Genomic DNA, 72,089 nt, shown 5'->3' on the forward strand with positions numbered 1-72,089 from the left:
TGTTTTAATCAAATAACCATTAATCAATGAAATTAAACAATTTATATATATATAATTACATATAATTCATAAATTTTCCATAAAAATAAATCAATTCAAAATTCAATAAAACTATTCGGTTAGGTTCGGTTTAACCGATTTTTTTCTCTTCAAAACCGAACTGAAATAACTGAATTTTTTATAATATAAAACTAAACTGAACTGAATTATCTTAAAAACCGAATCGAATTACAGAATTAAGGTAGTTCGGTTCGATTTATTCGGTTTGAACCAAATAATGCTCGTCCCTATTGCCATGTGGATGCTCGATTTGCGTTTGCTCCTAGAAGGAACCCCAAATATTTGATAGGAAGTGACCCAACTTGACAACCAGCTATATCCGCGACCGCTTCTAGGACTTGTTCATCAACATTGATTCCAATGAGAATGCTCTTATGAAAATTAACCTTCAGACCTGAAAGAAGTTGAAACCAACAAAGTACTCGAGAGATGGCAGCAATTTGAAGAGGATTTGGAGGGGAAAAGAATAGCGTATCATCTACAAATTACTGGTTAGAAATCATCAGTCCATGGGAACCAACTAAACTCCATTGAGCCATCCTTGGGAATAAGCTTCATCAATCATTAAAGAGAGAGTTTCTGCAGCAATAATGCATAAGAACGGCGACAAGGGATCGCCTTGCCGGAGCCCATTGCTGGTACAAAATTTTTCTGTAGGGTGCCTATTAATTAGGATGGACATGCGAGCATTTGAGATGCAAGTGTGAATCCACCTTCTCCATTTAGTGCCAAAGCCCATAGTTCTAATACTTCGTAATCTATTTCATATATTCCGTGCTCCAGATACTAGAATAAAAGATACTAGAATAAATACCTGACGAGGTAAAAAATCATCTCTATCAAGATGACAGATCCACTCTTTGTACTATCAATAGGATAAATTATAACAAGTCGCACACTCATATTCCAGAAATACAGAAAAAAAAAAAAAAGAAAGAAAATGCACGATCGAACTACCAAAATAGAATAAAAAATTCGAGACCAAAACGAAGCGTTTTGTATTGAAAAGCTAGGACTTAGTGGTTCTTGTAAATCTAGTTCATTGAAATTCCATCTAGTAAAACGGAAGAATTATAAATCTCCAAAATAATAGATAGGAATATCGCAAATAGAGCCATTGTGACACCCATCAAAGGAGTAGTTCCCCATCCAGGAGCTACTTTACCATATTCCGAATTCAATGGTTTCAATAAATCCCCTACAATAGTTCGTCTTGGACCAGATCTAAAACTACCCTCCACGCTTTGTGTAGCCATAAATCCTATTTGTATTAATTGAGATCTGTTGACTTTGTATACCATTCCGTTGTAAATAAATGATCTTATTATAGATCCATTGGTAATATATAATAACGGAAACAGCAACCCTAGTCGCCATCTCTATATCTGGTTTACTTGTAAGTTTTACTGGGTATGCCTTATATACTGTTTATCGCATTGTGTTATCAATATGATTCCATTTTATTGTGTTAAAGGCCTTCTCAAAGTCCAATTTGAACAAAAAGTAGCTTCAATTTTATTTCTTGTAGTAATCAATTACTTCATTGGCTATAAGAAAGCTGTCAATAATTTGATGTCCATTAATAAAGGCACTCTGATTTGGGCTGATGATCTTTGACATAATTGGTTTGATCCTATTGACTAGGACCTTTGCCGCCACTCTGTAGAGCCCATGAATCAAGGAAATAGGCCTAAACTCTTGAAATTTAGAGGCTCCCTGCACTTTAGGATTAAGTGTCATGAAGGATGAGTGAAGTTCGGAGGGCATGGTGGAGTTCTAGAAAAAATTATCAAACATTACAATCAGATCATCTTTAATGAGGTTCAAGAATTCTTGTAAAATAGGAAGTTTGCACCAATCGGTCCCGGTGCCTTGGAGGGGTCACAACTCCATACTGCAGACTTAATCTCTTCGAGGGTGAAGGGAATTTCCAAATTCAAGGCTTCCTCAGGCGTGATTGTTCTGTAATTCAAATTTATGTTTTGGTAATCCGAAGGGTATTGTTTGCAGAGTCTCTCTTTGAAATGATTCAAGATGATTTGCTTAATGGAGGGTATATCTGAGTAAGTATGACCATCTTCAATAATAGAAGAGATTAAGTTCTTCCTTCTTCTATTGACACAACAAATATGAAAGAACTGTGTGTTTTTGTCTCCTAACCTACACCAAGTAAGCCTTGATTTATGAATGCTTTTATTCCTGGCTATCTAAGCTTGCATATTAGCTTTTAATTGTTGGACGGTGATCACTTCTGAAAGAGAAAGGTCTCGAAATTCTATTGTAATTTCCCATTGGTCAATAGATTGGCTCAGAGCCTTAATTTTTTCCTCAGCATTCCCAAACACTTTAACATTCCAAATCTTGAGTCGATGTTTCAGCATTTTCATCTTTAAGGTTAGAGGTGCAGAAGAAATTGAAACCTCATCCTAAAAAGATTTTAGAGCATCTGCAAAACCTGAGTAACTCCACCATGCATCAAGAAATGAAATTGGTCTTAGGCCCTAGTCAGAGATAACTGAAGAGAGAAGGATGGGGTTGCGATCTGAGCCCCTCTAGATAAGCCTATGAGAGTGAGATTAGGAAAAACAGTAATCCAATGATGTGAAGATAAGGCTCTGTCAATGTGGCTCATTAAGGACATATTCCTCTAGGTAAAACGCATGCCACTAAGTGAAATATCAAGAAGACAAAGGCTATCCATAAAAGACTGAAATTGTCTCATACCCACTGAGGATGACCCGCCACTTTTTGTATTAAATATAGACAAAATTTGATTAAAGTCACCAATGAGAAATATAGGCCTATCAATTAACTCAAGGACATGCGTTAATTCATTCCACAGTATGAGTTGATTTTAGATCGAGCAAGGCTTATAATCAAAAGCAATTGTGGCCTCAAAGTTATCAGAAACAAAAGAACCATGTAATGAAATCCACCGATTGAAAGATTGAGTTCTCTGGACAGAAAAAGCTTTTTTGTTCCATATTACTAGTACCCACCTGAGAGTCCAACTGCATCTATAGCAATCCAGTCAAATGTTCCCATACCCAACTCATTTAACTAAAGAAAAAGAGATGTCTAAGCATTTTGTCTCAACTAAAAAAACAATATCTATGTTGTGCTTACTAATGATATTCCTAAGGTATCTTTTCTTAGAAGCACTACCCAAACCTCTAGGATTCCACGAGAGTACAGCAAACATGTTGGGACAAGATGCCTTGAACTTTCATTCTTCCGAAGAAGATGATCTGCCTCAACTTGATTAGCAAAGTGTAACAAGGGAGTCCTTTCATCAACATCACAAGACATACCCAAGTTCCTTCTAGCATCCATGGTGGCTTCTGCTTCTACTAGTGTTGGTAGGATCAAAGGATTAATTCGCTCTTCCAAAGCTCTTTTATAGTGAACTAGTTCATTGACACTCTTAATATCACTGTCAGTTGCACAAAAGAAGGCACTGAAGCTATCAACTTCTGGTTTCTTTCTTCTTCCCCGAAAAAGCTCATAAAGCTCAACTAGTTCTCTGGCTTTTCGTCTCTATTTTAGAATGCGGTTTACCATTAGGCGTGAAAGTGGCATGTTACTATCAAAGCTGAGTTCTTCATTTTCTGCTTCTGAGGTGGGACTCTCATTTGGTTCCGAGAGAGAATAGATGTTGGAAGATCTTTGGGTGCTGCAGTGATTGAAACTATTGCTAACTGCAGCTTGAGATGGTGGGACCTCAAAGATGTCAGTATTAAGTGGAGAGGTAGCCTCTGAGCTAGATGCTAGAGAATGTTAGTTAATCATTAAAAGATCACATTCTAGAGTTTCAATGCTTTGAACAGAGATTGTGATGTCAGCAGATGGGAATGAGGTAGAGGTAGCCATTTCAGAGGCTTCTTCACGTGTTAGACCAATCTCATAATTAAGGTGGCTGTATTGCTTACTAGAGGAGACAGAGTCTTCAACATGCATAGAAGGAACCTTGGGAACACTGCCATCTACTAAGACATGTGTTGTAGGATCCTCATTAATACTACTAGGGACAACCGTATTGTCAACATTGCATGCCAGGTTTTCACCACTGTTGGAGCTCTAGTTATTGACGGAGCCACCATGGCTTCCATCTCCATTACTAGGTTCATTCTCCAGATGATTAATGCCATCACTGTTATTATAGGAAGTATCATCTTTCTTACCGTTCAAATTATCATCACCACTATTGTGTTTATCTCCACCAAGAAGATCATCTTTGCTTACACCATCATTGTTATCTTCAGAGTTTTTCTCCGATGAGATATCTGGAGAGTGAGATTTTTGCTTAAATATGGGAGAAGGAAAAAAAATCATGACAATACTCCTCCAATACATTGATTTGGAATCTCATATAGTTCGAATCAATGACTATTATTCTGCTAACCAAAGTTGGAGAATCCGCTAGGATTAGAATTCTTACAAAGTCAAACTTTGATAAAGATAATGATTCCCTATCAGCCAAGATGAACTCTTCACAAAGGCTTCCTATCCATTTGAAAAAACCAGATGTCCAGAGATTAAGAGGAACGCCATGTAAACGAAACCAGCATAGTCTTATTTAAGGTGTTAATCATGTTTTCCATGGTGAAATCTCAGAAAATCATTCCTTGAGCCAATTTTTGCTATAGTCTAAGAAACCTTCCATTAATTCCTTATTTTTGAAGGAAAGAAGGACTGAGTCCCCACCCAGAGGTTTGATGTCAAAGTCAATGATTTCTTTCGCTAACAAGTAATGCTCAGTGTTTAGCAAAGATTTAATATCCAAAACTCTAGCAATAGCTAATCTCTCTAATAGAGCTTGGTTTTGTTTGGCAAAGTCTTCTGGAGCTATATATCTGCCTGAGACTGTAACATCCTTATATGCATAGCCTGGTATATTACACTGTTCCGGAGACCGGTGTGGGTCTAGACAATTAAGGGGATTAGAATCACATTTAAGACACTTAAAAAAATCATGAATGAAAATAAATAGTGATTGCCAGATAGTTAAGTATAAATAAGAAAAACAGAGCATAAAAGGTTAAATGAGCCAAGGGTCACAGCGATGAGTGACCTTACTGGGAAGTGACTGCGAGATTAGTCTTAACCCTAATTTTGAACCGAAAATTGTGACGCCGAGATCCTAAGGACTATTGCGAACCTAGTGGAAAAGAGAAAATCACAGAAAATAGTTGATAAGTAGGTCAAATAATTAGGTCAGGGATTCGAAAGAAATATTGAATTACTTGTAAACCTAATCAGACCGGCGAGGGGCAATTTGGTCAATTCACCCCTAGAGGTGACTCCTGACCTAACTGTCCAATAAAATTAGAGAAATAAAAATTTCGGAATATAGAATTAAATTAAAGAATCAAGGAAAAATAAAGGAAAAAGAAAAAGAAATGAAAAAGAGAATTATGACATCATTGGTATGACTTAAGAGTGACATCATAATTAAATTCTAATTAATGGAAATTTTGACTTAGTCAATATTAAAGACAATTAGACATAAAAATAAAAGAAAAAATTTTGGGGTTATCTTCTTCATTTTGGCCGAAATGCTCTCCACCATTTCCCTCTCTCTTACTTCATTTTTTTTCCACCATTAATGAGCATCACCAAGCTCCATAAACCCTAAATTAGCCATAAATTTCCATAAAGTTCTTAAGTAAACCTCATCCTTACCCCTTAAATTAGCTATTGACAACAAAAAGAAGGAGAGAGATAAACCTCATCCGTACCCCTTAAATTAGCTATTGACAACAAAAAGAAGGAGAAGGAAGGAGAAATTGAGAAGAGAGAGAGCACATAAGAGTTTAGTGTTCTAACTCTTCCTTTCCTAATTTAATTCATGTTTATGTAGTGAAAGTAACCTAGAATTGAAGGAAAATTGAAACAAAACAATCATGGGGGACTAATGGTGAATTTCGGCCAGCCTATGGGGGGAGTAGAAGTTGCATGATTTTGATGAAATTAAGAGAGTAATTAAGCTTAATTAAGGATATAGACAATGCTTATGCACTTTAATTTCATTAATTGAATGAATTACATAAATTAGATTTCTTGAGTTTAGAAATTGGGGGAAAAAATTGGAGGAAATGGTCAATTGATGCAAATGACCTTAATTGACGTTAGAAATGGTCAATTGTGACCAATTGTGATGTGTTTGAATGAGTGAAACAAAATACAATTCAGATTGGTTAGGGGTCCCAATCTGGCAGTTTGACCTAGGTCCCTTTCAGGGATCAAAACTGAAATTTTACCAAACCAATTGATGTAAGGCTAATTGGGAATTAAATTAGACACATAAATACACAATTTTCATTTAGAGACCATGCCCATAAAATGACATTAAGATAGTAAACAATTAGGTTAAATCCGGGTATTATGCACTGCCACTATACAAAAATGACTAACTAAACAGTATTTGTTCATTTGGCCATAACTTGGCCTAGATAGGTCCAAATGACCTGATTTTTGTGGCATTGGAAAGGTATGACATAGCACTACAACTTTCATGAAGAACACCAACCCAAGTTCTACCCATAACCAAGTCATTTTGCCACCCAAATTTAGTTATCCAAAACTGCCAGAACCTAAACAAGCCCAAAAATTTTGGGTAACACCAATCTGGCCAGCCTTAGAAAAATGACCATATCTTAGGCTACAAAACTCCAAATGGAGTGATTCAAAAAGGGAATTAAATATAAGACAATAAGAAACAACTTTGATGAAGAATACTTAGCCAAATTTCCACAGTAACCAGACTAATGGAACAGTGCAAAACGGGGGACTAAAACTGAAAATTTGAGAATTCTCTTAGGAGACCTAAAAATTGAAGGGGCAACCAAAACCAATAAATTAGGCACCCAAACTGTGGTATGTGGGTGTAATTGGAATTCACATACCTATTAAGCATGAGAAAGTCAACATTTTGATTTAAATAGTGTCATGAATAGTAACCCCAAAAATGCAAATTTTTAAGAATATGATTTTAAGCATATTAAGATTAGAATTAAGTAGACATGAATTTATTTATTGGATTTATTATAAGTTGTGATACTGAAACACTGTAAATTCTGTGTTTCAATTGAGAAGGAGAAAGGAAATGAAACATCGAGTCAAGGCCTAGAGGCGACTCGCACGAGGTTTGTGCATAACATAAAAAAATTGTCTTTAAATTTTCTTTTGCAATTTGTGTGAAATGAATTGTGACTTAATTGTATTGAAAATTGTGATTAAAAGAAATAATATGCTTTTGACCTAAATTATTGGAAAAATAAATTGTATGTGTATGATTGGCAATTTTTAATGTTTAGAAAATTATTTAAATAGTTTGAAACTACAGTGTCATGACCAAATGTCCGAATGCCTCACTAGCTTGACTAGTAGGAGGAATTAGTTTTGTATTCCCTTTCTGGCTGAAGTATTGAGGTGTGTGCCAGTAGAAGAAAAAATTTGAATGGGTACCCATAGATTTGAGCTAGCTAGCCTTGGTATTCCTCATAAACCTCTGACTACTGAGATGAACACTATACTGATAGCATGATATGACTGTGTATTTTTATAAAATTTGTTTTGCTACTTCTGAAGTGAAAAAATTTATTTGACTAAAATTTTAAATTATGTTTTGTATCTATGTACCATTTTCAGTACCATATTTGGATAAGTGTGATTTAATTTATGCATAAATTAGTATTTTTAATATGTTGTGCACCACTGTGTCATTGTACTCAGCGATGACTTTTTATTGCTGTCGCAGGTTGAGAGACTAGTAGAGTAGCCGAGTGAGCTGCTGAGGACTATAGCACTGCCTTTGAGATTTTGTCGGATATAACATTATACCCTTATTGTACATATTTATTTTGATATATGTGACTGTATGTACATTTTATAAATTGGTCTTGAGCAGTTGTACAAAACTTGTAATAAAATAATTTGGATTTTCTGGCGTAAATTTAGACTGATGAATGTAAATCAATTTTTCTTTAATGGAATGTAAATGAAATTATTCAATATTATTTTTGAAAATATTTGAGTTGAGAATTATGAATTATGGAAATTTGCATTGAATTGTGGAGATGGAGTAAATTTGTGCTGAATTGAGTTGTATTGGTGGTTGATTTTGATGAAGTAAAATATTTGGAAGTGTTTTCTATAGGTCAAAAATTTTTATGTTCTTAAATACAGCCAGCACTCTGCCGAAATTTTTCCAAAATTTACGGAAAAATAAAAATGGACAAAAATTTTACTTAATTTTTGAACTTCAATTAAATATTTTTAATACTTGTTAGAAATGCTTACCACTTTCAAAAAGCAAAAAAATTATTTTTAAATCCCTTGTAGTGTATTTAATAAATTATCGGTAGACAGAGTCGGTAATTTATTAGGTATACTACGGGATCATGTTATGCCTTACAGAGGGGTAAGGTGTGACATGTTTTAGTGGTATCAGAACAAGTTTTTAAAGTATGTTTTGACCTGTGAATGTGTATTTTCTTTGTGATAAGTACAGCTGCTCAGTGTCCTTATTTGATACATACAGTGCATTATATTATAAATATGAACTAACGGAGGGAAATCTCCTTGTGTTATTTGTTCAGGAGGTATAATACCCTCTGATAGACTATGGAAGAAGAGGATCGTTCTATAGAACAATCAGTAGAGGTTGAGGCACAAGGGGAAGCTCCAGCTCTTCAGAATGTGAGTAGGTCAGCCACTCCGGCTCCTCCAATACCGCAGTTTCCTGCTCAATTTGCCCAGAAGATGGCTGCGATGTTCTAACAAATGGCTGGAAGCATGCCTACCCAAACCCCACTTCAGGCACCTGTAGTGCAACCTCAGACTCCAGCCAATCTGTATGACAAGCTGATTAAGTATGGGGCTACAGAGTTTAAGGGTACAGTGGACCCTTTAGAGGCAGAGCAGTGGTTGGAGAGAATGGACAGAGTGTTCAAGAAGCTGCACTGTACAAATGAATTGAAATTCGAATATTCAGTGTCACTGCTGCAAGGAGCTGCGTATGATTGGTAGAAAAGTATCCCCCATAGCTTGGTAGAATCCCCAATACTGACATGGGACGACTTCATCAGAGAGTTCAGATAAAAGTATGTCCTCGATGCCTATGTGGACCAGAAGCTGCAAGAGTTCTTAAGTCTGAAGCAAGGAAACAGAACAGTGGCAAATTATGAAAGGGAGTTCTCTCGCATGAGCCACTATGCAGGGAGTCTTCTTTCTACCAACAGAGAAAGATGTAAGAGGTTTGAGACCGGTTTGAAGTCCAGTCTGAGGATGCAAGTGGTTGGATTCAGACATAAGAACTTCTCTAAACTTATTTCTCAAGCACTTGAATTAGAAAGAATTGAGTCAGAATGGGCACTAGTGAAAGAGAAAACAGAGAAGACAGAGAAATTAGAAAAAGAGAAAAGTGGAAAGTCAGCGGATCAAAGTTCCAGTGGCAATACTGAAAAAAGAAAAAAATTTGGGGGATTAAGCAGAGGTGGAAGGTCTGGTAGGGGTAGATTTTCCGAGCAGAGACCCCCTTGGTCTGGTCAGCAGACGACCAGAAATTCTCACCCTCCCCGCCCTTATGAGACATGTGGCAAGACCCATGGTGGGATATGTTACTGAGCTACAGGTGCCTGTTTTAACTGTTGGGGTACAGGGCATCTAGCTAAAGATTGTACCAGTGCCCATAGATTTAGGCCACCTCCTACTACTGCAGAAGGGTCTATTCAGGGTTCTGCTACCAGAGGTTCACAATCAGTTAGCAAAGGTAGAGGCAGAGGTTGAGGCAACACTTCAGGCAGTTAGGGTACAGTAAACAAGTCTGAACAAGGTAGTGCTCCGGCTAGAGTCTACACGATGAGACAGTGAGAAGAAGCTGAGACTTCTGACATTGTGGTCGGTACATTCTCTATCTCTGATCAAGAAGTACTTATGTTGTTTGATCCGGGTTCTATCCACTCATATGTCAGTGCTAGCATCGTTAGTTCCCTTGCTGTTCTGTGTGTTAAAATGGAGGTGCTAGTAACAAGTTCGTTAGGACAAGAGGTGCTAGTAACAAGTTCGTTAGTTCCCTTCCTGGTCATGCCATTTGGGTTAACTAATGCTCTGGCTGCTTTTATGGATCTAATGAACACTATCTTCAGACCATAGCTCGATCAGTTTGTGGTGATATTCATTGATGATATATTGGTCTACTCGAGGAGTGCAGAAGATCATGATAGACATCTGCGGATTGTACTGCAGACCTTAAGGGAGAAGCTATATGCCAAACTACCAAAGTGTGAATTTTGGCTGAAAGAAATTTCTTTCTTGGGGCACTAGTATTAGCAGAGGGTATTAAGGTAGATTCTAGCAAGGTTGAAGCTTTCCTTAATTGGAAGCCACCTAGGAATGTTACAGAAATTCGCAGTTTTTTGAGTTTAGCTGGATACTACTGCCAATTTGTGAAGGGTTTCTCTATGTTGGCTTCTCCACTAACCAAGCTACTTCGGAAAGATGTGCAATTTCAGTGGACGGACAAATGCCAGTAGAGCTTTGATGAGTTGAAAAGATGTTTGACTGAAGCTCCAGTCCTTACTTTACCTACACCGGGTAAAGAATACACAGTTTACAGCGACGCTTCTCACAATGGGTTGGGCTGTGTATTGATGCAAGATCGGAATGTCATTGCTTATGCATCACGCCAGCTGAAACCACATGAGAGGAACTATCTAACACATGACTTGGAGCTTGCAGCTATTGTATTTGCTCTTAAGATTTGAAGACACTACTTATATGGGGAAAAGTGGTACATCTACACAGATCATAAGAGTTTGAAGTATTTGGGAACTCAGAAGGAGTTAAACTTCAAACAGAGGAGATGGTTAGAACTGACTAAAGACTATGATTGTCTGATAAACCATCAGCCAGGGAAAGAAAATGTGGTGGCTGACGCCTTAAGTCGCAAGACTATGGCAAGTGTGAGAGTTTCTCCTTTGTCTATGGTACATGAGTTGAGACCATTGCATGCCAGTTTAGAGATTAATGATGAGGGACAAACAGTAGTTGCATGGCATGTACAGCCAGTGTTGATTGATCAGATCAGAATGGCTGCTCAGAATGATGAAAGATATCAGAGACTACTGGAAGAAGTCCGGCAGGGCAAGAAAACCAAATTCTCTGTGAGAGATGATGGTCTACTGCTACACCAGAGCAGAATGTGTGTTCTTAATGATGTTGACTTGAGACAGATCATTATGAAGGAAGCACATGAGTCTCCTTTTGCTATGCACCCTAGTAGCACTAAAATGTACAGAGGGCTAAAGGAGCCTTACTGGTGGATGGGTATGAAGAGGGATGTAGCTGATTTTGTCTCTTAATGCCTAACTTGTCAGCAAGTGACGACAAAACTTCAAGTACCAGCTGGTTTACTACATCCACTGCTAGTACCTGAGTGGAAATGGGAACGGATAACTATGGATTTTGTGATGGGACTTCCGAGGACACATGAGAACCATTATGTAGTATGGGTCATAGTGGACAGATTAACCAAGTCTGCTCATTTTCTGCCAGTCCGAATGGACTATAGTTTAGAGAGATTGGCCAAATTGTACATAGATGAGATAGTGAGACTGCAGGAGTGTCAGTATCGATTGTGCCAGACAGAGATCCTAGGTTCACTTTTAGATTTTGGGGTAGCCTTCAGAGAGCCCTAGGAACTAGATTGAACTTCAGCATGGCATTCTACCCACATACAGATGGCCAGTCTGAGAGGATAATTCAGATATTGGAGGATATGCTACGGGCTTGTATAATTGAGTTTGAAGGTAGTTGGGACACACACTTGCCTCTGATTGAGTTTGCTTACAATAATAGCTACCAATCAAGCATTAAGATGCCTCCATATGAAGCTTTGTATGGCAGAAAGTGCAGAACACCCCTGTGCTGGGATGAAGTAGGTGAAAGAAAGATGATTGGGCCAGAGATTGTTCAGCAAATAGAGGAGAAAATCAGACTGATTAGAGATCGACTCAAGGCTACATCAGACCGTTAGAAGTCCTACATCGATCTGAAGAGTAGAGATATTGAATATGCAGTGGGTCAGAAAGTATTCCTCAAGTTTTCTCCTTGGAAGAAAATTATGAGATTTGGCAGAAAGGGGAAACTGAGTCTTCACTTCATTGGACCATATGAGGTTCTGGAAAGAGTGGGTCCTCTGGCATATTGATTGGCACCACCTCCAGAGTTAGAGAAAATACATAATGTCTTCCATGTATCTATGTTGAGGAGGTATAGATCAGACCCATCTCATGTACTACCAGTAGAAGAGATTGAGGTGAATCCAGACCTCACATATGAGGAAGAACCTATTGAAATTCTGGCATATGAGATGAAGCGGCTATGGAATAAGCAAATACCATTGGTTAAAGTGCCGTGAAACCATCATTCAGGCCAGGAAGCTACTTGGAAACGAAAGGAGGACATGAGCTGTTCAGAGACTGATATCAGGTAAAATTTCGAGACGAAATTTATTTTAAGGGGGGGGGGGAGTATTGTAACACCCCTATATGCATAGCCTGGTATATTACACTGCTCCGGAGACCGGTGTCGGTCCAGATAATTAAGGGGATTGAACAACATTTTAAGACACTTAGAAAAATCTTGAATGAAAATAAATAGTGATTGCCAGATAGTTAAGTATAAATAAGAAAAACAGAGCATAAAATGTTAAATGAGCCGAGGGTCATAGCGATGGGTGACCTTACCGGGAAGTGACTGTGAGGTCAGTCTTAACCCTAATTTTAAACTAGAAATTGTGACGCCGCGGCCCTAAGGACTATTGCGAACCTAGTGGAAAAGAGAAAATCATATAAAAGAGTTGATAAGTAGATCAAATATTTAGGTCAGGGATCTAAAAGAAATATTGAATTACTTGCAAACCGGATCAGACCGGCGAGGGGTAATTTGGTCAATTCACCCCTAGAGGTGACACCTGACCTAACTGTCTAATAAAATCGGAGAAATGAAAATTTAGGAATATAGAATTAAATTAAAGAATCAAGGAAAAAAAAGAAAAAGAAATGAAAAAGAGAATTATGACATCATTGGTATGACTTAAGAGTGACATCATAATTAAATTCTAATTAATGAAAATTTTGACTAAGTCAATATTAAAGACAAGTAGACATAAAAATAAAAGAAAAAAATTTTAGGGTTATCTTCTTCATTATGGCTGAAATGCTCTCCTCCATGTCCCTCTCTCTTACTTCATTTTTTTTCCACCATTGATGACCATCACCAAGCTCCATAAACCCTAAATTAGCCATAAATTTCCCCAAAGTTCTTAAGTAAACCTCATCCTTACCCCTTAAATTAGCTATTGACAACAAAAAAAAAAAGGAGAAAGAAGGAGAAATTGAGAAGAGAGAAAGAGCACATAAGAGGTTAGTGTTCTAACTCTTCCTTTCCTAATTTAATTCATGTTTATGTAGTGAAACTAACCTAGAATTGAAGGAAAATTGAAACAAAACAATCATGGGGGACTAATGGTGAATTTCAGCCAGCCTATGGGGGGAGTAGAAGTTGCATGATTTTGATGAAATTAAGAGAGTAATTAAGCTTAATTAAGGATATAGACAATGCTTATGCACTTTAATTTCATTAATTGAATGAATTAAATAATTAGGGTTCTTGAGTTTAGAAGGGAAAAAATTGAAGAAAATAGTCAATTGATGCAAATGACCTTAATTGAGGTTAGAAATAGTGAATTGTGACCAATTGTGATCTGTTTGAATGAGTGAAACAAAATACAATTTTGATTGGTTAGGGGTCCCAATCTGGCAGTTTGACCTAGGTCATTTTCAGGGATCAAAACTGAAATTTTACCAACTCAATTATTATGAGGCCAATTGGGAATGAAATTAGACACATAAAGATACAATTTTCATTTAGAAACCATGCCCAGAAAATGACATTAAGATAGTGAACAATTAGGTTAAATCCGGATATTGTGTACTGCCACTATACAGAAATGACCAAATTTGGCCATAACTTGGTCTAGACAGGTCCAAATGACCTGATTTTTATGGCATTCGAAAAGTATGACATATCACTACAACTTTCATGAAGAATACCAACCTAAATTCTACCCATAACCAAGTCATTTTGCCACCCAAAGTTAGTTGTCCAAAACTGCCAGAACCTAAATAAGCCCAGAAATTCTGGATAACACCAATCCGGCTAGCCTTAGAAAAATGACCATATATTGGGCTACAAAATTCCAAATGGAGTAATTCAAAAAGGAAATTAAAAATAAGACAATAAGGAACAACTATGATAAAGAATACTTAGTCAAATGTCTACAGTAACCAGACCAATGGAACAGTGTAAGCAGGGGATCAAAACTGAAAAATTGAGAATTCTCTTAGGAGACGTAAAAATTGAAGGGGCAACCAAAACCAATAAATTAGGCACCCAAAATGTGATATGTGAGTGTAATTGGAATTCACATACCTATTAAGCATGAGAAAGTCAATATTTTGACTTGAACAATGCCATGAATAGTAACCCCGAAAATGTAAATTTTTAAGAACATGATTTTAAGCATATTAAGATTAGAATTAAGTAGACATGAATTTATTTATTGGATTTATTATAAGTTGTGATACTGAAACACTGTAAATTATGTGTTTCAGCTGAGAAGAATACGGAGAAAGGAAAGGAAACATCGAGTCAAGGCTTAGAGGCGACTCGCACAAGGTTTGTGCACAACATAAAAAAATTGTCTTTAAATTTTCTTTTGCAATTTGTGTGAAATAAATTGTGAATTAATTGTATGGAAAATTGTAATTGAAAGGAACAATATACTTTTGACCTAAATTGTTGAAAAAAATAAATTGTATGTGTATGATTGGCAATTTTTAATGTTTAGAAAATTGTTTAAATAGTTTGAAACCACAGTGTCATAACCAAATGTCTGAATGCCTCACTAGCATGACTAGTGGGAGGAATTAGTTTTGTATTCCTTCTCTGGCTGAAGTGTTGAGGTGTGTGCCAGTAGAGGAAGAAATTTAAATGGATAGCCATAGATTTGAGCTAGCTAGCCTTGGTATTCCTCATAAGCCTCTGACTATTGAGATGAACACTATACTGATGGCATGATATGACTGTGTATTTTTATAAAATTTGTTTTGCTACTTCTGAAGTGAAAAAAATTATTTGACTAAAATTTTAAATTGTGTTTTCTATCTGTGTACCACTTTCAGTACCATATTTGGATAAGTGTGATTTAATTTATGCATAAATTAGTATTTTTAATATGTTGTGCACCACTGAGTCATTGTACTCAGCGATAGCTTTTTATTGCTATGGCAGGTAGAGAGACTAGTAGAGCAGCCGAGTGAGCTGCTGAGGACTACAACACTGCCTTTGAGATTTTGTCGGGTATAACATTATACCCTTATTGTACATATTTATTTTGACGTACGTGATGGTATGTACATTTTGTAAATTGATCTTGAGCAATTGTACAAAACTTGTAATAAAATGATTTGGATTTTCTGATGTAAATTTAAACTAATGAATGTAAATCAATTTTTCTTTAATGGATTATAAATGAAATTATTCAATATTATTTTTGAAAATATTTGAGTTGAGAATTATGAATTTTGGAAATTTGCATTGAATTGTGGAGATGGAGTAAATTTGTATTGAATTGAGTTGTATTGGTAGTTGATTTTGATGAAGTGAAATATTTGGAAGTATTTTCTACAGGTCAAAATTTTTGGTTTTCTTAAATACAGTCGGCACTCTGCCGAATTTTTTCCAAAATTTACGGAAAAATAAAAATAGAAAAAAATTTTACTTAATTTTTGAACTTCAATTAAATATTTTTAATACTTGTTAGAAATGCTCACCAATTTCAAAAAGCAAGATAATTGTTTTAAAATCCCTTGTAGTGTATTTAATGGGTTATCGGTAGACGGAGTTGGTAATTCATTAGGTATACTGCGGGATCATGTTATGCCTTACAGAAGGGGTAAGGTGTGACAGAGACAGTGCTATGGGCTTGATGAGTTTCGTCTCGAGGAAGACCTGGACAAATATCAGTCGCTTCTTGTATTTTGCTACCATTCTTCTTAACCCAAATTTTCTTATGGCTCTCTTTCTTGTTTTCCTTTGTGTTTATTGCCGCTCTCCCTTTCTAGCGTCATTGTTGATTGCGATGGGGTCTGTTAAGGCCGCTTCTGTTGTTCTGATAAGGAAAGCTAGGCTGAGAGTGGGCATGGGTATTATGAAAGGTCCTCCCCAATCTAGATTGAAATGCAAGTAGCTTATAAGTATCTACCCATTTTTTATTGAGTACATCAAGAATGTTTTTAAAGCTGAAGGTAGAGGACGCTTTGATGAAACCAAATCTCCAACCCCTACGAGAGAGTTTTTGAGGGATGGAAATACTAACAATGTCACCAGGCCTAAAGATTTTGAGAAGAGCATTAGCATCCCAGTTTGGTGGAAAGTTTTCAAAGTATATGGAGAATGAGTTATTCTGGGTGGTTTGTGATGCTTTGGACGTATTGTGATGACCGGAGAAAGGGAAAAGGGGGGAAGAGGTAGATGGGTCAGAGGGTCTCATGGTCACTCTGCTCTTAGCTTTTATGAACTCATTTCGGAATCAAAGGAATCAAAGGTGTTGCACTAACCAGGATTTGGACCAACTTCAATCTTGTATCTTCACTGATCGTTTATGTTATGCTTTCTGGCGTGCACTATTATAATAATAATAATAATAATAATAATAATAATAATAATATAATTTGATTCGATTCGGTCAATTTTCATATATGTTTGCGTTTCTGAAGCTTTCAACCCTAATTTTCAACCCAAATTGCTCACAAATGGATTTTGCAAAAGAAAATACGATGATTTGGTTAACGAAAAAAAAAAGGAAAAAGGAAAAGGAAACCATTCAATCAACATTTGTGCAATTGAGGAAGAGGACCATGGTGAGATGAGTGAGGTGGGGATGGGGCAGTGATGCACTAAGTTTTAAGGATTGCAAATGAATAATCTATGTCCAAAACACAGTGTTTAATTATTCATTTTGATTATTGCGATTTTTAAATTTAAAAATTAAACCGAATTGAAATAATAAAAAATACATAGTATATGAATTGAACTGATTAATTATAAAATAAAAATAAATAAATAAATTAATCAATTAAGTCAATTTTTTCAATTTGAATTGTATTACGGTCATCACTACTACAACAGTGCTGATTTTGGCAGGAGTAACATTTTATAATTGACACCATAGTAACATTAAGACTATCTGTAGATGTTTAAGAGAACTTAGAAGCTTGAAAGGTGGATGTGGTTAAATTTTTCTAAGCGCTAATTACGATTTATATACAAGATAAATTTACAATTTGCTTTAATAAAAGTATTTGAATTGTTTTGAACCTTCAAGCAGTTGGGGTAAATTAAAATGTTGAATAAACCTTTATTCAGAATAATTTCTTAAAGTTTAGCCATTAGCAATATTTAAAATTACTAGTTTTTTTTACTTGTTTATTATTATTTTCATTATACATATTCGTAATTTAATTTTTATAAATAATTTTATATTAATTTAATTATTTAAATTAAAATATTAATTTTAGTTAATATATCAATAAAAGTATTTATTAATTTAAAATTATTATATATTTATTAAATTATACTTTTATGAAAGTTATGTACTATAAATAAATACAATATAATAAAAAAATATATAACAATCAGTTTTACATATATAAATGGGTGAAAACGTTTAAAAACTAATAAATTAATAAAAAATACAAGTTAACTCTTTAAATTAAATTTATTAAAACTTAGTTATTTCATATTTTTTTAAAAAAAAGTTTGATTTGTCTATATTAATTTTTTTTATAATTTAAAATAATATTAATTTTCATAATTAAGTTACACAATAGATTAATGTGAAAGAAATTTATTTATAAAATTAAAAAATAATATATTTTTAAAATATATTTTGTAGTTTAGTGTATTATCTTTATAAAATTTTCATTGTCATTATATTGCTATTTTGAAATTTTATATTGTCATATTATTTAAGTAAATAATTTTAAAACTTATTCAATATATTATTTAATATATCTAATAAGTATTTTTAATTATAAATTATATTATATATATTATAAATATATTATTAGATTAAAATATAAATATAAATTTAATAATGTATTTTTAATTAATTCATATTAATTATATAAATAATTGTAACAACCCGAAATTTTTAAAATTATAAATAAAATAAAAAGGAAATATTATGTTATTAATATTATAGGATTTATTTGAATTAATTTTAAAAATAAAGAAAGATAATAATAATAATAATAATAATAATAATAATAATAATAACAATAAATAAATAAATTAAAGTTAATTTATTAAATGAGAATAAAATAATTAAATTTTCCTAGATTATATTTATTTTTATCATTACTAAAATTTTATTAAACTTTAACATAATAAAATAATTTTGGACCTAATTGTAAACCTTTGAAAAGTTGAGGGACTAATAGTATAATTAAAAAAAACCCAAAACGTAGTGCATAGCCCCCCCCCCCCCCCCCCCCTTCACTCTCCTTTCTCCCCAACTCTCTCTCCTCCTCCCTCCCATTTTTCTTCTTGCCGGCAAGAGATCCGCTGCCGGTGACCACCGCAGCGCCTCTAGCATCGACCAATCCACCTCCAGCAGCCACAGACGCCGGCCAAAGCTCCTCCAGCCGCCGGAATGAAGAAAGAAAGGAGAGGAACTCGTGCGATGGGGAGAGGACCATCCAAGGCCGTTTTCGGCCATCTCCGATGACGGGAAGACAGGGGATGCTAGCAGCAAGCTTCTGGCAGCACTGGGTTCCTCATCCAACCAAGACTTGCCGGTTTTAATGGAGTTTTCCGACTAGTTGAAGAGAGAGAAAGAGGAGAGAGAAAGTTGTGACAGTGAATTTTCTGGCCATTTTCCCGGCGATTAGACCGTCGGATCAAAAATCCGATACCACTGTTGGACTCAGGACTGCCAAATCTTTGGGATAGGACCGTTTCCACTCCGATTGGACATCATTTGAAAAAGACAATATTCGGACGGTCTAAATCGCTTGGTGAGATTTTCGCACTTTTTTGATTCCCCAAAATTTAAAAATAATTTTATGATAATTATTAATAAAATTTGAAATTAATTTAGGTGCAATCAGATCGAGAATAGCTCATTGGCGCTGGGATTGCATTTTCAGCCAGATCCGGCTGCCTGACAGCCCGTCTTAGAACGTAGTTGATATTATAGTCAAACCTAACATTTTCAGACGTTCCGGACGCTTTCTAGGTGTCAGATTTGACATAGGTAAACCCAAACTCCAAGTTGCTCATTTTCGGCTAATACTGATTTAGAATAAAAAATTCATAAAATATTTTAGGGTGATTATAAAATTATAATTCTTTTTGCAATAGTCTTATAACCTTATTAAAGACCGCGAGGTAAAATTTTATAATTTTTAGAGCTCATTTAGATAGTTTTTGTAAAAGGGTTAGTTGTAGGGACTAAATGGTAATTTTCTAAATTATGGTTGTTGACAGTTTGGGTGAGCTCAGGAGGGGCCTTGTGATGTGATTGAGTTGTGATTGTGTGATTTGCGGATTTAGAAGTGTTATTTGAATCTTTTTGCAGGTTAGGTAGGTCCTAGGTATAGGGGAGACTCTGCCGGATTTCCGGCATGAATTAGGCTGTTTGTTATTTCTTTAGAATCTTCTTTTGAATTAGTACTAATAAATCTATAATATAATTATCTAGGGGATTGAGGTCAACTGTTTTCTTCCACCCAACATGTAACACCCATAATTTTTAAATTTATTATTTTGTGGGTAAATATTAATATTTTATTTTATTTAAATTTTAGAAAATTATTTAAAATTTTTTGGATTTTAGAAATTGGGTTCGATTTTTTGAAAATATAAAACCTTGATGATTTTAAAAAACTTATTTAAAGACCACGAGGTAAAATTAAAAATATATTTGGACTTTATGAATTTTTTTGAGTTTTTTAGAATTTTTTCAAAATTTTTGGGCCTCGTTTTCGGTTCAAGGCAGAGTAAAAATTTAAAATTTTATATTTTGAATCGGACCGGATCTGACCGGTTGAATCGGACCGGCCTTCTTCTTCTTTTTCCTTTCTCCCCGCGCGTTCCCGTCCCTCTTTCTCTCTCTCCCATTTTCTCTCTCCTCCCTCCTCCCCATGCTGGCCAACCGCCACCTAGCCCTCCTCCCCTCGCTAGCGCACCACCTTAGTGCCTAAAACGCCGGAAAAGGCGCGCAAAAACCACCCAACGCACAGCGCACCATTTCGGCTTCCCGGCCAAAATCTGGCCGATCCGGCCACCGTTTGGGCCGAGTCTTGTGCCAAAACACATCTACACCTCAAGAGCTTTCCATAGACACCAAGAACACCAAAATCTATCAAGCGGTTTGCTCAATTTTTGTCCGAAAAATTTTAGTCCATTTCTACTTTTGGGCTAGATTTCTCACAAACCGTGAACCCCACGAGAAAACCAAGAGTACCGGAGCGCTCCACTCATCGAGAGCTTCGCTACAATATAAATTTCAAAATTTTCTAACACCATTTTTCAGTGGATCCCTCGAAACTTCGTAGTATTTTTCTGAGCTCTAAATGAGCTTAGAAAATTCCGTAAAAATTATTTACTAACCCCCGTATTGTGGGCTTCGTGGTGGTACCTTCAATTTGTAGAAATTCAACGGTTGCCTGGATCTATAAATTTTCGGCCAGACAGACAGGCTACCGAAAAAGTCTTGGAATTTAGGTCGAGATTTTGGCTACCCCACCATTGTCAGACGTCTCGAGCGCGTCCCCAGGGTCGGAATCGGTATAGGTAAACCCGAACCTTATATTTTCTCAAATGTCTAGTGCTTAAATTGGATTAAAAATTCATAAAATATTCGTGGTAGCTTAGAAAATTTTAATTCCTTTTGCATTAGCTTAGTAATAATACTAAGGACCGCGGGGCAAAATTTTAGAATTTTTAGAACTCATTTGGGTAGTTTTTGCAAAAGGGTTAAATTATAAGGACTAAACTGTAATTTTTCATATTGTGATTATTGACTGTTTGGATGGACCTAAGAGGGGCTGTGTGATGTGATTGGGTTGTGGGTGTATGGTTTGTGGATATAGAAGTGAGTTTTAAACCCTTTTGCAGGTTGGGTAGGTCCTAGGTATAGGGAAGACTCTGCCGGATTTTCGGCACGACTTAGGACATCTTTGATCTTTTCTTCATTGTATTGAGTCAAATGTATTAAATAATTATAATAAAATTGTCAGGTGAGCCGGGATAGCCTTCCTCCTCTGCCCAGTCGCCACAGTGACTGCGGTTAAGTCTGTGAATAAAATATTAATTTTTATTATAATTTCAATATTATTATATGTTCAAGTATGCTCATGCATTACTTATATGTATATATCTATGTAGTTAAACACTAGGCACATTTTATATTGCATTCTTAATTGATAAATTGCCATGGGTGCTGTTTGTGGTAATTTAGAGCAGTATGCGTGTGTTGGAGTACGTGTGGTATGGTGTTGGATATGGACAGGACGGGTAGAAACGGCTTGAGGGATGCTCGCTGGGACTCAGTCCTTCGGGGTAGACATGGCTTGAGAGATTTACTGGGACCCCATATTTGGTTTATTAAGCGAAAGTCCGGCTTGAGATCTTCGCTGGCAGAGGTTGGATTAAGAGGGCTGTATAGGGGATCAGCTCCCGTATATGTATTGTTTGATGTTATCGGGTGTGTGAGTGCTCCAAATTACCTTTTTACTGTTATGATGTGAAAATATTGACGATGTTGCATTTCACTCCACAGGGTGCATTAGCTTTAGATAGCTATAGAGATTATGGTTAAAATTGATATTTTACTCTCTGAGTCGATCACTCACTCCTGTTCATCTATTTTTCTAGGATACGGGAGATTTCTTGTTGAGTACTAACCTGCCTCTCTCCCTCGCAGGTCGTCTATTAATGTCTGTAATGTTTGTATAATTCTGTTAACTCCTAGAATTCCGCATGTATTAGAAATATTTATTTGATTTAGGTTTGTAATATATTTGCCATGTTGGACCCGTAAACTTATTAAATGCATGTATGTTGGACTGGATGAGGGAGCCGAGCTCTCATTTATTTTTATGGCATCATGATTATGTGGAGGGTGAGCTGAGCTCCCCATATGATTTTATATTGTCTTTACAGCTCAGGTGAGTCAAAAACTCCCCGTTGTATGGTCTATTTTATGGCTGGACTCTATCTAGTTGAATTCTTGAAATTGGGCCCAAATGGGCCTTAGAGTTGGGTTGAGAAATAGTTAGGCTTACTACAGGCCTTGGGGGCTTTAAGCAACGCCCAGGTCCTAGTGCCGGTCCGACCCATAGGTTGGATCGTGACAAATGTGGTATCCGAGCTTAGGCTCCAGATTCATAGAGAATATTTGTCTAAAGAGTTAGGAAGAGTCTAATAGGAGTCACATGCAGAGAATAGGGTCCACATTCGTCTTGCATTGTCATCTTTGCTTCTAGTTTCTGCTTTATATAATTGTGTGTAAATATAAGTCTATAGAGCTGTGTAACATGCCGTTTTGAATTTTTGTGGGCTAATGCTGCTGAATTTCAGGAAAATGTGTAGAAGCAGAAGAGCTGCCACTGCACCAGAACCAGATGTGCCTGACAAGGTGTCTGCACAGGATGAGGCGCCTGCCCGAGGAGGCAGGGTTGTGGGAGGGGGGCGTGAGGCGAAATATCATCCATTGGAATTATATAAAATGCACCAGGTAATGCCCAGGAAAGATGGTGGAGTCACAATGGTCTCACTTAAGTACCACCTCCTTAGACATCATTTCCTAGACATGCACTTCATACAATCCTAATAGAATCAAACCACTGGTAAGTACCGTCTTCCCATAACACTACCACGGTACTAAGGATTTATGCCACGAAGGCATAGATAGACAGGAGTCGCCACCCGGGTAATAACCGGGACATATTCAATGTTTCTTCCGAGGGTCATGGATGGCAACTTACTCCTTACAGAGTTTTCACAACCGTCATTACCATAGCCCAATGTCTAGGTTTGGGATAGTGGGTACGTAAGGGGAAGGTGTTAGGCACCCCTTACGCCTGGTCTAACTTTATTGATTTGAGTGCCAGTCCTCTACTAATGTTTCTAGAAGTCTTGTTTATTATTCCTTTATTAAACTTGATCCTAAAAAATGCAATTCTAATCCTACACACGCAAGTAATTCACAAAAGGGTTGTTGTTTACACACAATTTTCATGCACAAGTAATTCCTATCTATGGTGTTGCTAATTATTTAAATGATATTTACCAGATGACTAAAATTAATTTGTTATTGAGAATTTAATTTACAAACGAATTTAATTTCAAATAACCCTACGTTTCTATTTAACCTAATTAATTAATTTTCACCAAGTTACCCTAAGGATAATTGAACTAAGTTAATTATGTATATGTGTAAGTTATTCTAATATCACATAAGACCCAAACAAGCACAACCTAATAAAGATTTCTAACATGCAAATTTATTTTACAATTACCAAGTATTAAATTAAATTTATTTTACATGCCAATGTTAGTTTAATTTACAAACAAGATTAATTTTAATTTACAAAGTATTTATTTAAATTAATTACATGCAAAAGTCAGTTAAATTAAAAATAAAGTTAATTTTAATTTACCAAATAAAAGTTCTATTATTACTACAATTTCATGCCAATGGTTATTCGAGAAGTTTAGAGCTACTTACCTGTTGGTAAATGCAGTTGCCATTGGGGCAAGCTACCCTTAAAAAAGGGTCTTCCCTTCTAGTATGGCAATGATATCCCTGGCTTACTCCCGTTTAGCTCCATATAAGCTCCACGCAAATGCCTTCTTTGGTACTTACCTTAGGGCTACTTACCAATTTTGTTTGTAATAAAAAATAAAGAAACTTCCAGAAATCTTGTATAAAAATCTTCTTGAAGAAAAGAAAAAAATTAAGGAAGAACTCAAATAGTCTTGAATATCTCTAAATTTCTTATAGCTCTGAATTTTCTCTTTCTCTTTCCTCCCATCCTCCTTTCTTCCCTTCTCTAGTAGGGTATTTATAGGGTTTTGGGAGAGAGGTGTGATAGGGTTTGGAGTCTTAGGGTGATAAAGTTTAGAGACTTAAACAACTACGATTGCAGAATTCGAATAAGACTGGGATATGGGTGAGGTGTTTCAACCAATAGAAATATAGGAAAAAATGGAAGGCAGCAATAGGGAGTGAGGAAGAGGTGTGGTAGGGTTTGGACTCCTAGTGTGATAAAGTTTAGATAACTTAAATGACTAGGATTGATGAATTTGGATGAGACTGGAATATGGGTGAGGTGTTCCAACCAATAGAAAGAGAGGGAAAGGAGGTGACACCAATAGGGAGTGAGGAAGAGAGTGGGGCCAAAGAGGAGAGAGATATTTTGTTATTTTAATTTTCAGAAAATAATTAAATGGGTCCCATTTAAAATTCATAACTAGGCTTTCTTAGGCCCATGGAGCCCAATTAAACTTAATTAGATCCATTTAAGAACTACCCATATTAAATTTAAACAAAATAAAATTTTATTTAAATTTAATTAAATTAATTTCCCCAAAACTTTATTATTATTATTATTATTATTTCAAGATCATGCCACAGAATTAATAATTCAGCTCCATGCCTCCAATTACATCTTACAGTCATATAATTTTTTATCATCGGGTTTTCCACAGCCTTAATGCACATACTCATCACAAAATAAGGGTCTACAGTTTGCCCCCCACTTTGGCGAAAGTTGAAATCAATGCGAAAGCATTACTCAAGTTTCGCCAAAGTGAAACTCAAATTTCTAATAACTATGAAACATTGGCTATGAGGATCAAGTATATCTTGCTCAGTCGACATACTCTATGTTATGAGACTAGCTACGGTCTCATAACAGTAACAACTGTGTCATGTGAAAAATGAGTGTATCTTGCTCTGTCGATACACTCTGCGTCATGAGACTAGCTACGGTCTCATAACAGTGATAACTGTGTCATTTGAAAATTGAGTGCATCTTGCTCTGTCGATACACTCTGTGTCATGAGACTAGCTACGGTCTTATGACAATGGCAACTGTGTGATTTGAAATGTTGTGGATTCGTATTTAGGACCGCAGTCCTAAACTACCTACTTATCCCCCTCGCTATCCTGAGGAAGAATCAGACCCACTCGTAGTTCGACACTTGAAACTGTGGTGATGCATGTTCTTCTACGCCTTACACACCTACAGGTGATATGTTGATGCGTGTTCTTCTACGCCTTACACAACTATGCCATGTGCCCTAAACAATGTCTAAGGACTTACCAAAAAACATCTGTCATGAAATGTTGTGGGTTCGTATTTAGGACCGCAGTCCTAAACTACCTATGTATCCCCCTCGCTATCCTGAGGAAGAATCAGACCCACTCGTAGTTCGACACTTGAAACTGTGGTGATGCATGTTATGCTACACCTTACACACCTACAGGTGACATGTTGATGCATGTTCTTCTATGCCTTACACAACTATGTCATGCGCCCTAAACAACGTCTAAGGACTTACCAAAAAATATCTATTTCATGATTTGAAAAAAAAATTGAGATGACTGGATCTCAAAACTCTTTTTGTGATTTTTGTGCTTCTTGTATGCTGCTTCCTATCATGGGCATGCTAATTTTGCTAGAGATTCTAAAAAAAACTTAGTCCTCTGAGGGACCTCTTTTTGCAAAAACTTTCTTTTAACCTCAAAATTTTTGAGGAAAATTATTCACTGAAAATACTTTCTTAAGGTCACAATACAATTGCCCTCTGATTTTTCTTTTTTTTTTTTCTCTCCCCCCATGGTTTCTGCCTTGACTCATTTCTCTTCCATGAACTCTATTCTCTGTGCCCTAACTTTTGCCTGAAATGTCCTTTTGGATTTTCATCTCAGCGGGCTTGCTCTAACTTTTGCCTAAGTGGCCCTTTCGGGTTTTCCACCTAGCAAGCTTCTTTTTTTTTTTTTAAATTAGACAATTACCAGGGCATTCATATCAAGCACCTATCTTGTCATGCTCAGAAGACATAGATTAAATCAAAACAATGCAGTTCAATTACTTAATCATTTGATGTATCCCTCAAGACACAAACATTCGCGATCATAATTAAATAAAACCCATCCCTAGTCAATGCAATAAAAACTTCTTTATTTATTCAGGTACACCATTACTCCCTCTTACATTTAGTTTTGCCAAATTTCTAACCTTCCAAAGTTAGAAATAAGCTTTATAACCTACCAAATGGCTTTTTCAGGTTTTCCATCCAGATCTTCTCTCATCTCTCCTTTTGCCTAGACTGCCTTTTGCAGGTTTTCAAACTAGCATTTTTTTCTTTTCTTTTCTTTTTTTTTCTTTGACCCTTATTTTTGCCTAGACCGTCTTTTGTAAGTTTTCACCCTAACGGGCCTATCTCACACAAAGTACCGTTTGAGCTTGTCTAAGTTGACTAGTTCTTGAAATTCATTCCCATCCAGGTCTGATATTCTTACAGTAGCAAGATCTTTTTGACTATGTATGGACCATCCTAGCTTGGGTTAAGCTTTCCTCTTGAATCAAAAGGGACGGCCCGAGCTTATTTTAAAACCATGTCTCCCTCTTTGATCTTTCTTGGCTTCACCTTCTTATTAAAGGCTCTAGCTATCTTCCTCTGATAAGCCTGCATATGATACAAGGCTCACATCCTCTTTTCATCAATCAAAGCTAATTCTTCATATCTCTTCTAAGCCCACTCATTTTTTTAGGATCTTAGCTTCTAGCATCACTCTTAAGGATCTGAGCTCTCGCTTAATGGATAGCATTGCTTTAGTCCCATACACTAAAGAGAATGGGGTTGCCCCCATGGATGTACTTGCAGTACTACGATAACCTTAAAGAACATAAGGGAGTTTTTCAGGCCTATCCTTATATGTTTTGAACTTTTTTTCCCAACTAGAACCTTTCCATTCATATGGGGACTACACATTCCTGCATGTACTTCTTTCATTATTTGCTCAGCCTATTTTTCTATCACACATAAGAGTTTATAGAATTGCCCCCCAACTAAAGTAAGTTGAGCAGCTAATTTATAAATTATTGCTCTATCTCTTTTGTTGGCTTATTGTGAGTATTTTCTCACTCCCAGAGACCTCCTTATGTCTTCATATCATTTTCCTTCTCCCTCTAGGTCCACATGTGCTACTATTAATCCTTCATAGCACGAAATTTTACTCTTCATTAGGATAACTAGCTAAGTCAACTTTTGATCACTCTTTTCCTATGGGGACACCAGCATGGCTTGGGAATCGGCCATCTGATTCTAAGCTCAAGGTATTTGCTTCTTGGTACTTTGTTAACAAGGCTATAAATTTATCTCTTTCTTCTTGGGTTAAATCTTCAGCTAACTTAATGTCTTTAGGATTATTTGGTGTACCCAAATTAATAGAGATCGATTTTGATGCATTCATAGAAACTGATTCTAAATGATTATGAATGCCATGCATATGCCCATTAGAATAAACATCAAACAAGTAAGCAAAAGGACTGTTCATGTTATTGATCTTCACCTTAAAATTTGCATCAAGTATATCGAAAATAAAAACATCAGTATCACTACTGTGAGCATTATAAAAGATAAACTCAAACTTAGGGATGTAGCTTTAGGTGCTTAGCTTTCCATGCAGTTCTTAGATCAATGGTCCTGATTTTCTGCTTTAGCACTTTCACATGTAGTAACCCCTAATCATATGTCCAGGTAATTGCCCACTCTTTCAAGGACTTAGGAGGCTTTGGCTTTTCTTTCTCTTCAGTTGGCTCATAGCCTAAACCATAACTCGTGATCTGCCCTTTCATCTCAAAAAAAGTTACCAGGCCATCTATTCTTTTTCCTAAGCCCATGCCAGAAAAAAAAAAAAAAAATTCATCCCTTTCTTCACAATAGCCACTTTTGGATCCATCAAGTTTTCATAGATCCCAACAACTTGAAAATCAGACACTAGTGGAACTGAACCATCTAGTTGTAATGCAATTATCTCCTCATCATAATCAGTCCAGACATTCAAAGGACCCTCATCAATGTTAGAATTATCACAAACGTTAACAACCATTATAGACTGAGGTTCATTGGGCTTTTGGATGGGTTGGATAAAGTTAATAATTCTGTTAGGGTTATTTGGGGTGATGGAGATCATGTAGAGACCTAGTGTAGATGAAAATTTTGGCTAGGCATGGGGCTTTTAGGTTGATTTTCTGGGTCAATTATCCTTTTGGCATCAATTAGGTCTTAGATATCATACTTAAGTTGAAAGCATCAGTCGGTGTCATGATTGTGGGCTTGGTAGAACCGGCAATATTGGTTGATATCATAGCTAGGTGGGAGTGGATTTGGTAGTGGTCTGGGTGCTAAGAGCTATAGGAGGTCTTAAACTTTGAGACGCTCCAAAACTTCGAATAAGGGTTGGCTGAATTGGAAAAAATCTCCTTGGGGTGTGAGACATAATTTGAACCTCAATAACTTTAATGCCACTTAATTGGCTTACCTCGGGGCTTCTTTCTAAAGTTGACCACAATTTTCTCTTCTAGCTCAAACATCATAGCGTTCAATATTTCATCAAGCACAGCCATAATTTCCTTCATTTTAAGTAGTGCAGGTGAAATCCTTACTAGTCTTTTCCCTTCCCTAACCCAAGTGACCTGATTGGAAGTCTCTTTGGTGTGTTTTGAGGCTATGTTTGCTCAAAAAAAATAGGATTTAAGGGTTAATCTAAGTATGTTATGTACATGAATGCAAAGCATGAATGGACCATTTTTTCTTTTTTTCTTTCTTTTTTTTTTTTTTGCCTTTACTTTTACAAAACCAAAACTGAACCATACCAATAGAACGAAAACTGAACCAAACCAGACCATATAAACTGAACTAAAATCGGACCAAAGACTGAATCAAAACTGAAAAAAAAAATCTCCAAAACTAAATCTTCACCCCCTTATACCTTTAACTCTCATGCGCAGGGTAAGAAAAAATTCTATCCTAAGCTACAGTACACTGGACACACCAACAGGGGGTGGTCCAGGACGATCCTTCCCTCACAAACAAAGGATTTGTATCCTTAAAGTGTAACCATAAGTAAGCATCCTCTTGCTTAACACGGGTTTTGAAATAGACTTGGGCCTATACACATATTGGGTTTATGCATAGGCCTAAGTTCATCTCAACTACCACTAGAACTTATGGTTTGAACAATAAGGTTATAATTCCAGCATAATAAAAATCTACGGGGTACCTAGGGCTGAAATCTATGGCTCATGGGCTTCATCGGGTAGAAAAAGGGTCACCCATGCGAGAGCTTGTCCATTAAGCACAACGGCCAGAGCTATGGCTCTTTTATATACTCGAAGGTACGGGCATGGGGTGCTAGCATTCACCAATTCGTCATAACCCAAGTAGAGCTATGGTTTCCTTAGCTAGTACTAACGGGGCTAAAAAGGGTAAGGGTGATCCGTGTGATAGTGTAGTGCAATGCAAAAAGTTTAGCAGAGGAATAATATTAGACTAATAGAAACATGTTGGAGTAACTATCCATTTAGTCCCCAGTGGAGTCGCCAAACTGTGGGGCAAGGGGGGCGTGAGGCGAAATATCATCCATTGGAATTATATAAAATGCACCAGGTAATGCCCAGGAAAGATGGTGGAGTCACAATGGTCTCACTTAAGTACCACCTCCTTAGACAGCATTTCCTAGACATGCACTTCATACAATCCTAATAGAATCAAACCACTGGTAAGTACCGTCTTCCCATATCACTACCACGGTACTAAGGATTTATGCCACGAAGGCATAGATAGACAGGAGTCGCCACCCGGGTAATAACCGGGACATATTCAGTGTTTCTTCCGAGGGTCATGGATGGCAACTTACTCCTTGCAGAGTTTTCACAACCGTCATTACCATAGCCCAATGTCTAGGTTCGGGATAGTGGGTACGTAAGGGGAAGGTGTTAGGCACCCCTTACGCCTGGTCTAACCTCATTGATTCGAGTGCCAGTCCTCTACTAATGTTTCTAAAAGTCTTGTTTATTATTCCTTTATTAAACTTGATCTTAAAAAATGCAATTCTAATCCTACACACGCAAGTGATTCACAAAAGGGTTGTTGTTTACACACAATTTTCATGCACAAGTAATTCCTATCTATGGGGTTGCTAATATTTAAATGATATTTACCAGATGACTAAAATTAATTTGTTATTGAGAATTTAATTTACAAACGAATTTAATTTCAAATAACCCTACGTTTCTATTTAACCTAATTAATTAATTTTCACCAAGTTACCCTAAGGATAATTGAACTAAGTTAATTATGTACATGTGTAAGTTATTCTAATATCACATAAGGCCCAAACAATCACAACCTAATAAAGATTTCTAACATGCAAATTTATTTTACAATTACCAAGTATTAAATTAAATTTATTTTACATGCCAATGTTAGTTTAATTTACAAACAAGATTAATTATAATTTACAAAGTATTTATTTAAATTAATTATATGCAAAAGTCAGTTAAATTAAAAATAAAGTTAATTTTAATTTACCAAATAAAAGTTCTATTATTACTATAATTTCATGCCAAATGTTATTCGAGAAGTTTAGAGCTACTTACCTGTTGGTAAATGCAGTTGCCATTGGGGCAAGCTATCCTTAAAAAAGGGTCTTCTCTTCTAGTATGGCTGTAACACCCCTATTGGTATAGCCTGGTATATTTCACTGTTCCGGTGACCGGTGTCGGTCCGGACAATTAATGGGATTAGGGCCACACTTAAGACAATTTGAGAAGCCATAAACACAAATAATTAGTAATGTTTAATTAGTTAACTATAAATAAGAAAAACATAACATAAGAGGTTAAACGAGCCGAGTCACAGCGATGAGTGACCTCCTCGGGAACGACTGCGAAGTCATTTTAAACTCAAATTCCGAACCGTAAAAAGTGACGCTGCGGTCCTTAGGACCCTTATGAACACAGTGGAAAAGAGAAAATCACGAAAAAGAACTGTTAAGTCAGTCAAATAATAAGGTCAGGGAGCCGGAAGAAATATTGGATTATTTGCAAACCGGGATGAACCGGCGAGGGGCAATTTGGTCAATTGACCCCGAGAGCCGACTCCTGACATAACTGTCAAATAAAATCGGAGAAAAGAAAATTTCGGAATCGACAATATAATTAAATAACTAATAGAAAAATAAATAGAAAAAAAAAAGAAAAGGAAAGAAGTTAGAAAAGTCAAAGGTGATGTCATAAAAGAATTAATAAATTGAATTAATTAATTTGGATTTAAGGGTCTTCCATAAGCAAAATAGATAAAAGAAAAGAAAAAAAAATTTTTTGATTACTTCATTCCCGTCACTCTTTCTCCCTCATTTCTCTCATTTCCCTTTCCACCATTAACACCCATTTCAAGCTTTCAAAAGCTTGATTTTATTTTATAAACTCCCTAACTCCTTTAAGTAAGTCTTGTTCTTGAACTTTGACAAGCATCTTGACAACAAAAAGAGGAGGAAAGAAAGAAGATTTGAAAAGGGAGAAATTCAACAAAAGAGGTTAGTGGTTAGTTTTTAATATTATGTTTAAATTCATAATTAAGTAGTTGAATTACACTAGAAATTGTGGAAAAATACAATGAAATAAATTGTTGAAGGACCAAACCTAAATTTTAGTCAACTAGGGTTTGAGGATGTGTATGCATGAACTTGGTGAATTTAAAGGTGTATGTGAGCTTATTGGTGTTGAATGATTAGCATTAAAACAATTAAGTGTGATTAATTACAATAATTAGATGAATTAGGGTTTGGAGGCCTAGGGTTTGAGGCAAATTTTGGAGAAATACATAAATGACATGTTTGACCTATTGTGAAGTGAAATAGTGGTCAATTATGACCAAATGAATTGTGTGGGAATGGTAGGAAATTAAACCAAATTCGTAGGTCAATGGTCATGCTGCTGGCAGCATGACCAAACCCACTTTGAAGGACCAAAACTCAAATTTTACAAGTCCAATTGATATGCCACCAATTGGAGATGAAAATAGACATAAAAGAGCACAATTTTCATTAAGGAACCATTGCCAAAAACTGACCAAAACTTGGTGAAACAATTGACCAAAGTGAGTTGATAGCAGGCTGCCACTGCACTAAACTGACCAAATGAACAGTGTGGTCATAACTTGAGCTAGGTAGGTCAAATTGACCTGAAATTTTACCAGCAATTAGATATGATATAGACCTAAAACTTTCATGAAGAACACCAACCCAAATTATGCCATTAACTCATTCAAATCATTGAGCAAAGTTAAAATTTCTGTACTGAAATTCTGCAGATTTTTAGTTGAGCAGCAATGTTTGGATAGCTATAACTCTCTCTAGAAAACTCGGATTTAGGCGATTCTTGAACCGATGGAAACCTAAGACATAGTAAAACATTTCATATGAAGAAAGTGAGACCAAATTATGAACTTAACTTGATCAAACAATTGACCAAAGTTGAACCAAAAATCTGACAGCACCTAAATTGCAGTATGAACAGTGCACGTGAACAGTAAACTTATTTTGGCCATAACTTGAGCTACAAAACTCCGATTGAGGTGATCCAAAAATGAGAATACACTTAAGACAATAAGGAACATTTTCTATGAAGGAAGTTTTGTCAAATTCCAACAGTAGATCAACCAATGGAATAGTGCAACTTCGGAAACCAAAACCGAAAATTGGCAATTTTGCCAAAATGACCTAAGCTTTAAACAAATGACGAAAACCAACAAGTTTGGTGACCAAAATGTGGTATGTGGGTGAAGTTGGAGTTCCCATACCTATTAAGCCTTAGAAAGTCAATAATTTGACTTGAATAGTGCAGTGAATAGTAACCCAAACACAAAATTTCGAGAACGTCGAATTTAACACGTTAGAGTTAGGTAAATGTGAAGCTAAGTTTATTTTGAATTTATTTTAAGTTCTAGTACTGAAACATTGTAAAATTGTGTGTTTCAGTTGAAAAGAATATCAGGAAGGAACCCGAGGAACCGAGTCGAGGCTAAAGGACGACTCGTTTGAGGTTTGTGCACAATATTACTATGCTTTAAAAAAATTCATTGATTAAATGAATGAAATATGCATTTTATTGTTGCTTTGAATTGTTGAAAGTATTGTGACCTTACTTATGATGTTTTGATTCAAATTGTGAAATTTATTGTGTATATTTGAAATGACAATGTTTAGCAAATTGTTAAGATAAGTTTTAAAACCACGATTATCATGACCATATATTTGAACACCTCACTAGCGCGACTAGTGGGGGTAATTAGTTTCAATTTTGATTCCTTCTCTGGAGAAGTGTTGAGGTGTGCCGTAGAAGAGGATGTGAATGGATATCCATATATTTGAGCTAGTTAGCCTTGTGACATGATTTCTCTTTAGCCTCGGCTATCGATATTCATGTGATTTCTCTTAGCCTCGGCTATTGAGATTCTATTTGTTTCAATGGCATGATTTAATCGTGGGTTTTATGAAATGTGTTTTGATACTTTGAAATAAACTTGGTTTACATGTAAAATCTTACAATGCATGATTGTATTTAATTTTCATGTTTAGTCAAATTTTTGAATGAATGTGCTTTAAGTTTTGCATAAAGATTATTTTAGTATATTGTGCACCACTGAGTCTTAGTACTCAGCGATAGCTTTTATTGCTGTCGCAGATATAGAGATTAGAGGAGCAGCAGACTGAGCTGCTGAGGTGTGTGAAGTCATCAGCTTGAAGTCTTCGGGTATAATTTATACCCTAACTGTAAATATTTCTTTTGATGTATATATTGCACATAAATGTATGGACATGTACATGGGTCTTGAGCAGCTTGTACAAAGTTTGTATAAAAGTTGTAATAAATTTTAGTTTGGACTTCCTGAATGTAAATTTTAGTATGATGAATATATAAATTGTTTATCTTGAATGGAATACGAATAAATGATATTGATGGACAATATTTTGAAGAAATTATTGAACTTGTGAATTTGAGAAATTGATTGAGATTGAGTTTGAAATTGAAGTAGTGGTTGAGAAAAACTTTTAGAAGTGCTTTTTACAGGTATTCGAAGAACTGTTTTCTCAAAATACAGAGGAAACTCTGTCAAAATTTTTATAAAATTTGCGGAAAACTAAAATGGCCAAAAATATTAATTAGTTTTAATTTCAACTAAATGTTTTAAATACTTATTTGAAATGCTCACCACTTGTCAAAGATAAGAAAATTGTTTTAAAATCCCTTGTAGGGTACTTAATGAGTTATCGGTAGGTGAAGTTCGGTAGTTCATTAGGTATTCTACGGGATCATGTTATGCCTTACAGAGGGGTAAGGTGTGACATGTTTTAGTGGTATCAGAGCAAGTTTTTGAATTATGTTTTAAATTGTGAATTTGTGTTTTTCTTTGTTAAGTACAACTGCTCAATGTCCATAATTGTTACATAAAGAGCATTACATCATGAATATGACCTAACGGACGGAAATATCCTGGAGTTAATTGTTCAGGAGATACCCTAAATTCATAGTGAAATGGAAGAAGGATCGCTCGGTTGAGCGATGCTGTTGAAGCTGAGGCACAAGGGGATGCCACTGCTTTACCGAATGTCAGTGGGTCGGCAGACCAACCACAAATGCCGCAAATTCTCGCCTGATTCGCCAGAATAGCGGCAATGTTTCAACAAATGGTCGGGTATGCTGCTCAAGCTCCACCCCAACCACTGTGGCACAACCACCCTCCATCCAGACGCAGTTTGATAAATTGCTAAAGTATGGGGTCGCAGAATTTAAGGGTACAATGGACCCTTTAGAGGCAGAGCAATGGCTTGAAAGAATGGACAGAGTGTTTAAGAAACTGTACTGCCAAGATGAGCTGAAGTTGGAATATTCTGTGTCGCTACTGCAAGGGGATGCGTATGATTGGTGGAAGACCATCCCCCACAGCTTGGTCGAACCACGATCTTGACACAGGATGACTTCATCGAGAGTTCGCATGAAATACATCCGGATGCATATGTTGATCGAATCGCAAGAATTTTTGAGTTTGAAACAAGGGAACCGAACTGTAGCAGAGTATGAAAGAGATTTCTCAAGGCTAAGCCACTATGCTGGAAGCTTAGTCTCCACCCCCAGAGACAGATGCAAGAGGTTTGAGTCCGGGCTAAGACAGAGTCTGAGAATGCAAGTTGTGGGTTTGGACATCGAATTTTTCTGAATTGATCTCACAAGCCTTGGAATTAGAAAGGATAGAATCGTAAGGGCGGTGAGGAAGGGTTCACAAGAGAAATCGTAAAAGACAAGGGTGAAAAATCAGTTTAACAGAGTTCTGGTGATACCTCTGGATAGATAAATAACTTTAGTGGACCCAGCATGGGTCGGGGTGGAATATTTAGTAGAGGCAAATTTTCCTGACAGAGACCCCTAGGTCCGGCCAGATCAGCGAGGGTTCACATGCGCCGCCCTGTGAGACTTGTGGCAAGATTCATGGGGGGGAGTGTTATTGGGCCACTGGAGCCTGCTTTAATTGGGGAGGCAAGGGTCATTTAGCAAGAGACTGCACTAATGCTCCAAGATATGGTCCAGCTCCTACTCGCCGAGGATCTATTCGCAGTCCCGCTCCCGCAGGTTCACAATCGGTTAGCGAGAGGAAGAGGCAGAGGTAGAGGCACCGCTCAGCAAATGGCACAATTGGTCGGGACAAGGAAGTGCTTCAACCAGATCTACGCAATGAAACAAATGAGAAGAGGCCGAGACTTCGATGTGGTAGCCGGTACATTCTCTATCTCTCGATCAAGAAGTATTTGTATTGTTTGATCCGGTTCAACCCATTCATATGTTAGTGCTAGCATAGTTTGTTCACTTGTCGCTCCATGTGTGCAAATGGGTTTTGAAGTGCTAGTAACTAGTCCGTTAGGACAAGAAGTCCGGGTCAACAGAATCTATAGAGACTGTCCTTTGGTGATCCAAGGACATATTTTCCTGTCAGACTTAATTGAAATGCCCTTCAGAGAGTATGATATCATCTTGGGCATGGATTGGTTAGCCAGGCATCATGCCATGATTGACTGTAGACTGAAGACAGTCACTTTTGGTCTCCCTTTGTATGGTGATGTGGTAATACACGGGGAGAGGCATTTACTGCCATCAAACATCATTTCGGCTGCACTAGCCAGAAGGATGATTAAAAAGGGGTGTGAAGCATACTTGGCACATGTGATAGACACCCAGGTGGGGAGTCCAGCACTAAGGGACATCCCTACGGTATGTGACTTTCCGGATGTATTTCCTGATGAATTGCCAGGATTACCTCCAGAAAGAGAGGTGCAGTTTGAAATTGATGTTATGCTTGGTGTGGACCCAATCTCCATAACGCCATATAGAATGGCACCGCACTGAAAGAGTTGAAAGTGCGATTGCAAGAGTTGCTTGACAAGGGCTTTATCCGCCCTAGTGTGTCACCTTGGGGAGCGCCAGTATTGTTTGTAAAGAAGAAGGATGGCACTCTCCGGTTATGCATTGATTATCGGCAGTTGAATAAGGTGACAATAAAAAATAGATATCCATTACCCCGCATTGATGACTTGTTTGATCAGTTGAGGGGTGCAGCTGTGTTCTCCAAAATTGACCTGAGATCAGGTTATTATCAGCTGAAAGTACAAGAGCAAAGTATTTCTAAAACTGCCTTCAGAACCCGCTATGGCCATTATGAGTTCTTGGTCATGCCATTCGGGTTAACTAATGCTCCGGCTGCTTTTATGGATCTGATGAACACTATTTTTAGACCATACCTCGATCAGTTTGTTGTGGTATTCATAGATGATATATTGGTCTATTCGAGGAATGCAGAAGAGCATGATAGACATCTCATGGATTGTACCGCAGACTTTGAGAGAGAAATGACTATATGCCAAATTGTCGAAGTGTGAAATTTGGCTGAAAGAAATATCATTCTGGGGGCATGTAGTATCAGAAGAGGCCATTAAGGTATATCTAAGTAAGATTGAAGCTGACCTTAATTGGAGGCCACCCAGAAATGTCACAGATTCGCAGCTTAGGTTTAGCCGGATACTACCGTCGATTTGTGAAGGATTCTCCATGTTGGCATCTCCATTGACCAAGCTACTTAGAAAAGATGTAAAATTTGGTGGACGGATAAATGCCAGCAGAGTTTTGATGAATTGAAGAGATGTTTGACTGAAGCTCCAGTCCTAACTTTACCTACCCCGGGTAAAGAATATACAGTTTATAGTGATGCTTCTCACAATGGGTTAGGCTGTGTGTTGATGCAAGATCGAAATGTCATTGCCTATGCATCACGCCAGCTAAAACCGCATGAGAGGAATTATCCAACACATGACATGGATCTTGCAGCTATTGTGTTTGCTCTTAAGATCCGAGACATTATTTGTATGGGGATAAATGTTATATATACACTTATCATTAGAGTTTGAAGTATTTGGGCACCCAGAAAGAGTTGAATTTGAGACAGAGGAGATGGTTAGAGTTGATAAAAGACTATGATTGTCTGATAGACTATCAGCCAGGGAAAGCTAATGTTGTGGCTGACGCCTTAAGTCGTAAGACTATGGCAAATCTACAAGTTACTCCTTTGTCTTTGGTACATGAGTTGAGATCATTACATGCCAGTTTAGAGATTAATGATGATGGGCAAACAACAATTGCATGGCATGTACACAAGTGTTGGTTGATCGATTAGAATGGTGCTCGTAATGATCGAAGTATCGTGGTCGATGGAAGAAGTCCACAGGCAAGAAACCGTAATTCTCAATCGAGATGATGGTCTCATCACACACCAAGGCAGAATGTGTGTTCCTAATGATGTTGATTTGAGGCGGATCATTTTGAAGGAAGCACATGAGTCTCCTTTGCCATGCACCCAGTGGCACAAAAATGTATAGGGGCTAAAGGAGCATTATCGTGGATGGGTATGAAGAGAGATGTGGCGAGTTTGTGTCCAAATGCCTAACTTGTCGCAAGTAAAGGCAGAGCATCAAGTACCCACTGGTTGTTACATCCACTACCGCACTGCAGTGGAAATGGGAGAGAATAACGAGGGATTTTGTGATTGGACTTCCGAGGACACAGAAGAGACATGATGAACTTTGGGTCATTGTTGACATACAAACTAAATCTGATCATTTTCTGCCAGTTCGGATGGACTACAGCTTTAGAAAGATTGGCTAGGTTGTACATTGATGAGATTGTGAGACTACATGGAGTGCCGTATCCATCGTGTCGACAGAGATCCTAGGTTCACTTCTAGATTCGGGTAGTCTTCAGAGAGCCCTAGGAACTAGATTGAACTTCAAGATCGCATTCCACCCACGCATGCATGGCCACCCGAGAGGGTAATTCTGATCTTTGAGGAATTGCTACTGGATTGTGTGATTTTGTTTGAGGGTAGTTGGGATACACTCTTTCCTTTGATTGAGTTTGCTTATAACAACGCCTATCAATCAAGCATTGGGATGCCTCCATATGAAGCTTTGTATGGCAGAAATGTAGAACCCGTTGTGTTGGGATGATGTGGGTGAAAGAAAAATGATTGGACCCAAATTGTTCAACAGATCAAGAGAAAATCGGGTGATCCGAGATCGACTTAAGATCGCATCGACCGCCGTAAGTCCTACATTGATCTCAAAAGAAGGGATATTGAGTATGCAAAGTGGGTGAGAAAGTTTTCTCAAGGTTTCTCCTTGGAAGAGAATTATGAGATTCTAGAGAAAGGGGAAACCGAGTCCTCGTTTATCGGGCCATATGAGGTTACGGAAAGAGTGGGTCCTTTGGCATATCGGTTGGCACTACCTCCGAGTTGGAGAAGATACATAATGTCTTCCATGTGTCTATGTTGAGGAGGTACCGATCGACCCATCTCATGTACTACCAAAGAGAAGAAATAGAAGTAAATCCAGACATCACATATGAAGAAGAACCCATAAAGATTCTGGCTTATGAGGTGAAGCAGCTACGGAATAAACAGATACCATTGGTAAAAGTGCTGTGGAACCATCATTCAGGCCAAGAAGCTACTTGGGAACGAGAGGAGGACATGAGGAGACAACATCCACAAATGCTCGTAGATTGATACTGTAAAATTTCGAGACGAAATTTATTTAAGGGGGAGAATTGTAACACCCCTATTGGTATAGCTCAGTATATTTCATCGCTCTGACCGGTGTCGGTCCGGACAATTAATGGGATTAGGGCCACACTTAAGACAATTTGAGAAGCCATAAACACAAATAATTAGTAATGTTTAATTAGTTAACTATAAATAAGAAAAACATAACATAAGAGGTTAAACGAGCCGAGTCACAGCGATGAGTGACCTCCTGAACGCATCAAGTCATTTTAAACTCAAATTCGAACCGTAAAGTGACGCCGCGTCCTTAGGACCCTTATGAACACAAAGTGGAAAAGAGAAAATCACGAAAAGAATCGTTAAGTCACCAAATAATAAGGTCGTGGAGCGGAAGAAATATTGGATTATTTACAAACCGATAAACCTACGAGGGGCAATTTGGTCAATTGACCCCGAGAGTGACTCGACATAATCACAAATAAAATCGGAGAAAAGAAAATTTCGGAATCGACAATAGAATTAAAGAACTAATAGAAAAATAAATAGAAAAAAAAAAGAAAAGGAAAGAAGTTAGAAAAGTCAAAGGTGATGTCATAAAAGAATTAATAAATTGAATTAATTAATTTGGATTTAAGGGTCTTCCATAAGCAAAATATATAAAAGAAAAGAAAAAAAATTTAATTTGATTAATTCATTCCGTCACTCTTTCTCCTCATTTCTCTCATTTCCTTTCCACCATTAACACCCATTTCAAGCTTTCAAAAGCTTGATTTTATTTTATAAACTCCTTAACTCCTTTAAGTAAGTCTTGTTCTTGAACTTTGACAAGCATCTTGACAACAAAAAGAGGAGGAAAGAAAGAAGATTTGAAAAGGGAGAAATTCAACAAAAGAGGTTAGTGGTTAGTTTTTAATATTATGTTTAAATTCATAATTAAGTAGTTGAATTACACTAGAAATTGTGGAAAAATACAATGAAATAAATTGTTGAAGGACCAAACCTAAATTTTAGTCAACTAGGGTTTGAGGATGTGTATGCATGAACTTGGTGAATTTAAAGGTGTATGTGAGCTTATTGGTGTTGAATGATTAGCATTAAAACAATTAAGTGTGATTAATTACAATAATTAGATGAATTAGGTTTTGGAGGCCTAGGGTTTGAGGCAAATTTTGGAGAAATACATAAATGTCATGTTTGACCTATTTTGAAGTGAAATAGTGGTCAATTATGACTAAATGAATTGTGTGGGAATGGTAGGAAATTAAACCAAATTGGTAGGTCAATGGTCATGCTGGCAGCATGACCAAACCCACTTTGAAGGACCAAAACTCAAATTTTACAAGTCCAATTGATATGCCACCAATTGGAGATGAAAATAGACATAAAAGAGCACAATTTTCATTAAGGAACCATTGCCAAAAACTGACCAAAACTTGGTGAAACAATTGACCAAAGTGAGTTGATAGCAGGCTGCATCGCACTAAACTGACCAAATGAACAGTGTGGTCATAACTTGAGCTAGGTAGGTCAAATTGACCTGAAATTTTACCAGCAATTAGATATGATATAGACCTAAAACTTTCATGAAGAACACCAACCCAAATTATGCCATTAACTCATTCAAATCATTGAGCAAAGTTAAAATTTCTGTACTGAAATTCTGCAGATTTTAGTTGAGCAGTAATGTTTGGATAGCTATAACTCTCTCTAGAAAACTCGGATTTAGGCGATTCTTGAACCGATGGAAACCTAAGACATAGTACAACATTTCATATGAAGAAAGTGAGACCAAATTATGAACTTAACTTGATCAAACAATTGACCAAAGTTGAACCAAAAATCTGACAGCACCTAAATTGCAGTATGAGCGATAGGCACGTGAACAAGAAACTTATTTTGGCCATAACTTGAGCTACAAAACTCCGATTGAGGTGATCCAAAAATGAGAATACACTTAAGACAATAAGGAACATTTTCTATGAAGGAAGTTTTGTCAAATTCCAACAGTAGATCAACCAATGGAATAGTGCAACTGAAACCAAACCGAAAATTGGCAATTTTGCCAAAATGACCTAAGCTTTAAACAAATGACGAAAACCAACAAGTTTGGTGACCAAAATGTGGTATGTGAGTGAAGTTGGAGTTCCCATACCTATTAAGCCTTAGAAAGTCAATAATTTGACTTGAATAGTGCAGTGAATAGTAACCCAAACACAAAATTTCGAGAACGTCGAATTTAACACGTTAGAGTTAGGTAAATGTGAAGCTAAGTTTATTTTGAATTTATTTTAAGTTCTAGTACTGAAACATTGTAAAATTGTGTGTTTCAGTTGAAAAGAATATCGGAAGGAACTCGAGGAACCGAGTCGATGCAAAAGGAATACACGTTAGAGGTTTGTGCACAATATTACAATGCTTAAAAAAAATTAAATGATAAAATGAATGAAATATGCATTTTATTGTTGCTTTGAATTGTTGAAAGTATTGTGACCTTACTTATGATGTTTTGATTCAAATTGTGAAAATTATTGTGTATATTTGTAATGAGAATGTTTAGCAAATTGTTAAGATAAGTTTTAAAACCACGATTATCATGACCATATATTTGAACACCTCACTAGAACGACTAGTTGGGGAAATTAGTTTCGAATTTTGATTACTTCTCTGGAGACGTGTTGAGGTGTGCCAGGAGAAGAGGATGTGAATGGATATCCATATATTTGAGCTAGCTAGCCTTGTGACATGATTTCTCTTTAGCCTCTGGCTATCGATATTCATGTGATTTCTCTTAGCCTCTGGCTATTGAGATTCTATTTGTTTCGAATGGCATGATTTAACTGTGGGTTTTATGAAATGTGTTTTGATACTTTGAAATAAACTTGGTTTACATGTAAAATCTTACAATGCATGATTGTATTTAATTTTCATGTTTAGTCAAATTTTTGAATGAATGTGCTTTAAGTTTTGCATAAAGATTATTTTAGTATATTGTGCACCACTGAGTCTTAGTACTCAGCGATAGCTTTTATTGCTGTCGCAGATATAGAGATTAGAGGAGCAGCAGATCGAGTCACGAGGTGTGTGAAGTCATCACTTGAAGTCTTTGTATAATTTATACCCTAATCAGTAAATATTTCTTTTGATGTATATATTGCACATAAATGTATGGACATGTACATGGGTCTTGAGCAAATTTGTACAAAGTTTGTATAAAAGTTGTAATAAATTTTAGTTTGGACTTCTGAATGTAAATTTTAGTATGATGAATATATAAATTGTTTATCTTGAATGGAATACGAATAAATGATATTGATGGACAGTATTTTGAAGAAATTATTGAACTTGTGAATTTGAGAAATTGATTGAGATTGAGTTTGAAATTGAAGTAGTGGTTGAGAAAAACTTTTAGAAGTGCTTTTTACAGGTATTCGAAGAACTGTTTTCTCAAAATACAGAGGAAACTCTGTCAAAATTTTTATAAAATTTGCGGAAAACTAAAATGGCCAAAAATATTAATTAGTTTTAATTTCAACTAAATGTTTTAAATACTTATTTGAAATGCTCACCACTTGTCAAAGATAAGAAAATTGTTTTAAAATCCCTTGTAGGGTACTTAATGAGTTATCGGTAGGTGAAGTTCGGTAGTTCATTAGGTATTCTACGGGATCATGTTATGCCTTACAGAGGGGTAAGGTGTGACAATGGCAATGATATCCCTGGCTTACTCTCGTTTAGCTCCATATAAGCTCCACGCAAATGCCTTCTTTGGTACTTACCTTAGGGCTACTTACCAATTTTGTTTGTAATAAAAAATAAAGAAACTTCCAGAAATCTTGTATAAAAATCTTCTTGAAAAAAAGAAAAAAAATAAGGAAGAACTCAAATAGTCTTGAATATCTCTAAATTTCTTATAGCTCTGAATTTTCTCTTTCTCTTTCCTCCCATCCTCCTTTCTTCCCTTCTCTAGTAGGGTATTTATAGGGTTTTGGGAGAGAGGTGTGATAGGGTTTGGAGTCTTAGGGTGATAAAGTTTAGAGACTTAAACAACTACGATTGCAGAATTCGAATAAGACTGGGATATGGGTGAGGTGTTTCAACCAATAGAAAGACAGGAAAAAATGGAAGGCAGCAATAGGGAGTGAGGAAGAGGTGTGGTAGGGTTTGGACTCCTAGTGTGATAAAGTTTAGATAACTTAAATGACTAGGATTGATGAATTTGGATGAGACTGGAATATGGGTGAGGTGTTCCAACCAATAGAAAGAGAGGGAAAGGAGGTGACACCAATAGGGAGTGAGGAAGAGAGTGGGGCAAGGAGGAGAGAGATATTTTGTTATTTTAATTTTCAGAAAATAATTAAATGAGTCCCATTTAAAATTCCTAACTAGGCTTTCTTAGGCCCATGGAGCCCAATTAAACTTAATTAGATCCATTTAAGAACTACCCATATTAAATTTAAACAAAATAAAATTTTATTTAAATTTAATTAAATTAATTTCCCCAAAACTTTATTATTATTATTATATTTTTTCAAGATCATGCCACGGAATTAATAATTCAGCTCCATGCCTCCAATTACATCTTACAGTCATATAATTTTTTATCATCGGGTTTCCCACGGCCTTAATGCACATACTCATCACAAAATAAGGGTCTACAAGGGTAGGAGGCCTAGAGCTGCTCAAGTAGAAGAGCAGCTGCCACCAGTTCAGGATCAGTCTTTTATGGCTCAGGGTCCCATGGACCCAATGGCTGTTACCTTAGCCGGATTGCAGAGAACCATCGAGATGATAGCACAGTATATGGTCCACCCTCCCCAACAGCAGCAGCCCACCGCACCAAGAGGGGAACCTTATAAACAAATAATTAATTTCAAGAAGTTAGTGCCTGGTACTTATGATGTGTCAGACGATGCCTATCGATTTTTGGATTCCTGCAAACAGGCAGGGATGGAGTTGCAGTTGACTGATAGGAGACTTATAGAGTGTGTGCAGCATGTCATGGGGCCTATGCCTAGACAATGGATGAATGACTACATATTACCTGGAATGAAACGTTTGTCATGGACCTAGTTTGTGGAACTGTTCATCAACAGGTTTGTGCCAGAAAGCTTCAGAGATTAAAAGTAGTGGGCCTTTGAGGCCTTAAGGCAGAATGGCAGATCTGTAGATGAATATGCTACAGAATTTCTGAAACTAAGCAGGTATGCCCCTACATCAGTGGCTACAAAAAGTATGAAGGTAAAAAGGTTCCTAAAGGGGCTGGACAGGAGGTATGCAAACCTGGCTATGATGTCGGATCAGTCTTTTGATATGGTAGTTGATCGAGCTCGACAGATTGAGATTAGCTATACAGGAGATGACAGAGGAAGGGCAAAGAAAAATAGAGCAGAGGGTACTACGGATAGCGAAGGCCAAAGTCATTACAGAGGAAGAAGTAGAACAAGAAAGGTGGTTTTAGACACAAGTCTCGAGGATTCGCTGCAGTGCAGATCCAACGGTGGTCACGATTCCGATACAACAGCCTGGTCCAGTTCAGATCCTCCTTTGCACCTTGCACACAGTATGGAAGAGGACATTCAGAACCTTGTATGATGGGTTCAGGAGTATGTTTTCGGTGTGGCCAGCAAGGTCACTTTGCTATAGAATGTCCAGTGTTCAGCGAGCCACAGATGGGGTCACAGGGTTCTGTTGCAAATGCTCCTCGTCAGTTGTATCCCAGTGCTTCCAGCATGGCAGGCAGTCAGTTCAATGGCCAACAGGGCCAAGGACAAGGAGGACATGGATTTGGAGCCAGATCAGGAAGTAGAAGTCAATATCAGGGTTCTGCAACATAAGGTAGGGGTTAAGCTCGGGTTTTCACCCTGACCCACCAGGATGCTCAGGCTTCCAATGCAGTTGTGGCAGGTATTCTTCTAGTCTGTTCCTATGAGGCTTGTGTTTTGATAGATCCGGGTGCTACGCACTCATTTGTCTCCCCAATGTTTGCCATGAGATTAGGTAGAAACCCTACAACTTTAGAATGCCCTTTGTCTATAGCTACCCCGCTTAGTGACAACATAGATGTAGATATAGTTTTTCTGGGTAGTCCAGTAGTAGTGGATGGAAGGATCCTCCCAGCAGACTTGGTTCCTCTACCAGTAATGGATTTCGATGTAATTTTGGGAATGAATTGGTTGGCAACTTATTATGCCACTTTAGACTGCAGGAATAAAAAGGTGTACTTCCAAATACCTGGTGTGGAAGAGTTTAGCTTTGATGGTGACAGGAGCATGGCTCCATATAATTTGGTGTCAGCAATTAGTGCTAGAAAAATGTTGAGGCATGGATGTCAAGGGCATTTGGCATTGGTGAGAGATACATCTGTAGAAGGTGTCAACATGGAAAATGTTCCTGTTGTCAAAGAATTCATTGATGTCTTCCCTAAGGAGCTTCCAGGGTTGCCATCAGGAAGAGAAATAGAGTTCTGCATTGATGTTGTGCCGGGTACAAACCCCATATCAATGCCTCCTTACAGGATGGCACCAGCAGAATTGAAAGAGCTAAAGGAGCAACCACAGGAGCTTTTGGACAAGGGTTTCATAGGTCCGAGCACTTCACCTTGGAGCGCTCCTGTTCTATTTGTAAGAAAGAAAGATGGGTCATTGAGATTGTGTATTAATATTTAAATTTATGTAAAAAAAATAGGAAAAAAATTTTGTCAGCTAAAAATATAAATTTTTTATTAATTTTTTGAATTTTTCTTTTAATTTAATTTCTTATAAAAAATATTTCATATAAAGTAAATTTATATTTTTAGTTATAAATATATTTATAAATTTAATTTCTTATAAAAATATTTCATATAAAGTAAATTTATATTTTTAGTTATAAATATATTTATAAAATTCTTAATTATTGTATTAATACATGTGTGTGTGTATATATATATAAACAACCGAAAAATAATATAAAAAAATTAAATATAGTGCTTAATATATAATAAAATTATGTGAATTTAAAATTTTTAAATAATATATAATTTCGCATATAATAAATTATATATATGAGAAAAAATTTAAATGGATTACGCATATAATAAATTATATACATGAGAAAAAATTTAAATGAATAAATATGTTTTATTTAAAATATTGAGTATACTAATTTTTTTATTTTAAAATGATATATTATTAAAAACTTAAAAACATTAATGTGCACACATAAAAAATATATTAATTTTTTAATACTATAATCTTATCATAACTTCACAAATAGTGAGTACATATAAAAAGAATTAAGAATCACACTTAGAATATAAAATTATTATTTTAATTTAATAAATTTATATTTAAATATAAAAACAAATTAATATTTATATAAAAATAGTCCAATTTTTATATGAATACAAGCATTACATCATGCAATAAAATTTTTATTTTTTTGGATTTAATAACTTTTTTTATTGAAATTTTACATTTAATTTAAAAAAATAATTATAAAAAAATTAATTTAAAAATATGTTATAAGTTAGTTTACCAAAGTATTTTACTGTAAACTGAATAATTGTTTATATTTTTTTTTCAATAATCAATCTAGTTAAAAATAATAATGTACTAATATCAGTATTTTTTATTTTATTAACATAGATTTTTTATTTTTTTATATAAAAAGAAAATTTTATTTATTAATTTATTAATATTAAATATTTGTCAATCTTATTTCAAAGTTTTTTCTCCATATCATAAAAAAATTGAAATTATGTAAAATATTATATACAAATAAAAATTAATAATATTGATATTTATTGATATGGGTATTTACAATTAATTTTAGTAAATAAAATTAAAAATTAAATCTTAAATAACTATAAATAAAAAAGATTAATATCATATAAAATTATACTAAATTGAATTTATTTTACTATTATATATATATAAATTCTTAAATAGGGTTGAAAAAGGTTTACATTTTTCTCACTAGTAAAAATTATAAAATATTAAAAACTAATTAGTCTTGATAAACTCAATATTTTATTATTAAAAAAAATTTAACATAAAAATATATGAGCTAACAAAATAACAAATAGTTAAATTTATATATTTATAAAACACTAATTATAAAATTATATCATGATAATAAAATTTTCATAACAAATTTCACTTTCATAATTTTTATTTTCTTTGATATACTTTCATTTTTATTAATTTAATCTAAAAATTATAAGTAAACATACAACATACACATCATAAAAAATAAAAAATTATTATACTATCATAGTAATAATCAATATATTAATAATATTATATTATATAAAAAATAATAAAAAATTTTATATAAAAATATTAAAATTACGGATACATATAATGAGTGTAGAAAATATGCAATGCACATTTAAAAAAAAAAAACTAGTTATTTTAAAAATCTAAAGCATAACAACTTGAAATTATATTTAAATACACGTATCTTTTCACATAAATATATATAAAAGTATAATTAAACTTTATTGTAACCTTATTGTCGAAATCAATAACCTAATTAAGATCGGCTAATAAACTAAAAATAAAAGATATGTTCAAGAACATGAGAATATTAACAAATTAAAATTAATCTATATTTTAACTAAATAGACTTAAAAAAAAAAATCTCATATAATCACATGTAGAATGCACTTTTTATGTAAAACTAATATTAATCATTCCAAATTTTGTAAGATACATCAATATTAAATACGAAAAAAATAGGAAAATCCCTATCTTAGCACATATAAATATCATTGAATTTATAGAGATATGGATTTCATTTGATATTGACAGTAATAATAAAATTCTAATAATCACATTTTACTTGCGACTATTATCATAAAAATGATACTTATGTCGTACGGAAAATTATAATTTAAAAATTTATAAATAGATTTTACCCATTAAAGAAAAGACACACAAAAATATAGTGAAAAAAGAAAAAAAAAATCACATTATAAATTAAAGTTAATTAAGCTTGAATTTTATTGCATGAAAATAGAATGTGTAAATATAAAAAGATATCGGTTACTAATATTTAAAAAAAAAATTAGCTAAAAATTTATAATAAATAAAATATTTGTTATTGAATAAGATTAGAATTTTATATCTATTCTTAATTTTAATAATAATTTTATAAGTATTTTAATTAAATAATTTTTAATAGTATTTTATAATTTAATATTATAAATATGTACATATTTAGAATAATTAAAAAATAAATTAGTATAAGTGAGATTCAGTTTTAATATTTTTTTATTAATTTTATTATAATAAACTAAATAATTTTTAATAAAATAATAATACTTATACGATTAATAATATATAATTATAATAAGATTTTTAGTATAATTACAATCACTATTAAAAAAATCAAAATTTTAGTTTATATTAATTGCAATAATATTAAAAATTAAAATTATTTATAAATTTAGCAATAGATAAACTGTCACTAAAAATCATAAGGGACGAACTTGAATTGAAATAGTTTATATACTTAAAAAGTATTAGCGATGGATCACATGTTACTAAAAATTATTAACAATAAATTTGCATAAGACCTTGCTGTTGAAAGTATTAGCGACGGACAAGTGGTCATTAGAATTTATTAGCAACGACTTGATATAAAATCGCTTTTTATTGCTTAAAATATTAGCAATGGAAATGTTGTTGCTAAATGTAATTAGTGACTAATTTTCATCCCTAAATCTCCAAAAATAAAATTTTCATTTATTAAAATTATTCCTATTTAATAAATTAAAAAGGTAATAATTATATATAATTCATCTTAAATAAAACTATTTTTATTATTATTTATTTTTCTTCGAATTTTATAATAATTTTATTTTATTTTATTTTATTAATATATATATATTTTTTTTCAAAATATATTATATATACTTGCAAACTTAAATAGAATTTTACTAGAAAAATAACTCTTTTTTTTCTTTTTTATTCATGATTTTATATAATTTAATTAAGTTTTTTTTTTAATTTTTAATATCATAAATAATTTAAAAAGGATACAACCGTTTTAAAATTAATGTTAGTTTCCATTAGCTAATTAGATTTAGTTATTTATTATTATAATTATTTTTAAATTATATAGCCAATTAAATCAACTCCTTCATTGTTATAATACTAAATTGCCATGGGTAGTTTTAAAAATCCTAATGTTCCCCCTCTCTCGTAGATTTATACATATTATAAATATAGATATATTATAGATTAATTATATTTTTTATTTTTTATTTTAGTTAATTACGTCTTATAAAATTTTATATTTAATTAAAGTTATAGTAGAAATAAGATTAAGAATTTTAAATTTATACAAATATTAAAATCAATTTAAATAAAAAAAATATAATTGTCACTTATTTGAAAAATGAATGACATTTTTTGCAGAGCCAATATTCCACCCTTCTCACATTTATATTAGTATAGATAAAATTATAGATAATATTAAATAAAATTAATAAAAATAGTAAGTAAATAGTTATAACAATATTGTTATATATATATATTAAATACATAACCACAATTTCATCATAATTTAAAATTATTAAATCAAATAAAAGTTAATAATCATTTAATATATTCCAAATGACAGACCAAAAATTAAAAAAAAATTAAAATTTCAATGTGCAGGACAGTAGGAGATATAATGTTGTATTATTATTAGTAATATATATACTATATTGCTTTTATAAATAATATTAGCAATGCATGTTTTAGTTTAGGGTTTTTTTTAAAAAAAATTCATATTTTGTTTGTTACTTTTATAAATAGTATTCACAATCTCTTAGATATAATATATTAATCTATATTGTATACAAATGTATAAAGGGAGGGGAATATTAGTTTTGCCCAAATTGTCTTTCATTCTTAAAATTAATTATAATTATATTTTTATTATTGAAATTAATTTAAAGTTTGTACAAATTTTAAATTATTAATTTTAGAGTTCATATAAATTTAAAATTTGTTAATCTTACTCATACTTAACTACAATTAAATATAAAATTTTATAATAAGTAATTAACTAAAATAAGAAATTGATAAAAAAAATAAAAAATAAAAGTATTATTAATCTATCTATTATTTATAAAAATAAAAAAAAATATATCTATAGTAACAGATAAATAATTCATTGTCAATAATGCATATCAAAGAAAATAACATCTAAGTTATATTTGACTAGTTGGATAGACTTAAAAAAAAAATTGCTTAAGGAAAATGGGGTTCTAAAAAAATAAGTTTAAAGTTAAAAAAAATAAAAAAGTAAAATAGAAAAAGCACTATTCACATGAATAATGAAATATAAAAAAATAAATAATTATATAAGTTGTACTTAATTGATTGAAAATTTAAAATAAATTAAAATTAAAAATATTTTTTTAAAAATAATGCTTAAAGGAAAAGGGCCTTGAGTGCATGATGTAGTCCTGGAGGGGATGGAGTGGTTTAGCATTCTTGTGAAAAAAAAGTAAAAAATTAAAAATAATAATAATAATAATAATAAAAGAAAAAAAAAAAAGCACAGTTATGTTAAGAGTAGATGTGAGTGTTGTTTTAGTATGTTGTGAAAAAAAAAAATTAAAAAATAATTTCAGAATAAAAAAATTAAAAAAAAAAGCCTTGCTTAGGGGGACAACGAAATGGGATTGAATTTTAATATAGAAGTGTTTCCGGTTTAAATTTTATATAAAATATTTATGTGCTTTTAGTTCAATTAAGAAAATTAAAAAAATTAATATCATTTATTAATTAATAAATTACCATGCTAATTTGAATTTCTAAATATTTAAAATTTTAAATAATTACGTATTTAGTTAAGTAACTAATAAGCATTTAATATATTTAATAAAAAATATGATATAAATACATTTATTATTAAAATTAACTTTTAAAGTGCGTGTGTTGCATGTATATCAAAATAATTTATAATATATAATTATTTTATTTATATATAATAATTAAATATAAAAATTAATTATTTAAATAAAATACTAAGATTTTATAATAATTAATATTAAAATTTAATTAGTACAATACAATAAATAAATATTTAAAATTTTTCATACCTATTACTTTATTATTCTTGTTAAATTTTTTATAAAATAAAATTTCTTAAAATATGATGATTTCATTACCTTTGACAATTATATTTTGTGAGAGTAATAACTCAAAATTTTTTTACATAGTATCAAATAATTTAATTATATGTATAGGTTTTTAAAAAATTATTATATTAGTAAACATCATAGCTAATATAGGTTTTATAATAACTGAGTGCCAGTTTTGTTGCAAGGAGAACTATCCATTTACTATAGGAATTAGATTGTATCAATTTACTCTATGGAAACAACATATTGTGGGTTAAGACTTTGCACCTCACCTCATTCAGGCCATTGATGAAGGGAATCTCTCCATCATAAGCACTGTTCTGAAATTCTGCATGCAGTTATACTTTTGTGGTCTTACTGAATTATGTTGGCTAGTGGATTTTGAAGATTTTATTTCAGTAAATAAGCCAATTGTATGTGATACTATTCCTGCCGTAAAAACCATTTTGGCTCATCTTTGGCCATCCATGTTTCGAACTGTTCCGAACTTTCAACCAGTCATGCACGTTTCTATACTGTTCTATTGGGTTCCCTTGCTTTCCTTGTTCTGATGATTTTTATACTTTGCAATTGCAGTTGTTTGGAGGGAGCAGTACAGAGTAAGTACAGATTCTATTTTTATGCTCATCTATGTAATTTTCAATTTTCACATTGTTAAATTGCTTATCAACATGTATTAACAATTCAGCCAAATGAGCAAGAATGCGCTAAAAAACAAGAAAAAAAGGGATAAACAGAAGGAGAAGAAGGCTGCTGCCGCTGCTGAAGGCTCCTGATTCGATGCAGTTGTGCTGCAGGTGTCTCCTTAAACTGCACTCAAGAGGATCAGATCTGATTGTAGAGTTGTTCTTTGATTAGGGATTTTGACTTTCTGATGAGAGATCTCGAGGCAATCAAATAGAAGCATGTTAAGGATGCTTTCACATGTATTAAAAATTGTCAATCTAGAAATAGGGATGTGCATTTAGTCGGTTTGATTTCAAATCGAACCAAATTAAGAAAGGAACTAAACATAATTTAATTTGATTCGATCAATTTTCCTATATGTTTGCGTTTTTAAAGCTTTCAACCCTAATTTTCAACCCAAATTGCTCACAAATGGATTTTGCAGAGGAAAAGTATCAAAATTTTCAAAAATAAAAGATGATGATTTGGGTAATGGAAGAAAAAAAAAAGGAAAGGAAAAGGAAAAGGAAAAGGAAAAGGAAAACATGCAATCAGCATTGTGCAATTGGGGAAGAGGATCATGGAGAGCTGAGTGAGGATTGCAAGTGAATAACCAATGTCCAAAACACACTGATTAATTATTCATGGGTCTATCCTCGCTTTGGAGTTAAAATTAAGCTGTGGCTGAGTTTGACTAAGTTGTTTATTTAACACAATCAATGATGGACTTAAGGGGCTGGTAAGGGTTACTGCCCCACTTAGATTTTAATTTTTAACAAGGAGTAAATTTGAATGTGAGTATATTTTTAATACTCTCATATTTGGCCCCTTCAAAGATTTTCTAGTGAAAATTTAAAATAATTATATTTATTTGTTGATTCAATTAAATAAGAAAATTAAATAACCTATATTCTAAAAATTTAAGAAGTTAATTTTATGGATTCAACTAAAGTAAAAAACTGATGGCTTATATATTTTAAAATTTCTTTGAATAATAAAAAATAAATTTTAAAATTGTGAATGAAACACATTAAAAGACAATTAAGAGAATATTTGTATTGACTTACAAGTTGGTTAAATCAACTTATATGTTCCAAAAATAAGTTTATTTATTTATTTATAATATTTTTTAGGTTTATAAGCCAATCTTATAAGTTTTTTTTAATGCTTATAAGTTATATTGACAAAATATTTTATCATGTCACCTTCATTTAATTTTTAAATTTCTATCATATATTTTATTTAATATTTTTTTAAATAATTTTAACAATAATTTCTATCATATATTTTATTTAATATTTTTTTAAATAATTTTAACAATAAATGTGCTTATAATCTATATTTTATCATATATATTAGTTATTTATTAATCACTTATAATTCCTTTATTAATCTATATTTTATCATATATATTAGCTATTTATTAATCACTTGTAATTACTTTAATAAAACACACAATTGCTTAAATTCTAAATATTTATAAGCTTAAATAAGCTTATAAGCTATGCTAAACACACTTTAAGTTTAATTGTTGTGTTCTGACTTTGGTTTCTAAATTTGAATACAAAACACTTAACTTTTATCAGTAGCTGCTAAGTTTAAATGCTGCTTCTGTCGATACAACAATGAACATCAAAAGTTTTCAGGCCACATAGCATTATGGAATTCTGACAGAACTTTGACAAAAATGAGACTTTAAATGAGCAACGCAAAAGAATTTCAGCCGATTTTCTCTAAAATTGATTAATTTCATAGATTGCCTATGCAATATTTTTCAGTTATAAAAACCTTTAGTACTGGAGGTCAATGTTTTTGATGATGGTTGGACTCCCAAGTCCCAATGGCCAACTTAAAATGTTGAATAAACCATTTATTCAGAATAATTTCACCCATATTCTGTAACAATTTACTTGATCATGTGTATATTTTGTTATATTAAACTATGAAAAACCAAATTCTAGACATTTGACTATTATGTAGTTGTAATCCACCCTCTATTATGAATGGGATATCCAAACATAAGGATTCTCCAACTTGGATCCCTTCTCTGCTAATGCAATTGCTGGATGATTGGCTTCCTCGTATACATGATAAATTGCACCATTGATGCTTCTTGAATCAGCAAAAATTTCACTAAGTGCTTCTTGAATCCTTGCAGGTGGCTCAGGACAACGATTCACCCAGCCAATCACACTCAAGTTTTCCCCTTCAACAATCAGATTTTTAACATCAGGCATAGTCTTAATGCACCTAAAGCCATGCCTAATTGCTTCTAAGCTTGCACTTATTGCATCCATTTCTCGAAGACTTCCGTTGTAAAATGCTAGAGTCTCATTATTCTCATTGTGAAAGATCCCGCCATAGCCTGCAGGGCTGCTTTCGTCGCTACCTTTACCACTTGTATTAAGCTTCACCCAACCAGCAGGTGTGGGGAATGATGACTCTCGGTATTTACACGGACCACGATAGTAACCATAGTATCCTGACCAGTCTTTGCGCTCTGGATCATGCTCATCCCCTTTAAATGCAACCATAAAATTGCCCTCTGCAGAGCTGCATGTTGTCAAATTCTTTAAGTCCTGTCATATTCAAAGGTAATTGCTGAAATTTCAGAAAGTTTCAAAATCTTACCTCTCATATTCTCTGAAATCACATGGCGTTACTGTGTCATAACCTTTCTCAGATATAATCTTCTCCTATTAAAAGATAACCCTGGATCATGAAGTACAAGAATGCAGATTAATTACTATTAGGGGAATAAATTAGGACAAGCAAGTTCAAGGAGTGATAATGAAAATACCAGCTGGGAGCAACCTCTTCATATCAATGTTTGGATTCGCATTAAAGAAATGCCAAGAGAATTCTTCGAATGAATAGCCAAATTTTGCTGGGATCTGAACTCTTTCGTGTACCTCTGTATCCTCTCAACAAACCGCATTATTTGAATGTCTTCTTCGTCATATTTGTCTTCTCGTCTATTATATTTGAATCCTTTCAATCTATCTTTTAAGCCATTTGATAGCAGGACCATTTTGTTGATCTTAGAAGGGCACCAATTTTCTTCTACTAGGCAACCCAAATAATAGAATACAGGATACGGTGCGAAAATTAATGTTGGCTTCTCAACCTTTCTGCGAAACCTATCGTTAGCGGACACAACCTTGCAACCTAACTTCTTCAATACTTTTATATCTCTGGGAGAGAAAGCAGGATCAAAAACCTCAATTTCACCAATCCAATGGGGGAAATCCTGCTTTAATGGGATCGCTATTGCAAGTTGATGTTGTGAGCGAAATCTAAACTCCACGGTGCCTAAAGCATAAATCACCATTGTCATGTGGGAATAAGATCCCAAGACACGCTTGAAATTGTGTTGAAGGGTAATGCTTGTTTTGAGTTGCTCAGTTAGTTTTGCGTAAAACTGGGATTCTTTCATCTCATTAATGGGTATTTCCATCTCCTTTATTAGAAGAAAGAATACAAGTAATGAAGGAAAGATTGTGTATTTATCTGTGTCAGATTTACAGAGATATTACATCTATTTATACATGAGAATATGACCTAATTTAGACAAGAATAATAATTGCTGTAATTATGCTACACAAATCTTCTATAATCATGCTAATTGCTGTAATTATGCTACACAAATCTCCTATAATCATACTAATTGCTGTAATTATGCTAACACTCCCCTCAAACTCAAAGTGGTAGCACAGGTGCCAACTTGAGTTTGCTTAAGAGATCCTGAAAGCGAGCAGGAGGATGCGTTTTGGTGAATATATCAGTGGTTTGGCTGACAGAGGAGACAGGAATCAAACATATGATGCCATGAGCAACATGATGACGTACAAAATGACAATCAATTTCGATGTGTTTAGTACGCTCATGAAATATATCATTATGAGAAATCTGTATGACACTTCTATTATCGCAATGAAGCATTGTGGCAGAAGAATGAGTGACACCCAAATCAGTTAATAACCACCGTAACCAAAGTAATTCAGATGTAGCATCAGCAAGAGCATGATATTCAGATTCTGTGCTATAACGTGCAACAACAGTTTGCTTTTTGCTACGCCAAGAGATAAGAGAATTACCCAAGAAGAAACAATAACCAGTTGTAGAGCGATGATCTGTCAGATCACCAGCCCAATCAGCATCAGAGTAGCCATATAATACTATGAGGTAGCGAAAAAGTGCAAACCATGAAAAAGAGTGCCTTTGATATAACAAAGGATTCGAAGTACTGCAGAGAAATGAGTTGAGCGAGGAGCAGACATAAACTGGTTGACTAGATGAACAGCATATGAAATATCAGGTCGAGTAACTGTGAGATAAACAAGACTCCCGTCAAGCTGTCGATATAAAGTAGGATCATCAAGAGGAGTGCCATCAAGAGGTGTAAGTTTGCAATTGAGCTCCAATGGGGTTGATACTGTTTTGCTATCAGTGATGCCTGCTCGGGAAAGTAAGTCGGATGCATACTTGGCTTGAGATAGATAATAGTCATCAGAATTTTGAGAAACTTGAAGACCCAAAAAATAGCTGAGAGAACCCAGGTCTTTCATTTCAAAATGCTGATTGAGATAATGTTGTAACTCTGAAATACCAGATGAATCATCTCCTATTATTATCATATCATCAACATAAAGCAACAGAAGAACAATACCACTGTCAGTTCGGCGAGTGAATAATGCAGAATCATGTGGACTAGAGAGAAAATCAAGTTGAGCAAGAGTGGAACTAAATTTGGCAAACCAGGCCCTGGGAGCTTGTTTTAATCCATATAAGGCTCACCGAAGTTTGCAAACCTTATGAGGAGAATGATAACCAGGAGGATGATGCATATAAACCTCTTCTGTTAAATCACCATGAAGAAAAGTATTTTTGACATTCATCTGGAAAAGTTTCCATTTACTGACTGAGAATAGATAAGAGATCGAATAGATGTTAATCGGACCCCTTTGGAGCAAAAGTTTCTTCATAGTCGATACCATACTCTTGAGTGTACCCTTTGGCTACTAAGCGAGCTTTGTAGCATTCAATAGTTCCATCAGAACGGGTCTTGATTTTGTAAATCCATTTGCAACCAATAGGGGTCTTGTTTGGTGGAAAATCAACTAAATCCCAAGTATGAGTTTTCTCTAAAGCCCAAGTTAAATCGTCATAGCTTGTTGCCAAAGAGGGTCAGTACTTGCCTCACGATAAGAACGAGGCTCATGAAGGGTTGCAATAGTAGAGTAACAGTGAAAATCAGAAAGATAATAAGGAGTTTCTCTTACACGGGTAGAACGACGAAGAGTAGTGCTAGGAGGAGATGCAGGCGCAGGTACTGGATCAACAACTGGTGCAGATTCAACAGGGGTAGGTGTAGTTGGGCTAATATTGAGTACATCACAATCACCTGGATCAGAACTTGGAAACAGCTCTTTGGAGGAGTCAGTGAAAAATAGAGAGTCAGTATTGACAGAGTGATGAAATTTGGAAAGAGAAGAGAACATAGTATTATCCCAAAAGGTAACATGACGAGAGATGCGTAAATTATTAGAAATATGATCCCAACAACGATACCCTTTGTGTTCAATGCCATAACCAAGAAAACAACATAGACGAGCACGGGTTTCTAATTTGGTATGTTCATGAGGTTGTAAAATAACAAAAGAAACACATCCAAAAGGTTTAAGGATTGAATAGTCAGGAGGTTGTCCAAACTACTTTTCAAAAGGAGATAATTATGAAGAACCAGGGTAGGAAGACGGCTAATAATATAAACAGCATGAAGAGCTGCTTCTTCCTAAAATTTTTCTGGACACGAGGCAGAAAGAAGAAGAATTCGTACAGAATCAAGAATATGGTGATGCTTGCGTTCGGCTCGCCCATTCTATTGAGAGGTGTGAGGACAAGAACGTTGAACAACGGTGCCTTGTTGACTAAGAAACTGAAGTAAAGAAGAATCCCTATATTCCATGGCATTGTCTGTTTGGAGAATTTTAATGTCACAAGAGAACTGAGTTTTAATCATTTTTGCAAATGTAATGTAAATTTATGATAACTCAGATCCATGTTTCAAAAAATATATCTAAGTAAACTGAGAATAATCATCAATAAATATCACAAAATAACGAAAACCATTTATTGAAGAAATAAGAGAAGGAACCCAAATGTCAGAATGAATTAAACCAAAAGGAGTGTCTGAAGTAGTATTATTATGAGAAAAAGATAATGCAGGTTGTTTTGCAAGCTGACAATTTAAACAATTAAATGACTCAAACTTAGTAGATCTTAATAATCCACGAGAAATTAAAGGTTGAATTTTACTGGCAGAAGCATGACCAAGACGAAGATGCCATTGGTGAATGGAGGAATTAGGGATTGTAGCTGCAAACACAAATCTCTGAGGAAGATGTAAAGACGCAAGCTCAAATAATCGACCCACTCTGTGACCCTCCCCAAGAATCTGTCCCGTTTGTGGATCCTGTACCTGGACACCATGGGGAGAAAAAATAACATTTAGTCCTTTTTCACACAACTGACCAACAGAAATAAGATTGAGTGCCAAATTAGGGATATAATAGGTGTTAGAGAGATGAAGATTTGAGGTAGACACATAACCAGTGTGTGTGATGTTCATTTTAGTACCATTTGCAGTATGGATTGGTGGTAAGAAAGATACAGGTTTTGCAGAAGATAAGAATTTAAGATTAGTGGTCATATGATTACAACATGCAGTCAAAAAGCCAATAAGAATTACCCGGAGTGGCAGACATGGCAGTAGGAGAATTAGAAGAGATAACCTGTTTGAATAGTGCCTCAAGATCACTCATGGTGATGGTAGTAGAACCCTCGGTAGCAGCAACATCAGTGACAGAGGAAGATCCAGGCTTTGAGACATTCTTGAATTTAGAATGCCCTCCTTTTAGTCTTAAAGGACGTGTGGGACAATGTTCAAGAATATGACCGTAACCATGACAATATCTGCATTCTATAGTAGGACAATATGCAAAAGCATGACCAATTTGATTACAATTCTTACAGAGTTGATTGCCAGATTTCTGATATGAGGATCGAGTAGTTGCAAGAGCAGTTTCAAATTGAGAAGTATTATCCAAACTGAGACGAGTCTCTTCAAAAATAATCTCTTGAATAGCAGTATCCAATGATGGGAGTGGATTTCGATGTAGCAGGGACGCTCGAACGGCCTCATATTCTGATCGAAGAGCCATTAGAACTTGAATGAGATGAAGATGATCTTCACTGATTTTGGCCTGAGATATTTGATTCCAAATGGGTTGGACCTGGGCAAGAAATCATTCACAGATTGACCTGCTTCTTGTTTCAAATTATGAAGAGTAGTCCACAACTGATAATAGTGGGCAAGTCCAGTGGTCTGATATCGATTAGCCAAAAAATCTCAGATTTCTTTTGCAGAGTCATAATTAGCAAATTGAATGTGGATGGACGAGACAAAGGTATTGCGAAACCAGGTGATGATCTGATGATTTTTACTATCCCAATCCTCAAGACGGTCAGCAAATTTTGCATCAGTTTCATCGTTCTCTCTTGTCGGCGTAGTGATATCTCCAGTAACAATACGCCAAAGCTTACGACCTATCAAAAAACTTTTCATTCTTTGAACCCAAAGATTATAGTTGGAACTAGTCAAAACTGTTGCAATAGGTTTTGAAGTATCAGATTTCTCCATTGATAACAAGATGAGGAGAAAAAAAATGGTATAATAACAGAAATGAAAAAATGAACCAGAACAGGTTGTAGAGAGAGAAGAGAGACCCCAGAAACTATAAATAAAAGCTTTATGGCTCTAATACCATGTTAGAAGAAAGAATACAAGTAATGAAGGAAAGGATTGTGTATTTATCTATGTCAGATTTACAGAGATATTACATCTATTTATACATGAGAATATGAGCTAATTTAGACAAGAATAATAATTGCTGTAATTATGCTACACAAATCTCTTATAATCATGCTAATTGCTGTAATTATACTACACAAATCTCCTATAATCATGCTAATTACTGTAATTATGCTAACATCCTTCATGAGTCTCAAAGCCTCCCCTTGCAATTCAATATTAGCATCAGGTTCATTCTCCTCAACTGGCAGAGAAATTTCAGTCCAATAGTCTACATCAGAACTGGGCTTCCTCAACTCTTTTTTAGAAACTCTAGTTTTTTTTAACAGCTTGGGATTACATTCTTCATAATTCAAGCAAGCCTGTGAAATTTCAAGAAATAAAACTGAATTTTAAAGCAGGTTCTGAAGAAAGAGATTGATAAGTAGCTTGAAATCAGTTGCATAAAATATGCCTGTTTGCGGGTGATACGTAGTGGGTGAGATTTATTGAGCATGAACCCTGATCTAAAATAATGACGACCCTCCATTGCATGGTCTCCTATTGTCCCTCGAGAATTTGAAAAGTTGAAACTTTGTTTTTCCAGGAAAGTGCTTATATATATATATATATATTAAGTTGGCCTAATCAGAGAAGGTTACGTAGTCTAGCGTGAAACCCTTAAAAATAAATAATATTTAATTTAAGATTTTAAAATAAATGTGATTCAATTTAAAATTTAAAAAGAAAATAAAGTAAATCAATTTTATTAAGGGTGAAACTTTATTAAATAAATATGAAAATTTGAACATAATAAAAATATAATTTATATTTATATAATTTTAAATTCTAATCTAAATATGAATGAATTAAAAAATTCTAATCTAAATAGAAAGCATTTTACAGTCTTAAATAAATTAGAAATATAAATAAAATTTATTTAATAAAAATAAAAAATTTATCTAAAATTCTTGTAAAATATGAAAAATATAAATTTTGGATTTTATATGAATTTGTGCACCAAGTCAGAAGGATTCTTAAATAACAATGTATTGGGATATAATTTACATGCCAATTAAAGACAAATCCTTGAAGAACAAGAAAGAACCAAAGAAATAAGAAATCCTACTCCTGTGTGGATTTAAGTATTTTTTTTCTGAATATATATTACATCAACACCACCTCCATCGTCTCTGATCCAGGTGCGCCAACGCGTCCGAGATTGCTTCACAGAAAGCTGAAACTACAGAGATGAAGATTATTTTATCAGCTTCTTTCATGATGGGCACCATAATAAGTTTATTTCCTCGAGAATACAAATATGGAATCCAGTTCCGAACATATTTCATGCCTTTGTGATTTGCATCATCTTTTCCTTCACGGGTTTCTTTTTTCTATTTGATGATTGAAAACAAGCTCAAGCTTGCCAAATTCTGCAAGTACTACTCGATGATTTATCTGATATTGCTTTTCCATGTTTTTTTTTTTTCGTATGGTCTAGAGTGGGTTTCTCCAGGGAAACAAATTATGGCAGAGTAGAATAGAATAGAATAGAAATCAGGTGAAATAAAGATGTCAACAATATCCGTATTAAATCTGCAAATTATGTTTCAGGTTTATGAGCTATTAACTGAAAACCCAGCTTCTATTTCGCATGAAAACTTAGCTTTTTTTATTTCTTTTTTTTTTCTTCTTCTGTAATTTATGGTCTAATGTAAATAGTGACATGCTATGGTTTATGATGGAATAATTTGTGGTTATTTCAAGTTTCTACGATCGGTCGAAACTTGTTTGATAAAATGCGGATGAGAAACTTTGTATAGATTTTAGCTTAGCAGCTATTTTGCATCTCTCTTTTGTTTTGTTTCTTTGTAGAATTCATCTTCTGAAACTCCTGAATCACTATCCTCCTCCATGTCAGAGGCTTGATCACTCTTAAGTGTGCCATGTTCATTTACAGGATCATCCTCAGACTTGATTCCTACACCTGCCAAAACTATGAGCTCATGTTTCCTTCTCCAATATCATCTCTCTCATGTAAATCATCGTGACCAGAAATGATGACCTCCCCACAATAGAAAGAGGTAAAAAAGGTTTTATACAAATGTGACCTTAACATCTCGTCAATGCCAATTACCACTTGTTCAGGATTTCTTAAAAAGTATTGATATCCAAGCCATGATTCAATCCTTGACAAAACTGTTTGTGGAAGTGCAAAGAAGCAGGGAGTTCAAACTTATTGCCAGATTAATTTACCAACTAAGAGTATGATCATTCAAAGAGCATCCGGACAAACTAAAAACTCCTAAATTTCAATTTCAGCAACAATTTCTGATTCAAATATAAATTTGGAAGAAAAAAACCCTTGCATCATACATATGAGTCAAAACATTTCAACTTTCATACATATTCACTAGTAAAAACAATTTTGAAAGGGACAAAAATATAGGTTTATTTTTTATTTTATTGGAGATGAAAATCTATGCACAATCAAGAAGGAATACTCTTACAAAGTGGTTCTAGATCACTGGATTGCTACAGAAGGAAGAATTTCTAAGAGCTTTTTGCACTAAACAATGCGCGGCATTAATACCTTCCCTTTTGACAAAGGAGAAAAGAATGCCATTCAGTGAGTTATAAATTTCATTGATATCATGAACTAAACTAAAAATTGCAGTAGGAGGAGCATTGTTGTTGATTGCATCCACTATGATCTTGCAATCTCCTTACCCCATGATGTTGTTTATCTGAAATGAAGAAGAGGGCTTCTTTGCATGCCATTGTCTCCAGTGGTAGAGCCTCTCAAAGATGTGATATAATACCACAGCGCCAATTGATAATGTGGCCCAAGTGTTTTCAGATGACTATTGCAATCACACCTCTGTTCTGCTACTTATCCACAGCTGCATCATAGTTCACTTTAAACCCATCTCAAGGAGGTGGGAGCCAACTGTGATGGAAGACCTGAGTATCTTGAGGGACCATTCTATTTTGTGCATTTGTTCACATAAATTCCTCTTTCCTCATGAGCAACTATCGCATTGTCAATAACTTCATATGAATATCTTTGCTGGCCTTTGAATAGATGTTCATTTCAACTTTTCCATAAGCTCCATAACAGAAACACTACCAACTGAATTGCTTCTTTGTTATTTTCTGAATGTGATAGTGGTCTGATCAAAGGATCCCATAATTCTACCATAAAAGAGCCCCTCAACATAGTGGAATGCTTAAAAGGTGAATTAAACCATATAGTGACTGGTTGAGGGCATTCAAAGAAGAGATGTCTCAATGATTCTCTTTCCCCGCAGAATCAGCAAAACATTTGGAATTTTTCTCTTAGCATTGATCATGAGAAGACCATAATCCACATAAAGCAATTGCTTAGCTAGATAGTAACTGATTTAACCATATAATTCCTGATGGTCCAAATGCCAGATAAATTTATCCTCCATTATATGAATTCCCAAGGGGATAGATAGGATACATCTTCATCATTAAGATTCTACCTCAATAAGGTAAGATTCCATGAGCTGTAGTAGGGTCAATTAATTAAGGAGGCCTTGGAAAATTATGCGGATTTCAGCAATCTTCTTTGCACATTTGTAGTTACATTCAAATTCAAGGTCTTTTTCTATAAGCTGTAAAACTATGTGGAGCAATCAGTATGGTGTTAATTAGAGGACAGTTTGAAGATGAATTTCTCAACAATGAAACCATGAAATATAGATAATCTTATATGCAACAAAAATCAATTGAAAACACATTTCAGTTCCATCACAGCATTTTCCCAAAAAATAATAGAATCAAGTTTGATAGGGTGTACCTTTGATTTATTTGGTTTGGCATAATCAAGCTATGGGAGTTTATTTGAACTCAACAAGCTTGTATGCCCATTACTCAATCCATGATTTCCTTTATCAGCATCTAAAGCATTCAAAATCATCATATGCTGAAGTTGTCCGTAGAAATAAAAAATGTATGGGCTAGCCCTCATAAAGTCAAAAGTCAAAATTATAATAAATCAAAGAAAAAACTAGTTCCCATTCACTGATTTAGCATATTTCTTTGCTTTATTGAGCTTTTGAGCAAATGAACTAAAAACTCCCTTCTGTTTTAATTTTTCCTTGAGTGCAACTCTTACTTTTAACATTTCCATGCTTTTGAAACCAACTTGATCAATCTACCAATATTGAGAGTCCAACATTTGCCACATTATAAGTGGCATTCACTTGCAAAAGAACTCTTGAATGAAAAATATAATGCAATCAATGGTTCACAGTTAATACTTCACCTTTTTATGGTTTTTCTTCTCTTTGTTCACTTATAATCTGAAGCTTGTAATTTTACCAACTCGTGTGTAATAAGGCTGTAGTATTAAAGTGATTATTATGTATTTCGTCCACTTAATCTTTTTCAGTAATATCATTGTAATTTGCTAAAAAAAGTGATCATTAAAAAGTTTAATGGGCTAAGGCCAAGCATTATTTTAATGTATTTAGGATTTTAAGTGTGGTCTAATCCTAATTGGATTAGGAATCCTAATTATGATGTAAAACACTAATCAGATTTTAACTTTGTGTATACGCATCTAGTTGTATAATTCTTTTAGCATACACAACATACATGTCCATTTGCTCTTCTCTAGATAAAGCATTTAACTTTTTTTTTAAACCTCTTAATGGCAGTGACAAAAAAAAGAGAAGGGCTAGTAGAGGCTACCATTTCCTAAAATTTTAATTTTTTATTAAGGGTAGTTTGAATCTGAACATATTTTTAATACTCTCACATTCAACCCTAAAAAAATTTAATTATAGCAAGAGTTTAAAAGATTTACATTTTTTATTGGCCAATTAAAAAAAAAAATAATAAACCCATATTTAAAACTTAAAAAGTTTTTTTTTATTGGCGCAAATAAATATGTGAAAATGGGATAACAATACATTTACAGTTAATGAATCAAGTAATTAAAGACAATTTTATTTAATTAATTTTAATGTTTAGAAATTACATAATTAATAGAATTTAATTATTTCATCATCAGAATTTAATTCTTTTGATAACAATTGCGTAACCTTGGACATTAGAAGAGACACTAAAAATAAAAATTAAATTTCTGAATTGCAGACTATTTAATTAATTGAAGTTCCCATTTTGTTTGTGTTATAAAATTTCAATATTTATACTAATACATTTACATCTATGGCTTCAAAGCACTATCTTCTATACAGTGTAATGAATAATATTGTTTTTTTTTTCCAAGTGCAATACCCCGTGTTTTGACCAACAAGCTCTTCTACCATTTCCGTACTATTCGCTCTTTTCTTATTAAAGCAGCAAAAGCACATAGCCATTGGTTAAAAATATGTGAATGCAAGTAAAAATTCATTAATATGATGATCTTAATTTATTATCACAAGGGAGGACAAAATTAAAAAAGAAAAAAAAATTTAAAAATGCATAAATGAAGTGTATTTTATTCTTATTCAATCTCAGCCTCTTTTTCCAGCCATTATCATCGCTTCTGTTAATTATTGTGTTCATAATTTTGTTTATATTTTTTTCATAATTTTAAAAATTGGATTAAATTAATTAATTGAACCATTATGATCTTATTGAGCAACGGGTGAAATAGAAAAACTATAACAACTATATATATAACATCTACATTTTTATGATTTTAATTTTTTAAATCTAATATTATTGAAAATAATTTTGACAATAATTAAGTATTCTTAATGTATTTTCAGTGAGTTAAATAACAATATTTTTTTTCTCCAACTTCGTCGTCCATGATACAACGATGCCATGATGATGGTACACTTACTGTATTTGCTTATTACGCTTACTTTGTCATTTATGACACAAAGGCAAATATATGTAAATTTATACATTGTTTATTTTTTAAAATATAATATATATCATTTTAATGCAAAATTAATCAATTACAGGTTGTAAATATTTAATTAAAACATAAAAGCAACCATAATACAGACATGAGATATTGTTGTATTTTTTAATAAATATAATGGTTTGCTAGTAGTATATTTAACAGTAGCGTGAGTGAGTGGTAAGTCTTATAAGATAAAGTAACCATGATAATATCAATAGTGTTAATAGAGATGTTATTAACCATAATGATATGTTATTTATAATGGTTAGTAATTTAATAACTAAATATTTATGTATTAGATTAGAAATTTAAATTTTTTGTTTACAAAAAAATTAAATATTTTTATTATTCATTCTCTTTAATAAATTTAAAATATGAAAAAAATTAAAATTAAAATTAAAACTATTTACACCAATAATAAAATAAATGAGTGGATATTCATACCTTTTTGTATTTTAAATAATAAAAATATATTTTTTAAAAGTAATATATATATATATATATATTATAATTAATTTTCAATGATATTAGATTGAAAAAATAAATGAATATTACTTTATTTTTGAAAAATAATATGTAATAGATTATTGAAATAAATAAAAAATTTACATAATGTATAAAAACATTACATTATTTATCATTAAAATTATATGCTGTTGTAATTTTTTCAATAATATAATATTAAGTTTTAATAATATAATATTTATTAAATAATATTTAGATGAATAATGTATTGATTTAATTCTGATTAATCTCATTTATATTTTAAACTTTTAATCTTTTGTATTTATTGATTTTCAGATGGAGCCGGATTTAATAATCATGCAGCGATTACCATGGCTTAGTTATGATTTTCCCCACAATTCAGTTTTTTGCATGAGTTTTTTTTTTTTTTTTTTAACCAAAATAATATTTGGTGCAAACATCAATAAGCAAGCTCGAAATTAGCCCACGTCTTATTCGTGAAAATTTACTCTTTAGCATCTTATAAATTAAAAAAAAAAAATACCATAGAATTATAGTTTTTAATTTTAAATATTAATATGTGTTCATATATAAATATAACAATAAATGAGCGTATTTAATTTCAAATTTTATATATAACAAGATTTCACTTATTTTGGGAATATGGATTATCAAAAAAATTCTGCATATAAAAAATTTATTAAAAATTATAATAAAATATAATTGTGAATAATACAAGAAATTTCTATTTTACATGGTTAGAAAAAAAAAATTAAAGATAGATGATATGTGAATTTACTATAACATCGTGGCAGCATGATTAATGTTATTTTTCTCTTGTCGGGTGTAACTTGAAGAATTCTGAATCTCTAAAATGGTAATAAAAAAATCAAATAGATTAGTTAATCACCATATTGATACGTAACATATTGAGAACTTGATTACGAGTAGATAGAATATAATTAGATTGTACATGCATACTTGTTGCCTTGATTTTCATGAAAACTTACATTAGAATTAGTATCGGTTCCAACTCTGACTCTCAACCATCAAAAATTCAAGAACCCACAAGTCAGCCGCCGCCTCAACACTACCATGATTGTCTCTGATCCAGCTGCACCACCATGTCGAATATTGCTTTGCAAAAAGTTGAAACTACAGAGATGATATTTTTTTTACTGGCTTCTTGTATAATGAGCACCGTAATAAGTTGGTAATCACATACCTAAACTATTTGAGTTTTACTTGCCTTTCACACGCCTAAATTTATTTCAAGACTTACTAAACATATGAACTTAAAAAATTCATAAATATTAAACACAAATTTGCACAGAAGAAATATTTGAGAAACACGCTCAAGGACATGTACATTTAATGCAAAATGTCCTTAACAGGATGTTAGGTGTTTTCAATACCAAAGGAAAAATTATAACATTTGTAGAGGAGAAGAAGTAGAGGAAAAAGAAGAAGAAAAGAAGAAAGAAGAAGATGTTGAGAGTTGTAGCGAGGAGGCTCTCTACCAGGCTGGCTTGGCAATCGTGTGGTAGAATCTGATCAATGACAGTGATTCTTCCTCATTGGTCGATTTTAAATCCAAAGCCTTGAATGATTACTTTGCTTTCCGGCCTCATTTCCATCTTCCTCACAAAGGTTTCTCTTCTGAATCACTCAACCCAAGAAAGGAAGACAACTTTTCTTCGGATATTCCAACAGCAGTGGTAGTTGTTAAGAACTCCACTTCAAAGATAGTTTATGAGTATAATCATAAGTATTTCCCTCCAAGTGACCCCAGCAAGTGAGCATTTGCCTATTTTGTCCTTACTAATGGCTCGTTTGTCTATGCTTCATTTATCCGTCTCCTTATCCTCAAGGTTTTTTTTTTATATATATAAAAAAAAAAAAGCAGTATCACCCTTGACAGGCATGGAATTGGCCATCAAGAAGACTAATAGATATCCCTATAATTATAAAGGAGACTAAGAAAAATGGTGTTGTGAATTGAAGTTAAGAGTTGTTTTTTGGATTAAGAACCTCTAACAACAATTGATGCAATCTGCACAATCGATTAGCCCACTGTTCTGCAAGTGAAAGCTTGTACTCATACAAGATAACCTACAAGGCAAACCTAGTCAGATTGGACAGTCAGCATGATTATCCCTATAAATTCATCCAAACTCCAAAAGTTATTGCATGGGTAGACAATGACTGAAACATGTGTAACAAAAACAAAAATAATTGTAAGAAAACATAGAAGAAAGGACAATGCAGTGAAACCATCATTACTGCCAGCTTGGGACGATATTTGGAAAAAGAAGTGCACAAAAAGAATCTGTTCAAATGCACCCGATTCAAAATTCAATGAATTGTTAGCAAAGAATATATCATTTATATCATGTTAATAGCAATGTCACCAAATATATCATTTATATCATGTTAACGGTAATATCACCAACCGTTCAAATCATTTATATAATGGTTATGGAGGATGGTTTTGTCAATGCCATGGTTCACATTACGTTATTTGATAGGATTCGCAAGGGACTAGCACCATACAATATGGAGGTGCCTACTTGCACCTTTTTGGATGAGAACAAGTTACTAATAAATGTAAATGCTAATGATATATAAAGCCTAAAACATATTGGTTTCCTAGAATAGAGTATAAGAGAGTAGTATATTGCGTTTACCATGTAAAGCTTCTACTAGTATATATTTTATTTTGACCTTCGGGTTTCAGCATGGACACGATGTATAAAAAAGAGACTAAGTGTTGATAATCAAAGAGGGGAAAAAGAAGAAGGTGAGAAGAAAAAGAAAAAGATGCATGCGGAAAGAGAGTTAAAGAGAGAAGTGAAAGAAAAAAGGGCTTCACTTTAAGGAAGAAGGAAAGTACAAGGCCACGAGATAACAAATACCTTAACTCACTTCTTATGGCATGGAAACACGATATGTGCTAACTATGCAATTTTTTGTTTAATTGTAATGACTTTTTAAATTTAGGTTTTTAATAAGTCACCAGAGTTTAATAAGCAAAATTCAAATAGTTCAGGTGTATTTGGCCTAATAAGTTTATTTCCTCAAGAATTCAAAGATGGGAATCCAATTCTAACCATCTTCAAGGGCCAGGCCTCCATATTTCATGCCTTTGTGATTTGCATCATCCTTTCCTCTATTTGATGACTGAAAACAAGACTGCTAAATTCTGCAAGTACTACTCAATATTTTCCATGATATTAGCTTTACCGATGCTTCTCTATGCTTTGTTTTTGGATGGCCTCAAGTGGGTTTCTTCTGGAAAACAATTATGGCAGAATAGAATTGAAATCAGGTGAAACAAAGATAAAAATAATACCTAGTACCCATATTGCATCTGCAAATTATGTTTCAGGTGTAAGAGCTATTAACTAAAGGTAACCAATCCCACTATCCACCATCCAAAGAAGGCAGTTGGATTGAATCCAAAGGGAAAATCAGAGAAGAAATTACTGCTTTTTTCAAAAAAAATAAAAAAATTATAGCAGTTCAAATATAATAGGGGAAAGTAAAGTTACCGCCCTTTGCCTTACATTGTGACTCCTGAAATCAACCGAGCTTTGCTTACTCCAATCTCAGATGTGGAGATTCAACAGGCTGTTTTTGATATGGGTGTTATGAAAGCTACGGGTCCATATAGTTTTGCAGGCATCATCTTTTAGCAAAATTGGAAAGTTGTAGGAAGGTATATTTGTAATGCTGTTTGAAGATTTTTTTGAAAATGGGTTTATGTTAAAAGAGCTTAATAGAACAAATATTGTATTCATTCCAAAATGTAAAAGCGTTGTTTCTATCAATCAATACAATCTTGGATGAATTTGTTGATATCGCAGGACCAAGCTGCTTTCATTCCTTCAAGGGACATTCAGGATAACATAGTGGTGGCACATGAGGCTTTTCCATCATCTGAGGACAACCAATCACAAGTCTCCGTGGCTATAAAACTCATATGCATAAGGCCTAAGGTCTATGACCATGTGGAATGGTCCTTTCTCAATCAAACTTTTCTTCGCTCTTTCTTTGACCCGACTTGGGTGAACCTAGTCGTGCAGTCACCACAATCAGCTTCTCCATCTGGTCCATGGCGGCCCTACTCAGCAATTTTACCCTTCTAGAGTTCTTCAGCAAGGTGATCCTTTATCACCTTTATTTTTATTTATCTGGCAAGTTTTGTCTTCTCTTATTAATAGAGCCAAGCAACAAAGGATCAATAAAGGTATGAAGTTGTCAAGATACTCTCCTACTTTCATCAATGTCTTGTTTGCTGATAACACTATGCTATTTGTCACAGCCACTCGTTCAGAAGCTGAAGCTATTAAGGAGACCCTGGATCCTTAGCTACCGGGCAAAGAATCAATTGCCACAAGCTAGCATCCTTTTTAGCCACTCGTTCAGAATGCTTGCGCTAGTAAATCCCGGTCTATGGGAGATTCAAGCCGCTGTCCATACCATCCGATCTATGATTCTCCCCTTTTTGATAATGTTTCGTTTTCTCAAGTTAGCAAGAAAGCTAACAATGCTGCTGATGATTCTTTGCCGTGTAATTGGATTGTAAACGCTCCCCAGGAGCTGCGCTTTGCCTGTACTCCCGACTTTCCTAGTGCTTTTCAATGCAACATTCAGCATTTTCCAAACAACCAAAAAAAGAGCTTGCTTTTATTTCGCATGAAAATTTTGCTTTTCTTCTCGTTTGAATACTTGGCCTTCTTTTTTTTCTCTGTAATTTATGGTCTAATGTAAATGGTGACATGCTATGGTTTATGTAGAGAATAATTTGTCGTTATTTCAAGTTTCTATGGTCGCTCAAAATTTGCTTGATGAAATGCTGCTGAGAAGATAGTAGTTATTGTCAAATTGGCAAAAGAATTAAATCTAGGAGATGCGAAATTTTATGCTCTAGTGAATCATTACACATGAAATGGAAGTGGAAACAGAATTGAAGTGCAACTCAAATCAGCAACAGGTAAGCTCAAGTTTTCCCAGTGTTCATTCTTAAGCCCCTTATCTTACTAAGACCTATATGCTTCTTCATTTCATATCAAACAAGTTAGATATAGAATGAACCGTACAATATAGCAATTGTCTTCAAATATTCTGATTACCCAAGAGATGGCCAAACAAAATTTTCATACCCCTGCATAAGCTGTCATCACAAAATAAGCTGAAGATAATATCTACTAAATGACACTACCACTTGAATTTTAAGTATTCTGATACAAGGGAAGTGAGACTGAAAAAACCAAGTTTCACATTTCCCCTAAAGAAGATATGCAGCCATGTTGGAGATTTCAGTATGAAAAGACTTGAATGATACATGATCCAGCAAATCTTTTCTGATTGTCAAACAGAATTAGTTGCAAAAGCAACATGCAACTTCGTTTCAAAATCTGATGCTTCGACTAATTCCTGTGTTGATTCCAGACAATTCGCCACCGTAAGGACCAATAGGTTTCTTGATCTGCTGCACTTATCCTTTACGTCATTTCACTTGTTTATCATGCTTTGTCTACAGATACATGGAGAGAGGGCCAGGTAAATAACTCAATGTAGCATGTAAAAGAAAATATAATAGTATTAAGCAGTTTTCACATTACCCTGTATTTCTTCCTTGGATTTTTCAAGTCTTTTTTCCGTGGACGGGTCAGACCTTTGTTCTTCTCAATCTGATGTAATTTGGC

At 34.1% G+C, this 72,089-nt stretch overlaps 1 protein-coding gene and 1 long non-coding RNA gene across 2 annotated transcripts in view; one reads left to right on the forward strand and one right to left on the reverse strand.

Moving 5' to 3' along the window:
- Nucleotides 1-33,265: 33,265 nt before the first annotated feature.
- LOC131169809 (uncharacterized) lies at nucleotides 33,266-34,208 on the forward strand. Its single transcript, XR_009140851.1, has 2 exons — nucleotides 33,266-33,314; nucleotides 33,957-34,208. It is a non-coding gene; the product is annotated as an uncharacterized LOC131169809 (long non-coding RNA).
- A 37,282-nt stretch (nucleotides 34,209-71,490) lies between these two features.
- LOC110634865 (protein THALLO) overlaps nucleotides 71,491-72,089 on the reverse strand; it is a 7,812-nt gene continuing 7,213 nt past the window's right edge. The window contains exons 16-17 of the mRNA XM_021784013.2: nucleotides 72,006-72,074; nucleotides 71,491-71,917 (exon numbers count right to left, since the gene is read on the reverse strand). Of these exons, the coding sequence (XP_021639705.2) occupies nucleotides 71,891-71,917; nucleotides 72,006-72,074 (96 nt within the window). The 3' untranslated portion in view covers nucleotides 71,491-71,890. The remainder of the gene's footprint in view (nucleotides 71,918-72,005; nucleotides 72,075-72,089) is intronic.

This window comes from Hevea brasiliensis, chromosome 1 (genome assembly GCF_030052815.1).
Source record: "Hevea brasiliensis isolate MT/VB/25A 57/8 chromosome 1, ASM3005281v1, whole genome shotgun sequence".
Lineage (NCBI taxonomy): Eukaryota > Viridiplantae > Streptophyta > Magnoliopsida > Malpighiales > Euphorbiaceae > Hevea > Hevea brasiliensis.